The sequence below is a fragment of the Cantharellus anzutake genome (genome assembly GCF_015039405.1).
Source record: "Cantharellus anzutake strain C23 chromosome Unknown EI90scaffold_277, whole genome shotgun sequence".
Lineage (NCBI taxonomy): Eukaryota > Fungi > Basidiomycota > Agaricomycetes > Cantharellales > Hydnaceae > Cantharellus > Cantharellus anzutake.
The window spans coordinates 1-66,543 of NW_024067227.1; the positions used below are offsets into that span (position 1 = coordinate 1).

The following is a 66,543-nucleotide window of genomic DNA, read 5'->3' on the forward strand; positions in this document are numbered from 1 at the left end:
AGAAACATGACTTTTCTTAGGCGAGAATCCGAAACGCCTGCCAGTCGAAAGGAATAGAATGACGTTGATGGCCCCATGTGAGGCAGCAAGGGCATAGGGGAAGATCCGCATGCCAGGGTTGGCTTATAGCCATGGAACTGACGGAAACGAGCCACAGACGTAGGAGTAGCGACGATAAGATAAGCTGAAACAGAAGAGATGAAGCCAGGGGGTTGGGTGTATGTGATTATTGCACCCACTAATAGGATACCATCCCATCGCAATCGCAGCTCGCCTAAGGTCATAGTAAGCACGAAAAGGCGCCTGACGTAGCCACTTGTATGCTACCCAACCATATGCGGCGATCGAAACCGTTATCGCAACCCAGATCCACACAAATTGTGAAGCTGCATTCCAGATTCAGTTCCACGGAGCAATCGCGGCAGCCAAGGTATTCTAAACTTACCGAACCGCAACCTCTGGCGGCTAGCATTTGTGCCAGAGATCCAACACCACAACCTGAGATGTGGGGTTAAATTAAATATGTGTGATTACACGTACAATCCTCACCCAGCGTTGCCATAATATGGATGGTTGATCGAAGCAGGAATCGCAACGACCAACGTGGCGAATACGATTGTAAAGCAAATGCATCCCACTACAAAAACCCTTGCTCCGTTTTTGCCTAAGAAGTCCCGGTGAACGACCTGAAGGTATGTCAATACCGCAATTGCTGTGGTAAACCAAGCTAGTGACCGGTGGGTTTCTTAGACATTGGCGTTTAATGAAGTATAGGTCGACATACCGACGCCATTATTCCCGATCTGCATTAAAACCGACTGTCCTGTACAATATGGGCCCGAGGTAACTTCGCCTTCGAGCACCCACCTGATGGACAGAACATGCCCTAGTCCGCAGCTGCAGAACGTCCGATGAGTGATAAGTGACCTTGTTCATACGGGACTTACAGCATGTCCGCAAAAACACTGCACAGAAACAAAACTGATATAGGCTGGAGACCTGGTTCAACGTTGGATGTTGGTGTGTCGTTCCTTCTACGATACTTTTTGTATGTTTGTATCTATTGGGAGTCATAAAAAAACGGTAACTGATGTGCCTGAGTGGGTACAATTGTCAAGGACTCACCAGAGAATAACTGAGAAGTGAAAGCGGAAGAATGAAGGACAATAGGCCAGCTTCGACCACGAGCTCCAGACAATGTCAGATAGCAGGCGTGCGACCAACATAAGGGCTCACAATAAGGCCAGCACGCAAGAAAAAATTGTTTTTAAAGCAGGGGGGTCAGATTTTGAACAATCGGGAGCCATAATGTACACCGAGGGGGGCGGAGAGTTTTGAGAGAAAGGACAGGATTTTTTATATGTATGTGCCAGGAACATGGCGCTACCTTGGGCGTGGCCTCAGCGACCGAAACTTGCCGGTGCATGGCGTGCCTAGCCGGGCGCCCTCACAGAGAGAAGCCTTTTTGGAAGTCGATTAAGGTGGATCGGGCGGAGGCGAATTGGTCTGATGCGCGCGATTGCTAAGGATCTTCGTACCCCTATCGCCAAAGACAGCATCAAGGAACGAGCATGCTCCACTCCCGCCCTTTCGGTGGTTTCCAAACGCAGAAAGATCACCCCGCTTAGCTGCACATCACCCTTTAACATGGAGCGTTGGTCTTACGCCGACCCTTAGGCAGTGCACGGCGCAACTGCACAACACGCGCGCAGAAGATGAAAAAGTTCAGGCGGCGCCCCAAATATGCGGACTAGCCTATTTGAAATTTGAGGTAGATTGCTCTATGCAGTGAAAATGCCTCTCCACGTGGATCTGGACCGCCATTGGATGGGACCTAGCTCTCTATCGGGGATAGGCTGATTGCCGGCGGTGTGATGTGAGAAGGGGAGTTGGCATTTTCAGCCGACCCATATTATTCGGGAGCCCTGAGCCGTCCTCCAAACGATCATATTTGGTGAGATTTTTCCATCGTTTAGACGTACGCGGCCAGAGATTATTCTGCAGTCACTTGGAAGCGAGTGGTCGGTTATGCTTCTCGGCTATGGAGGTGACAGTTGAAAGAGTGTTCGACGCATTGCATTACCCTCCACGAGGATTGATTGTAATGTGTGAAAGATGACTGGAGACCTGCTCTCCTGACGTCTTTCAACCTACCGAAAGCGGTAGTGGCCCCATGCGCACGTCACAGGCGCTCGGTAAATGGAGGTGACAGTTGAAAGAGTGTTCGACGCATTGCATTACCCACCGCGAGGATTGATTGTAATGTGTGAAAGATGACTGGAGACCTGCTCTCCTGACGTCTTTCACTCTCCCGAAAGCGGTAGTGGCCCCATGCGCACGTCACAGACACTCGGTAAGATGCAATTGGGCAACACTGATCAGTTACCCAAAACACCCGTCAGCGTCGGCTGGTTCATGGAGTAGATGGTTGACCGCCGTATATGCGTGTTCAGAGATACTCATGATTACTTCAAGTGCACTAGGACACATCTCCATTGCTTCGTCCCACTAATGTAGGCACTCCACGCCGGTTGCTCCGATGTTGGACTGACATAGAAGTTCTGTTACGCGGACCATGTGCCAAATTGCCCTTGACGAAACACCCGCCGGGTCCCAGCCTCAAACGTGAAACGACCATGAGGACCATATCAAAATAATCGATCTAGGTGGAGTGTGGGCTAGGAAATGATATGAACAACATATAAGGAATGACAAACCTCAGCGACAAAAGAACGGGATGTTCCGATGGCACCGGAGCAGCCCCTGTCAAAGGCCACGTGGATTTGTGACTTTGGCCGCTCGGGATGGCGGGAATTTAAGGGGGATTTGCGTCATATCATTCCCGCTAACTCTGTAGCGGGTCTTGGAAGCGTAGACTGAATGGCCGTGCACGAATATTGGTTATACCCCTTTTTTGCCTCAGCTTTCTGACACACGATATTAGCTCATCACGCTTACCGTCAGCTAAACACTGGAATCCTCCTTGTCCATGTCCACATGCTCTACAACCTGGCCCCTTCGCTTTTTGACTACCTCCTGTCTTCTCATGCCTCGCACTCCCTTTTGTACTCCGTGTGCATCGCTCTTTATGCTATCAATTCCCCCCCTCTTTCGGAGCCTGCTGTGAGTTTTTGCTAGGTTTTAATAATCTCCACCAACAATTCCCCAATCCGTTCACAATCTTGAACATCTCCCCCGATTTCAACTGCTTGCGCTTTGCATGTTGGTTTCATGGTTTACTTAACACTGTGACTTGTGGATACGCCCCATGTGAACATTTGCGTACGATCGTGTTTGAACATACCGTAAGCGACAGCCCATGCGATTTTGAATCATCCGCCCCGGAGGTTCGCACCCACTGTTGCACGCTTCCCACCTCTGACCATCAAAGACTATTTTTAGAGCAGAAAGAGTTATCACCAAACAAAAATGAGCAAACAAGTGTCCGAAGACAATAATATGCGGAGTCAGAACCAGAATAGACCCGGGTACATCATCAGCGCAAAAAGCGAAATGAAGTGTTGGGGCCACTAGGCACCAAACTTGTTCTAAAGACAGACGACACGGTTAACGACAGAGGGTAAGGATGAGATCGAAAGAAGTGTCGATCGGGTACAGGACAACGGTAAAGGGATCAAGCTGAATAAAATAGCGCACTCGAAATAGAAGAATGAGGTCAAGATTGAGCGCGATAAGAGCAGAGCGCTCGGCGAGTGCCAGGCTATAAACCAGCCAATTGACAGAATTTCTTGTGAGGACGAGAAAAAACGCTGGAGGTTGGTTGTGGTGAAAGCCAAGGCTCTCAGGGTGTGCCAAGACAAAGCACGTAAACTCCTGTTCACTGAAATCCTAATTCTCCAATCCCTTTTAAAGCCGGAAGCCTAGCCGCTGCGTCCAGCAGACACAAGGCATGAAGGCCGACGAAGGCACGAAGCCGAAGGCCAAGGACGCAAGCCATACAGGCTGAAGCGCAACAGTAGGCACGAAGGCACAGAGTCGAGGCCGTGTTGAATGCCTCCGCGTTACAGCGGACCAAATGAAGAAAGAACGCAATAGGGTTGACGTGTAGTACAGTCACAAGGGAAACGAGTAGGTGAAGGCAATCTGCTCAGTGGGCATGAGACAAGAAAGAGGGCATAGATGCCAATGCACTAAATGGGCACACTATAAGAAAAAAGAAAGCACGAGGCCAACGTGTCCAGCAAGCGAAACACAAGAAAAGAAAGCACGGTGAGCTTCCAGTTGGATGACTTCTCATGGCAACCGTTGACTTGTCAGCGGGATGAGTGGCGGGTATTGCCGCTTCAGGCGGGATTTGCGTCATACCATACTCTCAGTCATTTCATTTCAGTATGCCGATAGGCGACGCTCGTGGCTTGAGAATATATTTGCTGCCATGCATAACGTATCCATGCATGAATCGAGATGCAGCAGGTAGAGTCAATATTCCAGGAAAACAGGACCAGATGAGAGTACGTAGAATCGCTAACATTAAATGAAGGGATGTAAGCAACATACATAAATTCGAGCTTGAATCCCAACAAATATTTGTCGGGTAGTAGTATTAAAACATAACATTGATCCAGGCTTAAGCTCTGCGCTGAGTTACTATATGGCGGGTTTATAATGGTCACCGGAATGATTGGGAAGAAGCGCCGATCAATTAATCTATATTGCTTATAACAATCGTTTGGTCGCTGTTCGGTGAACCAGGGATAGGAGAAAGAGAGCATGGATACATGTGAATGTCGTTTCCGCTGAGGCCGGGAGGCGAGGAAACTTGAGTCACTGAGGGAACGCTGCCATTAGGGCGTTCAGGCGTCCACGTTGGTGGGGGAATTGGAATGGTTACGGCTGAGTGTCGAACCCCATCACCGTCCGTAGGAGTTGCTTGTGAGGTCGAGGTTTCAACATCTTTAAAGGAAAGAATCTCCGAGTCAGGAGAAACATTCTTTTTGTTGGGTGAGAATCCGAAACGTCTGCCAGTCATAAACCATAGGATGACGTTGATGGCTCCGTGTGAGACAGCAAGGACAAAGGGGAAGATCCGCTCGGCAGTGTTTGGTTGATACCCATGGAACTGACGGAAACGAATCGAGGATGAAGGCGCGGTGACGATGAGATAAGCTGAAATAGAAGAAATAAGCCAGGGGTTTGGGCTTATATGATGATCGCACTCACTAATAGGATACCATCCCATGGCAATCGCGGCCCGTTTAATGTCACAGTTGGTACGAAAAGGGCCTCGAAACAACCACTTGTATGCCACCGTGCCATACGTGGCAATTGATACCAATATCGCAAGCCAGTTCCACACATATTGAGAAGCTGCATTCCAGGTTCAGTTCCACGGAGCATCGCAGCAGCCAAGGTATCTTAGACTTACCGAACCGTAACCTCTGGCGGCTAGGATTGGTGCCAGGGAGCCAGCACCACAACCTGGGACGTGGAGTTAAATTATGTATATATGAGATTTCATGTGCAATCCTCACCCAGCGTTGCCATAATATGGAGAGACCATCGAAGCAGGAATCGCAATGACCAACAGGGTGAATACGGTTGTAAAGCAAATAGATCCCGCTGCAAAAATCTTTGCTCCTCTTTTGCTTAACGGGTTTGAGTGAGCCACCTGAAGGTAAGTCAATACCGCAATTGCCGTGGTGAACCATGCTGGTGACCGATGGCCTTCTTAGACACTGGCGCTCGATGAAGTATAAATTGACATACAGACACCGTTATTCCCGATCTGAAGTAAAGCCGCCTGTCCTGTACAATATGGGCCCTCGATCACTTCACCTGCGAGCACCCATCTGATGGACATAGAATGCCCTAGTCCGCAACTGCAGAAGGCCCAATGAGTCACAGCGAGTGATGGATGACCTTATTCACATCAGACTTACAGCATATCCGCGAAAATACTACAAAGAAACAAAACCGATATAGGCTGGACTCCAGGTTTAACGTTGGAGGTTGATGCCCGCTTCCGGCCATGGTACTTTATGTATAGTTGTCTCTATCGGGAGTCATTAAGGAACTATTGCTGGTGGGCACAACTACGAAGGGCTCACCAGGGAGTAAATGAGGAGTGAAAGCGGAAAAATAAAGGACATTAAGCCGCCTTCAGCCACGAGCTCCAGAAAATGTCAGATAGCAGGCGTGCGATCAACAAAGGTGCTCACGATAAGACCAGCACGCAAGTAGAAATTGTTCTTAAAGCAGGGGGATCGTGCTTTGAACAGTCGGTAGCCATGATGTACACTGACGAGGGGGGCGGAGAGTTTTGAGAGAAATGTTTTTTATACCGCTAAGCCTAGCGTTAATCTCAGCGATTGAAGCTTGCCGATGTGTGCCTGGCGGGGCACCCTCACAGAGCGAAACCATTTTGGAAGTTCGATCGGGTGGATTAGTTTGATCTGAGGATCTTTGCACTCAGGCTCGATGGTTTCCAAACGCGGAGAGATCACACCGCTTAACCGCACATCGCCCTTTAACATGACACATGGACCGATCCTCAACCGATCGTGCAATAGACACGCTGAAGATTGGAAAGTTCGGGCGGCACTCCAAATATGCGAATAAGCGCATTTGAATTTGAGGATCCAGATTGGCTGGCGAAAGTTTTCTCTCTGCGTGGATCTGGATCGCCGTGATCTGCCTCCTTAGGTAGGACCTAGCTCTCTATTGGAAGATAGACTAATTGCGCGCGGTGTGGTGCGATAAGAGCAGTTGACATTTCCAGCTATCCTGCATTATTTGGGAGCCAGCCGCCCAACCTACTGCGTTTGGCGAGATTTTTCCATCGCCCAAACATGAGGTCTACGCGGTTGGAGATTATTTTGCAATTGCTTGTAAGCGGGCGGTTCGGCTACGCCCCTCGGCTGTGGGGGTGACAGTTGAACGAGTGTTTGACTCTTTGTATGAAGACTGACTATAATGTGTGAAAGATGACTAGAAGACCTCGTCTCCTGACGTCTTTTCCTACTGAAAACAGTAATGGTCCCTTGCGTACCTTGTAGGCGCTCGGCAAGGCTTAATTGGGCCAGGCTGATCAAACACTCACCAACATCGGCTCTGACTCGTAGTTCACGTCCGAGTAGCATCGGCACTATCGGGGTATGGCTGACTGCGGTGCATGTACGCATGTTCTAAGATGCTCACTACTTCCGGTGCGCCAAGACACAATCCCATTGCTTCGCCGGCTCCACCCGGCAGGGAGTAGAGTGGCGCTTCAATGGCCCTTCTGGTTATTGAACTCGGTTAACGTTTGTCAGCTCCCTTAAAGTTAACACTCTCCACGGTTGCTCTGTTGGACTGACAACACACTGTTCTGACCACATCAAGTCACTATTGAAATAGAGGTTCTCTTTTCGCGGTCCTTGTGTGCCAAGTCGCTCTGGTCATGACTTTGGCGCAATGCTGGAAACCACGATAAAACCACGACTAACAGGGTGGCTTAATCATTCTTGATTCGTTCAGATTTCAACATCCCTCTAGTCCATGCCGCGTCCATGTGCAGTCAGGCGATTCCTCATGACATGCCACACAAGTTACAATTTGACCCTTTCTTCCTCTACACCCCCCTTGGTGAACGTTTGCACGACATTGACCCAGATCCGGGGCTCAAAGTATTCACACCATGAATGTCCATACGCCTCTGAGGGCACACTCCCTGGCACCTTGCCACTTGGATCGATTGCGATGCGTTGTGCATGTTTGATATGTCTGGTGAGATAGTTAGATTCTGCGTAGTGGATGATACGATCTTTCGTGCCGTGGATGACTAGGATGGGAATTGATGATGGTATGGAGGGGAGAAGAGGGCGAGTGTCAGTGTTGCGGACCTGAAATGGCAATGACATCAAGGATCGGGTACCAAGAGAAAGCGGGTTTGCATACCGATAAGGCCTGGCGAGCTGCACGGCAATAACAAGATGAAGGTGAGTCACCCTCAAGCATGGGCATACGACACAACTCTACACACCAATTTGTTTCGAGGGTCTTTTAAGGATCATTGAAGGCAAGAGCTTTTCCACTTTCGCTTTTCCTTCAGGTGTCCTTAGAAAATCTACGTCGTAGCCAAGCTCAACCATAAGTCTCGCAATCGTCATTTTCCCCTCATCCGTAAATCGTCCATCAACCGGGGGAGGTTTGGAAAGATATTCAATGAACTCCGGGTCACCGCGAGGAATTTTTGTCGTTGTAGCTGCGAGAAGAGCATGGTGTATCCGGAAAGGAACTGCACTTGGTGTGGTAGAAGCGAGGATGAGGATTTGTTGGAGAATAACGCCCCCCATCGACCCGCCGCATGCATCTATGCCTCTGAATCCGAGATGACCGATGAGGGCGATTGCATCTTCTGCCATCGATAATGTGGTAATTTCTTCCCGCTTGCTCGTTTTCACTATAGAAGCTCCGAAATCTCTGCATGAGGCCAGTCTGCATTCGTGGGCTACCAAGTTGTTCATGTGATCCATACCGGTGATCGAATACCAATACTAACACAGCGTATGAGAGCGAGCAAAATGCCATTAGAAAATATTAACAGCCCACCAGGTCTCAATTTACTGAGGGGTATGCTCAGAGTTTCCCAATCTTCATATCGCCCCGACATGCCATTAATGAGGACAATGGGACGGACACCTCTCTTCAGGTGATCGGCTCCTAGTATCTCGTACCCCAACTGCGCTCCATTCGCAAGAGGAAAAACCTGGGGTGTCATGATGTTGGTGGAATAACCGGACCCCGGCAAGGCTATTCCCGGATATTCCCCTGCCTGACCGAATCATGTGGCCGACAGCTGCTGTCAGCAGAGCTGTCGGTGTCAAAGCTCCGAAAGCAGGCACCCTACATCAAGACCATGTAGTGGGATGACTGGTAAGTGCGAACATGATACAAATGCTCGTGTCGGTATATACTCTACTCTCTTAAATTGGACCGTCTAACGTGTGAAAACCGTGAATTGTGAATCGTGCGCCCAAGATAAGGCCCCGAACGACATGGAAACCCTGAGAATTTACTCCTTCGCCTCCCTATCCATAATCTCTTTCGTCGTTTCTATTCTAGGCGGATGCTGTCCTTTCCTATCTTCAGACAGGAGCAGTGATTCCGGCCCAGTATCACTACCCTCAGGGCCAACCTCCTCCTCTCCAACCATCCTCCCAATATTATTAAGACGGAGATAATCCTTCATGGAAACTCTTCGCACCAGGTATTGGAAAAGCACAGTGGTACACATGGAGAGTAATATCCAACCAATGAGTACAGCAGCGTTGAGGCCCAAGTGGTTCTTGGTGTTGAAGATGAGAGTACGGGTCGCTTGTGCAATTTCTTTCGGTAACTCACTTCATACCACCCTCTACTTCTTCGTTTCAGTATCGTCGCTACTCTGGCCCACAGCGCGCCATCATATAAGTAAATGCATGTCGTAGCTTGGATACCGCTCTGCATGCCCTTCCTCCTGTCTGGGCCACCCACCTGTTTGAAGTAGTTGCGTATCTGCAACGCGATGACGTTCGATCTGACTCTAACCTAACATCTATATCATGCTTCCCCTTCCCAGGCGAAATCTGCCAAACAAGACGAGGGACCACTCTCCATGTGCTTTCTTCTTCCAACGTTCAGCAGCAATGGTGCATGCGTCCTTCTCATTCTCCTAAGTCGTCGTGAATCATGAACTAAAGTGTGCTGCATGGGCAGAGACGGCATTGATTGTGATGGAATTTGAACCAAAGTGGCGGCATTCTCTAGACAGGCATCTTTTCAAATATTTCAATGACCAAATAATAGGAGCACAATGCTCTCGTCGTTATCCCCCAATTGCGCCCGCATGAATGGCCCAATATCCACGAGCGTGCAAGGAAGAGGTCTGGGCAACACAAGGGAATAATGATGTCAACTCAATAGGTCAAAGGAGCAATTACATTCATATGCCAAGAATCCAATCCGGGGCTTGATAATAAGATGCCAGTAAACTCTCGCCTCCAATTGCATAAGTTAAAATCAAAGACACCAGTTAAGTTAGAAACCAGTATTGGCAGTTACGATCCTTGTATATGCCCCGCAAAATTAAAACCAACATGGTCATACCACGCAAGTGCTAAATGGAGGCCAGGGGTACAAGTCCATCTAAATTGATGAATGCGATCATCCCTCGCTCTCCACCAATGCTGACATGGTTACCGTGTTCCGTGATTGGACAGCTAGGCTTGAAGTAGTCGGGTAGCCAACAGATGTGCAGGGAAAGGTTTTCGCGCTTGATGCAAAGTGCATTATGATCAAGAAAGAGATGGGTGGGTGAAGATTTGTGGAAGGATGTTGAAATTGGGTTGGATATGCGGCTTAACTTTGGAAAGCTGAAAAGTTTTGTCTCTTTCTGACCTCGGACGCGAAGTGTTAAGGCATCGGTGGAAAATAGCATTTGGTGGGGACGAAAGATCTCATTGAGCTGTGTCTGCTCAATGCAACTCCTGTCGGCAATGTCCCAGGCACACACTCTGCCATCCTTGGAGGCCGAAACAAGATGGTGCCCATCAGGCGAAAATTCCACACAGGAGATGGTGTCAACATGACCTTTCGTTGCCTTTGGCCCTCGAGTGAGTGATTCCATCGTTGCATCCCAGACATGTACAGTGCCATCCAAAGATGCCGAGGCCAGATAACAACCATCTGGCGAAAAATTCACGGACCAAACCCAACCAGTATGCCCTTTCAGCTCTCGAAGAGGCGCTCCTGTTGCCACATCCCAGATGCGCACTGTGCTGTTCGAGGCCGAGGCCAGATGATGGCCATCCGGCGAGAAATCCAAGGACCTGACACCATCGGTATGTCCTTTCAGCTCTTGAAGCGGGACTCCTGTTGCCACATTCCAAACATGTATGGTATTATCCGACAAGGCCGAGGCCAGATAACATCCATCTGGCGAAAACTTCACAAAATAGACGGCGGAGGCACGTTCCTTCAGTATTTGAAGAAGTGCTCCTGTCGATGCATCCCAGATACGCACGTTGTTATCATCTGAGGCTAGATAACGCCCATCTGGTGAAAAGGAAACGGACAGGGCAGAGATATTATCATTCTTCAATTCCCGGAGGGGCACCCCTGTTACTGTATCCCAAACTCCCACAGTGCCATCGTACGAGGCCGAGGCCAGACGAAGGCCATCAGGGGAAAATGTCACAAATTTCACCCAGTCAGCATGCCCCTTCAGTTCTCGAAGGTATGCTCCCGTTGCCGCATCCCAGAAACGCACAGTGCGATCGTCCGAGGCCGAGGCCAGATGAATGCCATCTGGTGAATATGCAACGGAATTGGCCCCACCAGTATGTCCCTTCATTTCCCTCAGAAGCGCTCTCGTCGCCGCATCCCAGATGCGCACAACACCATCCCCACAGGCTGAGACTAGATGACAGCCATCTGGAGAAAATGCCGCAGAGCGGGGTCTACTTGGGCTGTGGATTATCCCCGCTTGTGGTGACCATGGTTGGCTGCTATCCATTCCATGAGAAACAATATGGCATTCAACAGCCCACTTCTTTGGAAATGTTACATCCAACGCGCTACCTGATGGAATAAATGGATGGCTACTTCCAACTATAGATAAGGACGAGGCCGCTAATGCACTCCGGGATCGCTCGACTAGACAGAGCAGGTCACGAATTACGTGACTTATACTATTGGCTGCTTGAATGCCGACCTTCAAAACACCAGAGTGAGCCATACGGTAGTATCCAAGTAATTTTTGACGCACTAGCCATCGCTGTAGTTCTTTCATGCTTTGGCACGCTTGGTCAATTTCACCCATGATCCCCATTGCGGCAATCCAGTGGAGAAGCGCCGGGACAGCGTTGAAAAGGGCCTCCATTGTTTCACCATCATGGGACTCATCCGATTTACAAAGGAGAGTGACCCAATGACGACACACAAACTTCAGCTGCGTCGTCATCAGCCTCTCAAACTCAGGTTGGAGATCAGGAATTTCTGCATCTAGTTGGAAACGCCATAGCGTTGGCAACTGATCCAGCACCGCACATCGCCCAAGCAGCTCCAATGTGAGGAGCACCGTGTCTTTCCCCGGAGAGAGCCTGAAAAATGGATCCAGGTCACTTTTGAGCGAATGATAGGTAACTGCGGAACGACGATGCAGCGGAAGAGCTTCCTGCAGCTAGTGGATGGATTAGACAGTCCACGACTCCAGCGTGATCCACATACAGATGATTCTAAGAGGCGTATAATACCCGATATTGGAGTAGAGAAATTATCTTCTTGAAGTTGTTCCAACGATGGGAGGATCTGAATTAATGTACTGGAAAACAGAAAGTTAACAGGAATTGCGCAAAAAAGGCCGTTCACGGTGAATGATCAATTAATCTACTAACTCGGTGAAACTAGTTGAGAACATCCGTGCTCCTTGAATTCCATTGCATCCATGTACGTGTTCGTGCAATGCCTGCTGCAGGGCAGCAAGGAGTTCTCGGGTGGATGGGGGGGCTTGAGATGCATTGGATGGCGAAAAACCCTGATATGCAAACGCCTGGCTCAAATGCATCAGTTACGGTGATAAGCACGGCACACGGGCCATTCTCTCACATGGTGATTTTTTACAGCGTCGAGGACGAACTTAACAGCCTTCGCCAACTTTGAGTCTGGGAGTAAACGAGCGAATCTTAGAATTGTCTCTGATGTGTCATTAATTTCTTTCGCAATGTGCGGATATGTCAAAACTTTGATGGGTTCTCGTCTCGAGGGACCGATCGTGGGATGGTTAAGAAGCCCTTTCTCATACTTTGCCCCAAACATCCGCATCAACATTTCCTGAATGGTGGAAGCGAAAAACCAACAATTTTCCTACACGTAGAGAGTGAATCAACAGATGATGGGTTAGGGTCAGATACTGACACTTACTTTGGTTAGCTTGTAACCAGGAGATTCCGCTGCGATAGCATACATAATTTGCGCAGCCGCGATCAAAGGAGCAGGAGTAGGGAACACCATGACAGCCTCTACGCCGGACTTGGTATTGGTGAAATCAAGAAGGTGGTCGAGTCTGCCAGAAACGGCAGCCTATTGAGTAGTGCTGTCTCTTGGCTGCGGCAAAGACATCGAAGAGTGAGTTACATACCGTATCCATCGCACGTGACGTTCCCAAATCCCGTACCCCAAACAACAACAAGGGAACTTGGCGGTCCCGTCTGCGATCCAACCGGAGGTAGAACTCCCTTCCATCGGCTCGAGTGACATGAATGATGAGAAATCGGTGCGGCACCCCTTGAAGATCCCCATATCGTTGAACGGACACGATCCTGGCATTTGCAGCACGACGACTGTTGAATAAGCTTTCGCAGAACTCTCGCACAGAAAAGATTCGATATGGCCTCGAGTCCAAGCATTCGGCGAAGAAAGCGCCTGCCGACGCAATGCTTGCAACTTTCTTCCTTAAAGACGATGTGAACGATGCAGAAGATGTAAAAGATGGGGCGATTGTGGATGAACCATCGGATAAAGTGGGTGTTGACCAGGAAAATGGGATGCTAAGTCGGTCACGAAGCGTTGTAGAAGATGTGTCATTGGGTAGGGGAGGCTCGAGTGAGGGCTCGATTCCCTCATCAAGCTTTAAACTCGGATGAGCGAGGATTCAAGGCATCATAGTATTGATTCTTACTTCGAAGAGGAAATCGTCGACCGAGGCTGGTTCTGGGAAAGCAGGAGGCTCGATCGCTACCGGCACAACGCTTGGCGAAGTCGAGCTTGAAGCGAAGGAGGGGATCGTGTCATGGAAATATCCTTCGGGGCCACGCTGAGACGGTAATAACATAGCGATCGCTTCTGATAAGGAGGTCGATGGCTTGAACAAGAAGGACCCAAGGCTCTGCAAATAGCTGACTCACTATCGACGGAATTGGTGGCATTTTCGGTGGCATTTCCAGCGCCAGCAACACCATTTCCGGAGTCCTGGTGGTTTGGCGTTGTTGCAGCGGACGTAATAGAGGTCTGGGCCAAGCCTTCGTCCTCCGGAAGAACCAATGTAGGAACGTTCATGTCTCTAGATAGAAGAGATCGAAGGTGGAAGATGACTTGGAAATGGAACTAGGCGCGCGCTAGGCTTGTCAGCATTGTGACAAAGCCATCACCGTTGGGAGCCGCAGCGGAGGGAAAAAAGAGCAAGGTATCAACCTACTGCAAATTATCTGAGACCTTAAGTTGCGTGGCGTTGAAGCCGTCCGTCGCCGAGGTGTCCGATCCCGTCAAAATTATTATCAGGAATGGTGGGGGAGATCAGCAATGTCTACGAAGCAGAGGGGAAGACGTGCGGCAAAGGTGGGGGTATTAGGGAAATGACCACGTGGATGCAGGCAGGGAAGAAGCTCTTCATTTGCTTGTGAAGGTTGGACTTAATCCCATTGCGGAATATTACTGAGTGTACCGAAAAAGGTACAGATGGGCGGCGGAGCACATGCATATCCACACCATGGCTTCTCAACGGTTCATGAGGGCGCCCGAGATATGCGCTTGCATGTAGTTTCCGGGTGCAATCGAGCAAGACATGTATCGGACGGCCATTGGCAAGAGGTTCCCAAATCGAGCATCCCCAGTTGAAGCAACAGCCATTCGTATCGGGCAGGTCCGTCGGCCCTGGACCCAAATAACACCCAACAACTAACCGCATCGATCAGAACCTGATACGTTAACTGGAGGATTTGTTGTGCGCACTGAGAACGACATACCGTTGTTAATGTTCTACTTCTTAATTCGTTTCAGTCGTCCGTCCTGCTCCTCTGCCCGTGCGGCGTCATGTAAACCTGAGGCATGTCGTAGTTTGGATGCCCCTCTTCCTCCTGTCTCCACCCTCCCGTTCGAAGCAGATTTGAATCTATATCACACTTCCCCTTCTCAGGCGGAATCTGCCAAACAAGACGACGCAAGGGGCCACTCTCCATCAGACTCTCCATGCGCTTTCTTTTTCCAACGTTCAAGCATGATTCTCCTTAGTCATCAACTAAGCGTGTACGGAGGCGGCGTGGGATTCGAACTATTAATGTGGCTGTTTTACCTAGAAATGGATCACCTGCTCTCCTGACGTCTTTTCCTACTGAAAGCGGTAGTGGTCCCTTGCGTACCTTGTAGGCGCTCGGTAAGGCTTAATTGGGCCACCTCAAACACCCATCAACATCGGCTCTGACTCGTGGTTTACGTCGGAGTAGCATCGGCACTATTGGGGTATGGCTTAGGCAGGATTCAAGCCTCTACTAAAGTAGAGATATAGCTGACTGCGGTGCATGTACGCATGTTCTAAGATGCTCACTACTTACTTCCGGTACGCCAAGACACAATTCCATCGCTTCGCCGGCTCCACATAGAGTGGCGCTACAATGGCCCTTCTGGTTATTGAACTCGGTCAGCATTTGTCAGTTCCCTTAAAGTTGACACTCCACGGTTGCTCTGTTGGACTGACAACACGCTGTTCTAACTGCATCAAGTCACTATTGAAATAGAGGTTCTCTCTCGCGGCCCTTGTGGCCAAGTCGCTCTGGTCATGACTTTGGCGCAATGGTGGAAACCACGACTAACAGTGTGGCTTAATCATTCTTGATTCGTTCAGATTTCGACATCCCTCTAGTCCATGCCGCGTCCATGTGCAGTCAGGCGATTCCTCATGACATACGACACAAGTTACAATTTGACCCTTTCTTCCTCTACACCCCCCTTGGTGAACGTTTGCACGACATTGACCCAGATCCGGGGCTCAAAGTATTCACACCATGAATGTCCATACGCCTCTGAGGGCACACTCCCTGGCACCTTGCCACTTGGATCGATTGCGATGCGTTGTGCATGTTTGATATGTCTGGTGAGATAGTTAGATTCTGCGTAGTGGATGATACGATCTTTCGTGCCGTGGATGACTAGGATGGGAATTGATGATGGTATGGAGGGGAGAAGAGGGCGAGTGTCAGTGTTGCGGACCTGAAATGGCAATGACATCAAGGATCGGGTACCAAGAGAAAGCGGGTTTGCATACCGATAAGGCCTGGCGAGCTGCACGGCAATAACAAGATGAAGGTGAGTCACCCTCAAGCATGGGCATACGACACAACTCTACACACCAATTTGTTTCGAGGGTCTTTTAAGGATCATTGAAGGCAAGAGCTTTTCCACTTTCGCTTTTCCTTCAGGTGTCCTTAGGAAATCTACATCGTAGCCAAGCTCAACCATAGGTCTCGCAATCGTCATTTTCCTCTCCTCCGTAAGTTGTCCATCGACCGGAGGAGGTTTGGCAAGATATTCAATGAACTCCGGGTCACCGCGAGGAATTTTTGTCGTTGTAGCTGCGAGAAGAGCATGGTGTATCCGGAAAGGAACTGCACTTGGTGTGGTAGAAGCGAGGATGAGGATTTGTTGGAGAATAACACCCCCCATCGACCCGCCGCATGCATCTATGCCTCTGAATCTGAGATGATCGATGAGGGCGATTGCATCTTCTGCCATCGATAACGTGGTAATTTCTTCCCGCTTGCTCGTTTTCACTATAGAAGCTCCAAAATCTCTACATGAGGCCAGTCTGCATTCGTGGGCTACCAATTTGTTCATATAATCCATACCGGTGATCGAATACCAATACTAACGCAGCATATGAGAGCAAGCCAAACGCCGTTAGAAAAGATTAACAGCCCACCAGGTCTCAATTTACTGAGGGGTATGCTCAGAGTTTCCCAATCTTCATATCGCCCCGACATGCCATTAATGAGGACAATGGGACGGACACCTCTCTTCAGGTGATCGGCTCCTAGTATCTCGTACCCCAACTGCGCTCCATTCGCAAGAGGAAAAACCTGGGGTGTCATGATGTTGGTGGAATAACCGGACCCCGGCAAGGCTATTCCCGGATATTCCCCTGCCTCACCGAATTCATGTGGCCGACAGCTGCTGTCAACAGACTCAGAGCTGTCAGTGTCAAAGCTCCGAAAGCAGGCACCCTACATCAAGACCACGTAGTGGGATGACTGGTAAGTGCGAACATGATACAAATGCTCGTGTCGGTATATACTCTACTGGTATGGCCTGCTCTTAAATTCGACCGTCTAGCGTGTAGAAACCGTGAATTGCGAATCGTGCGCCCAAGATAAGGCCCCAAACGACATGGAAACCCTGAGAATTTACTCCTTCACCTCCCTATCCATAATTTCTTTCGTTGTTTCTATCCTAGGCGGACGCTGTCCTTTCCTATCTTCAGACAGGAGCAGTGATTCCGGCCCAGTATCACTACCCTCAGGGCCAACCTCCTCCTCTCCAACCATCCTCCCAATATTATTAAGATGGAGATAATCCTTCATGGAAACTCTTCACACCAGGTATTGGAAAAGCACAGTGGTACACATGGAGAGTAACATCCAACCAATGAGTACAGCAGCGTTGAGGCCCAAGTGGTTCTTGGTGTTGAAGATGAGAGTACGGGTCGCTTGTGCAATTTCTTTCGGTAACTCACTTCATATCACCCTCTACTTCTTCGTTCCAGTATCGTCGCTACTCTGGCCCACAGCGTGCCATCATGCAAGTAAACGCATGTCGTAGCTTGGATACCGCTCTGCATGCCCTTCCTCCTGTCTGGGCCACCCTCCTGTTTGAAGTAGCTGCAACGCGATGACGTTCGATCTGACTCTAACCTAACATCTATATCATACTTCCCCTCCCCAGGTGAAATCCGCCAAACAAGACGAGGGACCACTCTCCATGTGCTTTCTTCTTCCAACGTTCAGCAGCAATGGTGCATGCGTCCTTCTCATTCTCCTAAGTCATCGTGAATCATGAACTAAAGTGTGCTGCATGGGCAGAGACGGCGTTGATTGGGATGGAATTTGAACCAAAGTGGCGTCATTCTCTAGACGGGTGTCACGACCCGGCGTTCCCCGGGGCCAGACGACCTCCTCCCTGACCTTCTCCCACGCCCGAACACTCCCCGCACACTCCGCTCGCCGCCCGTCGCCGTCTAACCACTCCCCGCCACCTCTCCACAACACCTTTCCTCTTTGTCGTTGAACGACCTAGCGGCGCAGAGCGCCGCGACCCGTTGTTCCATGTTTCGCCGCACCTTGTTATCTCGCGGCGAAGGTCATGCTTGACCTTCGTTGTCTTGAGCACGTGCTCTTTGTTTGTTTTCCACCTTCTTTTCTCCGCCCGCAATCTCCGCGAGATCTGGCGACTTATTCCTTATTCAGTTCCCTAGCGCTTATATACGGCTTGTAACTAATGCCTGTACTGTAGTTCGAAATCAACTAGAATTACCCCCTAAAGCTTACCTCTGCCCCCGTGAGACCTCCGACCTTCTAAGTATCGGGACCGCGTCGAGAACGAGGCGCAACGCTCCTCCTAGAGTCGTTGAAGCCGAAATCCCGGCTCACTCGCCTAAGTAGCCTCGGCCTCGAGATCGGTGGGGTTTATCCCTCGCTAAAGCTCGGTCGGGTGTAGGACGCCTATTCCACTAGCGGGCAACGCTCGGTCGCCTACGGCTACCCTCGGCGAAGATTCGCACGGTTCTGACAACGGGTGTCTTTTCAAATATTTCAATGACCAAATAATAGGAGCCCAATACTCTCATCTTTATCCCCCGATTGCGCCCGCGTGAATGGCTCAATATCCATGAGCATGCAAGGAAGAGGTCTGGGTGACACAAGGAAATAATGATGTCAACTCAATAGGTCAAAAGGAGCAATTACACTCATATGCCAAGAATCCACATCAGCAAAAGTCCGTTATGCTCCGGAGCATCAAGAGTGGCTGGAGCATGTGGGAGACAAAACAGCAGATTGGGCACTCCTGGAGCCAATAGTGTTCTCCTGGGAGGGGGTTCAGGAGCAGCTGGGAGTGGTGAGGAGTATGTAATGTGCCAGGAGCAGTGGGAGGAAAATTTTGGTCTCTAAAAAGTTGAAAAAAAAATTTTCGGGAAAAATTAAAAAAAAAAAATCAGGAACTATAGTGCCTTTAAAGTGCTTTCAGGACATATAATTATTTGCAAAATTGAGGAAGAAATGATGGAGAAAAATGGAAAATACTTTCGGAGACCCGAGAAATAATGAGAACTGAATTGATGGGAAAGTCTGAAAATTGAATAGGAAAGTGAGGGGAAGCCTTGTAAGCATTGTTATTTTCTGCTGTTCTGATTTTTCCTGATTGTTCTTGGTCTCACTCCCAGCTGCTCCTGGACCCTCCCAGGAGCTTTCAGGAGCTTCCAGGAGTATTGAGGAGCAGCTGGGAATGAGACCAAGAAGAATCGGGAAAAATGAGAACAGCAGAAAATAACAATGCTACAAGGCTTCCCCTCACTTTCCTATTCAATTTTCAGACTTTCCCATCAATTCAGTTCTTGGGTCTCCAAAAGTATTTTCCATTAGCTGCTCCTGGACCCTCCCAGGAGCTTCCAGGAGTATCCAGGAGTATCCAGTAGCAGCTGGGAGTGAGACCAAGAACAATCAGGAAAAATTAGAACAGCAGAAAATAACAATGCTACAAGGCTTCCCCTCACTTCCCTATTCAATTTTCAGACTTTCCCATCAATTCAGTTCTCATTATTTCTCGGGTCTCCGAAAGTATTTTCCATTTTTCTCCATCATTTCTTCCTCGATTTTGCAAATAATTATATATCCTGAAAGCACTTCAAAGGCACTACAGTTCCTGAATTTTTTTGATTTTTTCCCTAATTATTTTTTTCAACTTTTTAGAAGTCCCTATTTTTCAAATTTTCCTCATTTCCCTCTATATCCCCCCCTCATTCCCCCCTCATTCCCCCCTCATTCCCCCCCTCATTCTCCCCCCTCATTCTCCCCCTCATTTCCCCCTCATTTCCCCCTCATTTCCCCCCCTCATTCTCCCCCATTTCCCCCTCCCCCATATTCTGCCAGCCCAAAAGTGATTAAGTTGCCAGATTAATCATATATCAGGCCATAAATTTTGATTGTGTATTGGTGAGTCTCAGTGTCCTTGATATATAGTATAGTGTTTGATCTAAATGTTAAGCAGTGTCTTGTTGTGTTAGTCTTGTGGTAGGAGGTATTCATGGGGGATCTTCCCTCTTTTTTTCCTTTTCATTTTCAAATGCTCCAGGAGCTCCCAGAAGCTTCTCACCCCTATACACTTTGAAGCATTTAAATTGTATTTACTGGATATGTTTGTGCACAAAGCAATGCTCCAGGCCCTCCTGGGAGTGCCCTGGAGTACCTAGCCAACTCCGGAGGAAATGGGCTGTTCCTGGACCGGCCAATCTCCTCCTGATTCTCCCAGTGCTCTCGATACTCCGGAGCACTCAGGAGCATAACAATTTTTTGCTGATGCAATCCGGGGCCTGATAATAGGATGCCAGTAAACTCTCGCCTCCGATTGCTATAAGTTAAAATCAAAGACACCAGTTAAGTTAGAAACCAGTATTGGCAGTTACGATCCTTGTATATGCCCCGAAAAATTAAGACCAACGTGGTCATACCACGCAAGTGCTAAATGGAGGCCGGGGGTACAAGTCCATCTAAATTGATGAATGCGATCATCCCTCTCTCTCCACCAATGCTAACATGATTACCGTGTTCCGCGATTGGACAGCTAGGCTTGAAGTAGTCGGGTAGCCAACAAATGTGCAGGGAAAGGTTTTCGCGCTTGATGCAAAGAGCATTATGATCAAGAAAGAGATGGGTGGGTGAAGATTTGTGGAAGGATGTTGAAATTGGGTTGGATAGGTCGCTTAACTTTGGAAAGCTGAAATGTTTTGTCTTTTTCTGACCTCGGACGCGGAGTGTTAAGGCGTCGGTGGAAAATAGCATTTGGTGGGGACGAAAGATCTCATTGAGCTGTGTCCGCTGTAGGAATATAAAAGTTACAACACTAAAACAACCAGAAACCATCACAAAAAATTGGATAAAAATCATACAACCTCCACGGACCAGAAATAAAAATAGGAATAAAATCATAACTCAACAAAATGAATTGAAATAAAATATCGGAAAAATAATGAAGAACAGAGTCGATGGATTGAGTATCTACGCGAACTTTCAAGTCTAGGGATTAAAAGATGGTTCAGAAAATGAAGAAAAACAGCAAATAAACTCACATGAAAACAAAAACAAGGTTTCCTGTATCAAATAAAATATTAGAAATTCGTGGTAACGTGGGAAAATAGTTTTACGAACGTACGAAACGAATGACAAAGAGAAATCGGAAGGAAATCAAGGCATTCATATAATGAAAAATGGTCGGGTACGAGGAAAAGATGAAAGAATTGGAAATATTTATATGAGGAAAATAGGGAAAAATATGAATCTTTGTCGGTCTTAAAGAGTTGAAGTATAGGTCTGTGTTCGAAAAGATTTCATGTTAAAATCTGAAGAATTGAGGGAGAAACGGATTTAACAATATTAAAACACACTTGCAGAGAAGACTGGCTCAAACATCCTGAGTTTGTGGTTAAAACGGATGAGCTAGAAATGCGAAACTAAAGAGTTCGAGTCCAGGAACGAGGCATAATTTATCCAGAATTAATTGTAAGAAAATGGATGAGCTAATGCCAAAGCAATCTGGAGAACCTCAAAATTAAATCTTGAAAAATTCATATCTTCATAAATAATCCTCGTAGTTTACTGTTGTTTATACCGACGGAAAGCTACACCCTTAAGCTAACAAATAACCCCATGACATGTGACTTAGAATAAAGTGAGTAAACAAGGGTAAACAAGGTCATGATGGGTGTTAGGCAATGCAATTGGCTAATTCCCACACCAAAACTTCCAGAAAGTTCTAGAAGCAGAATGGGATGCTGATCGCTTACATAAGAGGATTGTTAAGCTCAATATAAGATTACTCAGCAATGTAAATAGTAAAGTGACATGTGAAAACAGAGCCCTTAGGAAAGGTATAAAAGACCGCATTTTCTGGTCTGACCCCTCTTCCTTCTTTACTCCTCTCCCCTACGTGCTCTGGCTCATAGGTCATAAGGCGTCCTAATAAAAATTAAGTTTTATTAGTATAAGTGTGCAGTTCAGATCACATCTGAGTAAAAGTGATCAACCCTCAGTAAAAAGTTAAGAAGAAGTTAAGAAATAGTGACGTTGAGTCAAGTCGGTTGGAGTCGCTCCGAGTTAAAAGTGACAAGACAGAGGTGAAACGACTGAAAATAGTAGGTCTATAGCGTGATTTTCGTGTGGAACAATCAGGTAGACAAGTGAATTGAACCCTGAGAGTTTCATACACACACAAACAATTAGTAACACATACAAATATCAATACACAAAGCAACCAAAACGCTACAGTGGTTGAGTTAAAGTACCAATACTAACATATAAGTATCAGAAGAAAGAACAGCCTTTTATAGGATTTCTGTTCTCCTCCTTCACCGCTCAATGCAACTCATGTCGGCAATGTCCCAGGCACACACTCTGCCATCCTTGGAGGCCGAAACAAGATGGCATCCATCAGGCGAAAATTCCACACAGGATATGGTGTCAACATGACCTTTCGTTGCCTTTGGCCCTCGAGTGGGTGCTTCCATTGTCACATCCCAGACATGTAGAGTGCCATCCAAAGATGCCGAGGCCAGATAACAACCATCTGGCGAAAAATTCACAGACCAAACCTGACCAGCATGCCCTTTCAGCTCTTGAAGAGGCGCTCCTGTTGCCACATCCCAGATGCGCACTGTGCTGTCATTTGAGGCCGAGGCCAGATGATGGCCATCCGGCGGGAAATCCAAGGATTGGATGCCATTGATATGTCCGTTCAGCTCTTGAAGCGGGACTCCTGTTGCCACATTCCAAACATGTATGGTATTATCCGACAAGGCTGAGGCCAGATAACATCCATCTGGCGAAAACTTCACAAAATAGACGCTGAAGGCATGTTCCTCCAGTGTTCGAACAAGTACACCTGTTGATGCATCCCAAATACGCACGTTGTAATCATCTGAGGCTAGATAACGCCCATCTGGTGAAAAGGAAACGGAACAGACAGAATCATCATGGTCCTTCAATTCTCGGAGGAGCTCACCTGTTGCTGTATCCCAGACTCGCACAGTGCGATCGTACGAGGCCGAGGCCAGACGAAGGCCATCAGGGGAAAATGTCACAAATCTCACTACGTCAGTATGCCCCTTCAGTTCTCGAAGCCATGCTCCCGTTACCGCATCCCAGAACCGCACAGTACAATCATCCGATGCCGAGACCAGATGAATGCCATCTGGTGAATATGCAACGGAATTGGCCTCACGAGTATGTCCCTTCATTTCACGAAGAAGCGCTCTCGTCGCCACATCCCAGATCCGCACAACACCATCCACACAGGCTGAGACTAGATGACAGCCATCTGGAGAAAATGCCGCAGAGCGGGGTCCACTTGGGCTCTGGATTATCCCCGCTTGCGGTGACCATGGTTGGCTACTGTCCATTGCATAAGAAATAATCCGGCATTCGACAGTCCACTTCATCGGGAATGTTGCATGCAATGCACTATGTGAAGGAATAAATGGATGGCTACTTCCAAGGATAGATAGGGACGAGGCCGCCAATGCATCCCGGGATCGCTCAACCAGATGGCGCAAGCTGCGAATTATGTGGCATACACTGTTGGCGGCTTTGGCATCGAACCCCTGAAAAAGACAGGTGAGCAATGAACCAATAGTCAAATTTTGAACTTACAAGCAATTGTTCTAGTTTTCTCATGCCTCGGCATGCTTGGTCAATTTCACCCATGATTCCCATTGCCGCAATCCAGTGGAGAAGGGCCGGGACAGCGTCGGAAAGGGCCTTCATTATTTCATCATCGTGGGGCTCGTCCAACTTACAAAGGAGAGTAATCCAATGGCAACACACAAACTTCAGCTGCGTCATCATCAGCCTCTCAAACTCATGTTGGAGATCAGCAATTTCTGCATCAACTTGGAAACGCCATAGTATTGGCAACTGATCCAGCACTGCACATCGCCCAAGCAACCCCAACGCCCAAAGCACCACGTCGTTCCCCGGACGGGCCTCGGAAAGTGAATTGAGGTCACTTTTGAGCGAATCATACGTGACTGAGGATCGGCGATGCACTACAAGAATTTCCTGCAGCTAGTGGATATATTAGACGGTCCATGACTCCGACAGCGTGATTCACATACAGATGATTCCAAGAGGTGTATGATACTCAATATTGGAGCGTCTTCTTGAAGTTGTTCCAATGATGGGATGATCTGAACTAATTTACTGGAAAACAGAAAGTTAACAGGAATTTCGCATATAGTGCCGTTCAGATTTACTAACTCGGTGAAATCGTGCGAGAAGATCCGTGCGCCTTTAATTCCATAGATTCCATGTAGGTGTTCATGTAATGTCCGTTGCAATACAGCAAGGAGTGCTTGAGTGGATGTGGAGATTTGGAATGCATCGGGTGGGGAAGTGTGATAAGCGGGCTGATGGCTCGGACAGGATCAGTTACACTGAGTGCGGCACGAGGGCCATTCTCTTACAAGGTGATGTTTTATAGTATCAAGGACGGACTTTATAGCCTTCCTTAGCTTTGAGTCGTCCATTGAATCAGCGAAGCTTAGAATGGTCTCCAATTTGTTATTGATGTGTTTTGTGATGTGCGAATACATCAAGCCTTTGATCCGTTCCCGTCTCTCAGAACCAATTGTGGGATGGTTAAGAGACCCTCTTTCATACCTCGCCCCAAACATCCGCACTAACATTTCCTGGGTGGTGGAGGCGAAAAACCAACAATTTTCCTATATGAAGCTAATTGTCAACTGATGATGACACAGGGTCGGACACTGACGCTTACTTTGGTTAGCTTGTAACCAGGAGATTCCACTGCGATAGTATACAGAATTTGCGCAGCCACGATCAAAAGAGCAGGAGTGGGGAAGACTATGATGGCCTCTACGCCAGACTTGGTGTTGGTGAAATCAAGAAGGTGGTCGAGTCTGCCAGAAACGGCAGCCTATTGAGTAGTGCTGTTTCTTGGCTGCGGCAAAGACATTGAAGAGTGAGTTACATACCGTATCCATCGCACGTGACGTTCCCAAATCCCGTACCCCAAACAACAACAAGGGAACTTGGCGGTCCCGTCTGCGATCCAACCGGAGGTAGAACTCCCTTCCATCGGCTCGAGTGACATGCATGATGAGAAATCGATGCGGCACCCCTTGAAGATCCCCATATCGTTGAACGGACACAATCCTGGCATTTGTGGCACGACGACTGTTGAATAAGCTTTCGCAGAACGTTCGGACAGAAAAAATTCGATATGGCTTCGAGTCCAAGCATTCGGCGAAGAAAGCGCCTGCCGATGCAATGCTTGCAACTTTCTTCCTTAAAGACGATGTGAACGATGCAGAAGATGTAAAAGATGGGGCGATTGTGGATGAACCATCGGATAAAGTGGGTGTTGAAAATGGGACGCTAAGTTGGGCACGGAGCATTGTAGAAGATGTGTCATCGGGTAGGGGAGGCTCGAGTGAGGGCTCGATTCCCTCATCAAGCTTTAAACTCGGATGAGCGAGGATTTAAGGCATCATAGTATTGATTCTTACTTCGAAGAGGAAATCGTCGACCGAGGCTGGTTCTGGGAAAGCAGGAGGCTCGATCGCTACCGGCACGAAGCTTGGCGAAGTCGAGCTTGAAGCGAAGGAGGGGATGGTGTCATGGAAATATCCTTCGGCAGTGCTACGCTGAGACGGTAATAACATAGAGATCGCTTCTGATAAGGAGGTCGAACGTTTGAACAGGAAGTATCTAGGACTCCGCAAATAAATCACTCACCATCGATGGGATCGATGGAATTTTCGATGGTATTCCCAGCGGCGCCAGCAACAGCATTCCCGGAGTCCTGATGGCTTGGCGTTGTTACAGTAGGTGTAATAGAGGTCTGGGCCGAACCTTCGTCCTCCGGAAGAACCAATGTAGGAACGTTCATGTCTCTAGATCGAAGAGATCGAAGGTGGAAGATGACTTGGAAATGGAACCAGGCGCTAGGCCTGTCAGCCTCGTGACAAAGCCATCACCATTGGGAGCACCAACCTACTACAGATTATCCTCAATAATTTGAGACCCTAAGTTGCGTGGCGTTGAAACCGTCCGTTGCCGAGATGTCTGATCCCGTCAAAGTCTTCGATAATGGTGGGGGAGATGAGCAATGTCTACGGAGCAGAGGCGAAGATTCGAGAAGACGCGCGGCAAAGGTGTACTAGGGAAACGGCCACGTGGATGCTGGCAGCTCTTCATTTGCTTATGAAGGTCGGACTTAATCCCACTGCGGAATATTACTGAGTGTACCGAGAAAGGTGCAGCTGGACGGCGGAGCATGTGCATTAGTACTCACACCACGACTCCTCAAAGCTTCATGAGGGCGCCTGAGATATGCGCTTGCATGTAGTTTCCGGGTGAAATCAAGTAACACATGTATCGGACGGCCATTGGGAAGAGGTTCCCAAATCGAGCATCTCCAGTTGAAGGCAATTGAAGGCCATTCCTGTCGGGCAGATGCAGCAGGTCCGTCGGCCCTTGCAGAACCTGATACGTTGACTGGAGGATTTGTTGTGCGCACTGAGGACGACATACCGTTGTTCGTGTTCTACTTGTTCGATTCAGTATCGATCTATCCTTCCTACTACTCTGTCCGTGCGGTGTCATGCATGTAAGCCTGAAGCATGCCGTAGCTTGGTTCCTCCTGTCTATTCCGATTTCATTCTTCCCCTTCTCGGGCGGAATCTGCCAAATAAGACGACGCAAGGGACCACTCTCCAGTGCTTTCTTTTTCCGACGTTCAAGCATGCGTCCTTGTCATTCTCAGTCATCAACTAAGTGTGTGGCGTGGGATTCGAACCCACGTGGCTGTTTTCCCAATATAGAAATGGATCACCTGCTCTCCTGATATCTTTCCTACGAGTACTTGGAGTGGTCCTTTGCGAACCTTGCAGGCGCTTTGGACCACGCTGATCAGCTGTCCAAAACACCCATCAACATCGGATCAGCATCGACATTATCATTTACGTGCGTTCTGAGATGCTCGCTACTTCCGGTGCGCCAAGACACATCCCCATTGCTTCGCCGGCTCCTCTCGGCGGTTGCGGTGGCATTGCGTGGAGTAGAGTGGCGCTACAATTTGGCTACGATGGCCTTTCTGGTTATTGGATCTGACCTCGGTCAGCGTTTGTCAGGTCCCTTAAAGTTCACATCAATATACACTCTTCACGGTTGCTCTGTTGGACTGGCGGCACGTACATATTGCTGTTCTGACCACGTCAAATCACAATTGGAACAGAACTTCTCTTACGCAGTCCTTGTGTGCTGCCAAGTCGCCCTGGTTCTGCTTCGTCGTGATTATGAAGCGATGCTGGGAACCACGACTAAGGATCGGGAGAGTGTGGCTTAATCATTTTTGATTCGTTCGCACTCCGACATCCCTCCAGTCCATGCCGCGTCTATGTGTAGTCAGGCGATTCTTCATGACATGCCACACAAGTTACAATTTGACCCTCTCTTCCTCTACACCCCCCTTTGGTGAATGTTTGTACAACATTAACCCAGACCCGGGGCTCATACCATGAATATCCATACGCCTCCGAGGGTACACTCCCTGGCACCTTGCCACTTGGATCGATTGCGATGCGTCGTGCATGTTTGACATGTCTGGTGAGATAGATAGATTCTGCGTAGTGAATGATACGATCTTTTGTGCTGTGGATGACTAGGATGAGCTGCACGGTAATAACAAGATGAAGATGAGTCACCCTCATACGACACAACTCCACACCAATTTGTGTCGAAGGTCTTTTAAGGATCAAGAGCTTTTCCACTTTCACTTTTCCTTCAGATGTCCTTGCGTTGTAGCCAAACTCAACCATAGGTCTCGCAATCATCATTTTCCTCTCATCCGTAAGTCGTCCATCAACCGGGGGTGGTTTGGCAAGATATTCAATGAACTCCGGGTCACCGCAAGGAATTTTTGTCGTTGTAACTGCGAGCCGGGCCAAGAAGAATTTGGAACCATTAGCAGACCAAAACATGTAAATAGCAATGATTACAAGAACAAGAATAGTGCCAAAAAGCTGCGAATGATCGTTGTTTATAGATTGTGAGTAAGTCGTGAACAGGAGCAAGGTTGATGCATTCGGAATTCTCCAACGTCATGTCCGTCATCTGTGTTCTCGGTGCTGATTTGAGCTATTCGTCTATCATGGGGTACGCACTTTTGGGCCTCCATGGAACACCCTGAAACCAGCACCGAGAACACAGATGACAGACAAGAATTCCAAACGCACCTCGAGAGTTTCCTGAGAACATAACGGTTCACACACGACCAGCATGCCTGAGGCAGATAGGATCTCCCCAATCAGAAACGCCTGAACCATAGATGAGCACTGCCCATTCTTGTTCAAAGGCGACACTCACCTGCATAGCCTGTCAATTCTGAGTCCTGGAGTTTCGAAAACTTCGTGGATCTCTGCAATTATTGTCGCAATCTTGGCGGAGGTCATTAATGGAACAACGGAGTCATAATAATTTATTTACTTGGTCCTTCACAACCTGGGAGTCACCCACGCTGCGTCGCCACGCCCTAGTCCGCCCTCGTCTCAGTTCGGAGCTGAAGGATGTGGCAGTTCGTTCCTGGGAAATAGTGGGTATGTTGCGAGCTTCGTCTTCCTCATTTTTCGGTAACACATCTTTCAAGTCTTGAAGAGCTCTATTCTCGTCCTGGGCCAAGGCTTGTTGCTGACACAGTCAAATGTTAGACGTACGGGGAATTATATACTCCAACACATTTAACTTTAACGTACAATTGGTTTTAATGCATGTGTAAGTCGCTTCTCTCCCTCTTCGACCAAGGCCTTCCCTAGTTTTAGGCAGGTTTGCTGTGAATGAACAACCCATATTATATCCGGCATCCTGATGGTATTTTGAAGAGAACTAACCCTGGCATGTCCATATGGAGGCTGGAGACTCCGGAGGTATAGCATTGGTCGCAAACCGCCATATGAAGCTATTTTCGCGTAAGGAACGAAAACAGCCAATGGTATGGGGGACACTTTTTTGATGGTAGCGGATCTTTTCTCATTGAGTTCTGAAGAGGTGGGATGAGGAAGGTCTGTGGATCGATCTGAGTGAAATAGCACTTACGAGGGTTACAATGGATCAAGTCCAAACAAATAATACCACGAGATTCAGAGGTACAAAAAATGATCAGGAGTAGGAACCAGTGCAATAAACGGGCAGAGTGCAATGAATAATGTTGCACTGGTTTTTGCGATTCGGCTTCGACATACCGCTGGGCCATGTCTAATACAGCAAGGTGCAAAACAAACGGCGCAACAGATTTGGATGAATGGTCGATAAGGTCATGTGATCAATCCTATTTAGGAAACTGCAAGTCGATCATCATTTATTTTCTGCCATTTGTGGATAATCACATGACTATCACATGACCTGCACGGACATTCATCCAAATTGGGCGCGTCGATTTTTTTGCACCTTGCTGTAATTCAACCTCACGAAAATTGACGCATTCATGCACAGGATCCGGTATCACTGGCAAACCCCGACCAGATGCTTGCGATTTACCGGACTCAGGGCACCGATATGATGGATCTTTCTTTCGATCGCGTTGCTGATAAAATAATCTTGGTGGGCAGATCTTCGATGCGAAAGACAAAGCTTACTGTCGGAGGCCCGGTCATGTTGTGAGAAAACTAGCGATGTATAAGCACTCAGTTCACGATAGTGTAACTAATTTATTTCTGAATCACCTAGCGATCTATAAGCGCTAGACAATTACACGTTGTTGAGCAAACGGTCTAATATGACCAAGAAGTACGATCTCACCTCAGTTCACGATAGTGTAACTGAGGAGAGAGAGAAAAAACAGTCGCGACGAGTGGCTTTTAAGCCCACAACGCCGCCTATCAACAAGAAGAATAAAACGGGAACAATGGACAATCTTAGGTGGCTGATAGGTCTGTGCGCCACTATAGTGGGACATCGACCTTTTCTCTAATACATGTCCCTGGTCCCTGTCGAGGTAAGGAAGAACACAGGGCGGTGGAAAACGATTGACACATAGAGGAGTCTGGCCTTGTGTTTTCTCGATACAGTATCAAGCCAGCTGTCCATCGCTGTCCAGTCAACTGCGCGCTGTGGGCATACTGAGTGTATGGAGTCCGGCACGTGTCTAGCTTGCTCAGCCCAAGGCAGGTTAGACACTCCATTATAAATCCGCCATCAGAGCTGTCGATCTCAGCCTCGAACACATTGACCAGGTTGAAATGTGTTGTAGGATCCTGAGTGCGACATGATATCTTGGTCACTATCACTACTGAAGCTCCCTCCATCTGAGGAAGCAGCGTCAAATGAGAACTTGTCGAGTAAATAAACACATCCAATTTGACGGCATCTTTGTGATGCGCGCATCTATCACGTCTCTATTCATTCCTACTCTCAATCAATATATACATGAATATATAAAGTATCATCTGCAGCTTCCTCCGCTGCAGATCCAAACGGTGATGGCCTTGTTACGAGCATGTTGACGGGTCTAGTGCACAGTTCCATTTCCAAGCCATCTTCCACCCTCGGTCTCTTCTATCTACGTTCCTACATTGGTTCTTCTGGAGGAAAGCCTGGCCCAGACCTCTATTACACCTACTGCAACAATGTCAGGCCATCAGAATCCCGGGAATGCTGCTGCTGGCACCGCTATCGAAAATTTCACTGATCCCATCGATAGTGAGGCAGAGCCTTGGGTATTTTGTGTTCCAGCCTTCTAACTCCTTATCAGAAGTGGTCTCTATGTTATTGCCGTCTCAGCGTAGCACCGCTGAAGGATATTTCCATGACACGATCCCCTCCTTCGCTTCGACCTCGACTTTGCCAGGCTTTTTGCCAGCAGCCACCCAGCCTTCCGCTTTTCCAGAACCCTCCGTTGATGATTTTCTCTTCGAGGTAAGAATAAATTTTACGATGCCTTGAACCCTCACTCATCCGAGTTTTTAAAGCTCGATGGAGGCATCGAACCTTCACTCAAGCCTCCGCTGCCTGATGACACACCTTCTACAACGGCGGTATCGCCTCGTGACCGACTTAGCGTCCCATTTTCCTGAACGCCCACTTTATCCGATACCTCATCCACAATTGCCCCATCTGTTGCATCTTCTACGTCTTTTATATCGTCCTTGAGGAAGAAAGTCGTAAGCATTGCATCAGCAGGCGCTTTCTTCGCCGAATGCTTGGACTCGAGGTCATATCGAATTTTTTCTGTCCAAACGTTTTGCGAAAGTTCATTCAACAATCGTCGTGCTGCTGATGCCAGGATTGTGTCCGTTCAGCGATATGGGGATCTTCAAGGGGTGCCGCATTGATTTCTCATCCTGCATGTCACTCGAGTCGATGGAAGGGAGTTCTACCTTCGGTTGGATCGCAGATGGGACCGCCAAGTTCCCTTGTTGTTTGGGGTGCGGGATTTAGGGACGTCGCACGCGATAGATACGGTATGTAACGAATTCTTTGATGGTTGTACCGCAGCTGAGAGGCGCTACTACTCGATAGGCTGCTGTTTCTGGTAGACTCGACCACCTTCTTGACTACACCAATACGAAGTCTGGGGTAGAGGCCATCATGGTGTTCCCTACTCCTGCTCCTTTGATCGCGGCTGCACAAATTCTGTATGCAATCGCAGCGGAATCTCCTGGTTACAAGCTAACTAAAGTAAGCATCAATTCTCGACCCTGTGTCACCATTAGTTGATCCATCAGCTACGTGTAGGAAAATTGTTGGTTTTTTGCTTCCACCATTCAGGAAGTCTTGGTGCGGGGTTTCAGGGGGGTGTATGAGAGAGGGTCACTTAACCATCCCACAAATCGGTGCCGGGAAACGAGATGGCATTAAAGATCTGGCATATTCACACCTTGAAAAGCAAATCAGTGACACGTCGGAGGCAATTCTAAGATATGCCAATTTAATTGCAGAATCAAAGCTGACGCAGGCTATCAAGTCCGTCCTCGACGCTGTAAAATACCACCATGTGAGAGAATAGTCCACGTGCCATGCTATTCACCTGTCGGATTTCGTTGTAATGCGTTACAGCGGTTTGAATTTTGATTGTCGCGTGATGCAAAATTGTTTCCGCTGAACTTCAGCGGCTGCAATGGTACACCAAACTTCCTGACCGAATATCTCTTCAACCACATCAGTTATTGACAAACGGATTGTTGCGCTGTGACATACACGTCTGTATCTACCTTCTATCTGAAGCGATTGTTAATACCTTTTAAAATGGATTATCCAATTATCCCCACCTTCCTGACCGATTTTCTCAACAACGGCTGGGAGAAATCGTCCCAAATTTGGTCCCCAAAGAGGTTGGGTGAATATCTAAGTGCTATTTTTTTTTCGAAGTGCTGTGCTTAAATTTGAAAAATTCGCTATTGAGGGTGCGCGCGGAAGTTTAGCGACTGACCCTACTGAATAGAGGTCAGAATGTGGCCAGATATGGAAGTGCCGCATAAGGGAATACTGAATAGCGTCTGTGATGTGATTCAAATGTTTTGTATTGTACATGTAATTATGATGACCAATGCCGGAGTCCAGTTTGCAGAGAGTCGCGCAACAAGTCATTTAGTGTTAACCCATGCGGTCGTTGCACCCAACCCAACCCCGGGAGCTTGAGGAAGCACAGTCAGGGTCGTGGAGTCAATACCTGGGCATGCGGTAAAATTAACAGTTTAAATATTAGTTGTAACTATAACTGTTATTGGTGTGCTGTGGTACAGATGTTATAGCGCGAGTTGAGGCTATGCAGTCTTTTTAGCTGCATGTGTTCGATTCCCGCTTGTTGCAACTTTTTTTGGCATTCTCTGTGCCCAGGTATCGACTCTGCAGCTTTGACTCTGCACTTCCTCAATGCTGGGCATGCGATTATTGCATGGGGGAATGCCCAAAAAAAGCTGCAACAAGCGGGAATCGAACACATGCAGCTAAAAAGACTGCATAGCCTCAACTCGCGCTATAACATCTGTACCACAGCACACCAATAACAGTTATAGTTACAACTAATATTTAAACTGTTAATTTTACCGCATGCCCAGGTATTGACTCCACGACCCTGACTGTGCTTCCTCAAGCTCCCAGGGTTGGGTTGGGTGCAACGACCGCATGGGTTAACACTAAATGACTTGTTGCGCGACTCTCTGCAAACTGGACTCCGGCATTGGTCATCATAATTACATGTACAATACAAAACATTTGAATCACATCACAGACGCTATTCAGTATTCCCTTATGCGGCACTTCCATATCTGGCCACATTCTGACCTCTATTCAGTAGGGTCAGTCGCTAAACTTCCGCGCGCACCCTCAATAGCGAATTTTTCAAATTTAAGCACAGCACTTCGAAAAAAAAATAGCACTTAGATATTCACCCAACCTCTTTGGGGACCAAATTTGGGACGATTTCTCCCAGCCGTTGTTGAGAAAATCGGTCAGGAAGGTGGGGATAATTGGATAATCCATTTTAAAAGGTATTAACAATCGCTTCAGATAGAAGGTAGATACAGACGTGTATGTCACAGCGCAACAATCCGTTTGTCAATAACTGATGTGGTTGAAGAGATATTCGGTCAGGAAGTTTGGTGTACCATTGCAGCCGCTGAAGTTCAGCGGAAACAATTTTGCATCACGCGACAATCAAAATTCAAACCGCTGTACATGGCGTTACGGGATTTTGCTGCGTGTTACAAGGTGTTACACAGATTTTGCTGCGTGCTGCAAAACATTACTGAATTTGGCTGTGTGTTACAAGGGCGTTACGGGATTTTGCTACATGCTACACATATGAACTCCTGATTTGCTTGAACACAAGATGCACCCACAGAGTGCAATAAACCAAATTCCCGCTACTCTGTAGCGGGTCTTGGAAGCGTAGACTGAATGGCCATGCACAAATATTGGTTATACCCCGGTTATACCCCTTTTTTGCCTCAGCTTGCTGACATACGATTTTAGCTCATCACGCTTACCGACAGCTGAACGCCTTGTTCATGTCCACGTGCTTTACAACCTGGCTTATCCGATCTCCCCCTCGACACCAAGTGCACACTCCCTTCTCTGTACTCTTGCACTACACCATGTCGTCTTCTCCCAACTTAGCGTTTTTTCACGGTTCGTGGCCATTAATTTTCCTAACCAATGACGGGGTTTCCAATTACCATCTCACCAAAGAAACGATAGCTCACGGCCTGTATGACTTCTCATTGACGATCAACGATCAACGGGTTTTGCTCTTACGCCACGTTCTGTGTGCTCATTGCTATTCCAGCTGTCTAGATGCGTGTGTTGCTCACCGCTCTCAATATCCTTCGCGTGATCTCTTTTGCCGCGCTCTGTTTGAGTACCTCCTGTCTTCTCATGCTTCGCATGCCCTTTGTTACTCCGTGTGCATCGCTCTTTATGCTATCGACCCTAATCAATCGCTCCCCTCTTTCGATGCCTGCCGTGAGTTTTTGCTAGGTTTCAATAACATCTACCAACAATTCCCCAATCGGTTCTCAACCTTGCGATCACTTGAACGTCTCTCTCGGTTTCAACTGCTTGCGCTTTGTCGGTTTCATGGTTTACTTGACACTCTGACTTCAAAATACCCACCCCGTGAACATTTGCATACGATCGTGTTTGAACATACTGTCAGTGACACCCCTTGCGATTTTGGCAACGACTCGCGGTTCCATGCACATTGTAATTCAACTTTAACTGCTGATGACGAAAAACTCCTTAACCATGGTCGCTTAATACGATGGATTGTGTCTGTTGACATCCGTGAACGAGTACTTCGGCGGCTGCTCTCACTCTTCCACTTGCCATTCAATTCAATGGCAAGTTTGACTGATCTCCACCGCATTCTGGTGCAACATGCTGACTTTTGTTCCCCCCCAACGCCACATTCAACCGGAGCCACTTACACTGAGTGGAAAAAGAATTGAGCATCACGTTGGCCAGAAAAGCTCACACTCGAGTCTAAATCACGTCTGCTCTCTAACTTCCACACCTTACTTGATTCTGATCATCTTTCAACCAAAATATGCGCTGTTTGTGGTGCTGCAAAGTTTGGTCAGTTCATGCTGTCAGAACCTGTGAATTTAGATGAATACGATGTTTCGATTTTGGAAGGTAGTTACCCTGCCAATGCACCGCACCCTTTCCCTTCTAGCCCTGCACTCCAAAACATTATGCTTGCACCCGAGGGTGTAGTGACTTGGGATCCTGCCTAAGCCATACCCCGATAGTGCCGATGCTACTCCGACGTAATCCACGAGTCAGAGCCGATGTTGGTGAGTGTTTGGGATAGCTGATCAGCGTGGCCCAATTAGGCCCTTGCCGGGCGCCTACAAGGTACGCAAGGGACGACTACCGCTTTCAGTAGGGAAAGACGTCAGGAGAGGAGGTGATCCATTTCTAGGTGAAACAGCCACATTAATAGTTCGAATCCCACGCCGCCTCCGTACACGCTTAGTTGATGACTAAGGAGAATCATGCTTGAAAGTTGGAAAAAGAAAGCACATGGAGAGTCTGACGGAGAGTGGCCCCTTGCGTCGTCTTGTTTGGCAGATTCCACCTGCCAAGGGGGAGTGTGATATAGATTCAAATCTGCTTCGAACGGGAGGGTGGAGATAGGAGGAAGAGTGGCATCCAAACTACGACATGCCTCAGGTTTACATGACGCCGCACGGGCAGAGCAGCAGGACGGACGACACTGAAACGAATTAAGAAGTAGAACATTAACAACCGTATGTCGTTCTCAGTGCGAACAACAAATCCTCCAGTTAACGTATCACTGTCAGGTTCTGATCGATGCGGTTAGTTGTTGGGTGTTATTTGGGTCCAGGGCCGACGGACCTCGATACGAATGGCTGTGGCTTCAATTGCCTTCAACTGGGGATGCTCGATTTGGGAACCTCTTGCCAATGGCCGTCCGATACATGTCTTGCTCGATTGCACCCGGAAACTACATGCAAGCGCATATCTCGGGCGTCCTCATAAACCGTTGAGAAGTCATGGTGTGTGCTCCGCCGCCCATCTGTACTTTTTTCGGTACACACAGTAATATTCCACAATGGGATTAAGTCCCACCTTCACAAGCAAATGAAGAGCTTCTTTCCCTGCCACGTGGTTGTTTCCCTAATATCTCCCCCACCCTTGCCGCGCGTCTTCTCGAATCTTCACCTCTTCCCCATAGACATTGCTGATACCATTCCTGATCAATATCGAGAATACTGACGGGATCGGACATCTCGACGACGGACGGTAAGATAATCTGCAGTAGGTTGGTGCCTTGCTCTTTTCCTCCGCAGCGGCTCCCAACGGTGATGGCTTGTCACGATGCTGACAGGCCTAGCGCCTAGTCCATTTCCAAGTCATCTAACACCTTCGATCTCTTCTATCTAGAGACATGAACGTTCCTAGATTGGTTCTTCCGGAGGACAAAGGCTCGGCCCAGACCTCTATTACACCTACTGCAACAACGTCAAGCCATCAGAACTCCCGAAACATTGTCGCTGCCCCCGCTGGGGATACCATCGAAAATTCCATCGAACCCGTCGATAGTGAGTGAGCTATTTGCGGAGTTCTAGATACTTCGTGTTCAAGCCTTCGACCTGCTTATCAGAAGCGATCTCCATGTTATTCCGTCTCAGCGTTTAGCTGCCGAAGGATCTTTCCATGACACGATCCCCTCCTTCGCTTTGAGCTCGACTTTTTCAGGCTTTTCCCCGGCAGCCACCGAGCCTCTCGCTTTTCCAGAACCAGCCTCGGTCGACGATTTTCTCTTCGAGGTAAGAATAAATTTTATAAGGCTTTGAACTCTCACTCATCCGAGTTTTAAAGCTTGATAAAGGCATCAAACCCTCACTCGAGCCTCCCACGGCCGATAACACATCTTCTACAACGGCAGTATCGCTTCGCGACCGACTTGGCGTCCCATTTACCCGGTCGACTTTATCCGATGCTTCATCCACAATTGCCCCATCTTTTACATCTTCTGCATCTTTCACATCATCCTTGAGGAAGAAAGTCGCAAGCATTGCGTCTGCAGGCGCTTTCTTTGCTGAATGCTTGGACTCGAAGCCTTATCGGATCTTTTCTGTGCGAACGTTCTGCGAGAGCTTATTCAATAGTCGTCGTGCTGCTAATGCCAGGATCGTGTCCGTCCGACGATATGGCGATCTTCAAGGGGTGCCGCATCGATTTCTCATCATGCATGTCACTCGAGCCGACGGAAGGGAGTTCTACGTTCGGTTGGATCGCAGACGGGACCATCAAGTTCCCTTGTTGTTGTTTGGGGTACGGGATTTGGGAACGTCACGCGCGATAGATACGGTATGCAACGAACTCTTTGATGTCTTTACCGCAGCTAAGAGGCGGTACTACTCGATAGGCTGCTGTTTCCGGCAGACTCGACCACCTTCTTGATTTCACCAACACCAAGTCCGGCGTAGAGGCTGTCATGATCTTCCCTACTCCTGCTCCTTTGATCGCGGCTGCGAAAATTCTGTATTCCATTGCAGCGGAAGCTCCTCGTTACAAGTTAACCAAAGTAAGCGTCGATGTCCGACCCTGTGTCATCATCGGTTGACCATTAGCTCCATGTAGGAAAATTGTTGGTTTTTCGCCTCCACCACCCAGGAAATGTTGGTGCGGATGTTTGGGGCAAAGTATGAGAGAGGGTCTCTTAACCATCCCACAATCGGTTCTAAGAGACGAGAACGGATTAAAGTCCTGATGTATCCGCACATTAGAAAAGACATTAATAACAAATCGAAGACCATTCTCGGATTCGCTGATTCAGTGGAAGATTCAAAGCTAACGATGGCTGTGAAGTCCGTCCTTGATACTATAAAACATCACCATGTGAGAGAATGGCCCCCGTGCCGCATACACTGTAACTGATCCTGTTTGAACCATCAGTTCGCTAATCACGGTTCCCCACCCAACGAATTCCAAATCTCCACATCCACTCAAGCACTCCTTGCCGTATTTCAGCGGACATTACACGAACACCTACATGGAATCTGTGGAATTAAAGGCGCACGGATCTTCTCAAACGATTTCACCGAGTTAGTAAATCTGAACGGCACTTTATGCGAAATTCCTGTTAACTTTCTGTTTTCCAGTGAATTAGTTCAGATCATCCCATCGTTGGAACAACTTCAAGAAGATGCTCCAATATTGAGTATCATAAACCTCTTGGAATCATCTGTATGTGAATCACGCTGTCGGAGTTGTGGACCGTCTAATCTCCCCACCAGCTGCGGGAAGGTCTTGCAGTGCATCGCCGTTCCTCAGTCATGTACGTTTGCTCAAAAGTGACCTCAATTCATTTTCCAAGCCCTCTCCGGGGAAGGACATGGTGCTTTTCTCATTGGAGCTGCTTGGGCGATGTGCAGTGCTGGATCAGTTGCCAGCGCTATGGCGTTTCCAAGTAGATGCAGAAATTCCTGATCTCCAACCTGAGTTTGAGAGGCTGATGACGACGCAGCTGAAGTTTGTGTGTTGTCATTGGGTCACTCTCCTTTGTACGTTGGATGAGCCCCACGATGATGAAATAATGAAGGCCCTTTCCGGCGCTGTCCCGGTGCTTCTCCACTGAATTGCGGCAATGGGAATCATGAGTGAAATTGATCAAGCATGCCAAGGCATGAGAAAACTAGAAAAATGGCTTGTAAGTTGAAAATTTTACTATTGGTTCATTGCCCACCTGTCTTTTTCAGGGGTTCGATGCCAAAGCCGCCAACAGTGTATGCCACATAATTCGCAGCTTGCACTATCTGGTTGAGCGATCCCGGGACGCGTTGGCGGCCTCGTCCTTATCTATCCTTGGAAGTAGCCATCCATTTATTCCATCAGGTGGTGCGTTGGATGCAACATTTCCAAAGAAGTGGGCTGTTGAATGCCGTATTGTTTCTCATGGAATGGATAGCAGCCAACCATGGTCACCGCAAGCGGGGATAATCCACAGCCCAAGGAGATCCCGCTCTGTGGTATTTTCTCCAGATGGCTGTCATCTAGTCTCAGCCTGTGGGGATGGTGTTGTGCAGATCTGGGATGTGGTGACGAGAGCGCTTCTTCGGGAAATGAAGGGACATACTGGTGGGGCCAATTCCGTTGCATATTCACCAGATGGCATTCATCTGGCCTCGGCATCGTGTCAGAGACCAGACTTGAGACGAGGAGATGTCTCCGTAACGGAGGGCTTCGGCCTCAGCGACTTCTGCCAAGAGCGCTGTGCCTAGTGACACGTCCGTGCCCTAACTTACTGACTGGCAATTAGAACCTAGGGGGGGTAACTCTAGTTGATTTTTCTACTGGGGCATAACCTATGTACAAGTGGGATATATATATGGTTACAGCGGAGACGGTTCCGCAATTGGCGGAGCCGAACGGAGCGGAGCTAACGGGGTTTAACCATTAGCCGACTGAATATTACCGACGAGTCGGTTCACGGGGTTAGCGGAAAGGCAGGCGATAACCCAGAAACGGAAAGGAGGGATAGGCCCGAAGGTGGGCTCTGCAGGGCAGGCGAGTGTATTGCCCAACGGAGGCAGGGGTGTGCTAGCGGACGTCGGAGCTGTCCGGAAGTCTTTGGGGCTCCGTACTTAGGGAGGCATAGGTAATAAATTGAAATGAGGGGGTGGTGACCATTGAGGGGCGCCGAGAGGATTGCAGAATACGGGGGCTCCGAGGTTAGTGAGGGAGGAGCGGAGTTGGAACGGAGGGATCGGAGGGACCGGAAGTCGATGGCTGGGGATGGATATGACACATCGGATGATTGTACTGTGCGTTTCTGGGATGCGGTAATGGGAGCATGCCTTCGAGAACTGAAAGGGCATACTGACGTGGTGAGCTTTGTGACATTTTCCCCTGATGGCCTTCGTCTGGCCTCGGCCTCGCACGATCGCACTGTGCGAGTTTGGGATACAGCAACAGGGGAGCCCCTCCGGGAATTGAAGGATCATAATGCCATTGTCTATTCTGTTTCCTTTTCACCAGATGGGCGTTATCTAGCCTCAGATGATACCAACGTGCATATCTGGGATGCATCGACAGGAGCGCTTTTTCGAACACTGGAGGAACATCCCTCTGGCGTCTATTTTGTGAAGTTTTCACCAGATGGATGTTATCTGGCCTCCAGCTTGTGGAATCGAACCATACATGTCCGGAATGTGGAAACAGGAGTCTTGCTTCAAGAGCTGAAGGGACATACTGATCGTGTCCAGTCCTTGGATTTCTCGCCGGATGGCCATCACTTGGCCTCGGCCTCAGAAGACAACATGGTGCGCATCTGGGATGTGGCAACAGGAGTGCCTCTTCGAGAGCTGAAAGGGCATACTGGTTGGGTTTCCTCCGTGAATTTTTCGCCAGATGGTTGTTATCTGGCCTTGGCATCTTGGGATGGCACTGCACATGTCTGGGATGCAACGATGGAATTGCCCGCTCAAGGGCTAAAGGCAACGAAAGGTCATGTTGACACCATATCCTGTGTGGAATTTTCGCCTGATGGACGTCATCTTGTTTCGGCCTCCAAGGATGGCAGAGTGTGTGCCTGGGACATTGCCGACAGGCATTACATCGGGCGGACACAGCTCAATGAGAACTTTCGTCCCCACCACATGCTATTTTCCACCGACGCCTTAACACTTCGCGTCCGAGGTCAGAAAGAGACAAAACATTTCAGCTTTCCAAAGTTAAGCGACCTATCCAACCCAATTTCAACATCCTTCCGCAAATCTTCACCCACCCATCTCTTTCTTGATCATAATGCTCTTTGCATAAAGCGCGAAAACCTTGCCCTGCACATCTGTTGGCTACCCGACTACTTCAAGCCTAGCTGTCCAATCGCGGAACACGGTAACCATGTCAGCATTGGTGGAGAGAGAGGGATGATCGCATTCATCAATTTAGATGGACTTGTATCCCCGGCCTCCATTTAGCACTTACGTGGTATGACCACGTTGGTTTTAATTTTGCGGGGCATATACATCCTATTATCAGGCCCCGGATTGGATTCTTGGCATATGAATGTAATTGCTCCTTTTGACCTATTGAGTTGACATCATTATTTCCTTGTGACGCCCAGACCTCTTCCTTGCATGCTCATGGATATTGGGCCATTCACACGGGCGCAAGGGGATAAAGACAAGAGCATTGGGCTCCTATTATTTGGTCATTGAAATATTTGAAAAGACACCCGTCTAGAGATTGCCACCACTTTGGTTCAAATTCCATCACAATCAACGCCATCTCTGCCCATGCAGCACACTTATGTTCATGATTCACGATGACTTAGGAGAATGAGAAGGATGCATGCACCATTGCTGCTGAATGTTGGAAGAAGAAAGCACATGGAGAGTGGTCCCTCGCCTTGTTTGGCAGATTTCACCTGGGAAGGGGAAGTATGATATAGATGTTCGGTTAGAGTCAGATCGAACGTCCTTGCGTTGCAGATACGCAACTACTTCAAACAGGAGGGTGGGCCACTGGAGGAAGGGCATGCAGAGCGGTATCCAAGCTATGACATGTGTTTACTCACATGATGGGCCAGGGTAGCGACGATACTGAAATGAAGAGGTAGAGGGTGGCATGCAATGTGCACTTCGACATTGCAGCAATTTTTTTCGGTAACTCACTTCACAGTTGGGTTTACTATGATCAATTTGAGGCCTTACAAGTGAATCATTCATCTCCACCTTCCTCATTTTGGTCATTGTCATTGCCTTTCCGATCGTTCATGACCATTCCATTCTCTTTACCGATTTCATTGATGTTTTCATCTTCATCATGACAAATTATCAATATCAGATCACGGCAGGTTACCCTGCCCGTCAGGCAATCGAACCATACCTTAAAATCAAAGAACTTCTTATCTTGAGAATTGCGGTTCCTACTTTATGTTATATCCCTCTGTCTTTTGCTTATTCGATAGTTTCATTGGCATTTAAAGTCCCCTTTGGAGCGAAGAATGTTTTATCATATTAACATCGTCTATGATTGCCTCGAATCAACATTTCCCTGCTACTCTGTCGCTTCCCTGGTTCGTCAATTACCATCGTCCCCTCTTCAGTCCTCCAGCCTATCACTGATAAGCCCTTTGCAGACAATAACGTAGGTCAAGCAACCTGTACTCTCATCTTCAACACCAAGAACCACTTGGGCCTCAACGCTGCTGTACTCATTGGTTGGATATTACTCTCCATGTGTACCACTGTGCTTTTCCAATACCTGGTGCGAAGAGTCACCATGAAGGATTATCTCCATCTGAATAATGGTTGGATGGTGGGAGAGGTTGGCCCTGAGGGTAGTGATACTGGGCCAGAATCACTGTGTCAGGGCACACCCACCTGACCCGGGTCCACCCGGACCCACCCGGCCACACCACACCCGCTCCCCGCTGTCCAACCCTCTCCCTCCTCCTTCCTCTGTCTCTCCTCCCCTTTCCTTTCTCTCCTTCTTCCCCTTTCTTTATCTCATTCCTCTCATCTTCCTTTTCTTGTTTATTTCCTTCTATCTACATGGACCACCTTCCTTTGTATCAATGTACTATTGACCCGTCCGGCCCACACACCCCGGATGGCTCCCCGCTGTGCCCAGCATGCGTGCATGCAGCGGACGCTCTCAGGATCCCCCACAGGGATACCCGGATGCCTGCGGCTGCCTCCGAGGGTGACATGGCACTCGTCATGTGACTCAAGCCGCATGTACATAAATGTACCTGAAGTGGGAACCTGTTAGAATGGGGCGGAAACGGACGACTCCGGAGTGGAATCGGAGACTTAGCGTGGAGGGACCTTGGCCTCAGCGACTCAAGCGGAGCGCTGTGCCATTGCTGTTTGTCCATTTGGTCCTTAATTTCACAGTAGGTGAGCAGGAAGTCTCTTGGGGGCATTTCAGGTCAATTTCGGACTAAACCAAAACGAGTATGTACAAGCGCTGATATATATAATGGAAGGGGCAAAAGCACAAAGAGAACAAAGGGTGACCGAATCGGAACGAAGATGTCCAAACAGGAACAAAGGGTAGAGGGAGCGGAGCGGTACCGAAGGTCATAGGGCAAGACCTGTGATATGTCCGAAAGGAGGTAGAGAGGGCGAGGCCCAGAGGGGCAGGAGGATGAGGGGAAGTGGGGATGATGACTAACTGGCTAGAATAGAAAGAAGCAGTAGTCCAAATAGGGATGAAGGGAAAATGCGAGAAATACATTACAGGCGGCGAGAGCGCCGAAGGCGGTCCGCGAAGCTCGGGGTTGTGGAGCTTATGGAGGTTACGGAGGCGGGGTTGGAAGTCCGAGGAATATTGGCAATGGTGTTTACGTAGTATGAGGTCACCAATGCAATGGACTAAGGCTGAGGTGGAGTCAAAGTCCGAGGTAGGGACTATGACGGAGGCTCGGAGTAAGGTACGAGCGGTGTCCGAGTGCGAAGTATGGAACAGCGGTGGAAGGTCGTAACTTGGCGGAAGGGTGGCGGAGGAGTAACGGAGGGAGGAGAGAGGGGACAGGTAAGGGGAGAAGGAGTGGCGGAAAGGAGAGTAGTCAGGTCCGAAGGTGAGTATCGGAGCGGACGGGGGAAGTGTAGGAGGATAATGGGAGGGTGGAGGTGTTGTGAAGGGGGAGCGGAGTAGTAGGAGCGTGGCGAGAGGTAAGGAGGAGGTGTGTTGCCAGGACCGAAGGTGAGTATCGGAACGGCAGCGGTAGGTCATGACTCCGGAGGTGAAGAGGGTGGAGGTCCGGAAGTCAGGTCGGGGTCGGGTATGCACGGATATGACAGAACCGAAGAAGTAACCTTCTTCTCACATTCTCCACTTCAGGTAAGTAGTATAGTTTTCCCTTTTAATAACAATAACACATTCTCCACTTCAGTCTAAGTGGCCAGGGGCTGCTGTCCCTCCCCGGACCCGCCAGCACGCACGCCCGGTTTGCACCCCGTGAGGGCCCTTCTGCCAGGCGATACATCCGGACCCCCTCTACCCCGGACGCGTCCCTGACACACTGCACCTGTCCAAAGATAGGAAAGGACAGCATCCACCTAGGATAGAAAAGACGAAAGAGATTAGGGATAGGGAGACGAAGGAGTAAATTCCAGGGTTTCCATGTTGTTCAGGGCCAGCCTAGTCAGCCATCTAATGATGGCCTATACTGTACCTGCATGACCAATTACCGGCTGAGGTTCCGAGTGTGACACAAAATAGTCAACCGGCTTCTCCTTGTGATGTGTGACAAGCAACCGGAAGAGGTGGCAAGGTTGGTGTGACACCAGCCACAGTGGCACTGGAAATGTCCAACTGGCAAATTTTCGTGTTGATACATTTTACACCAAAAAAACTACTTCCATGCAGATGGCTTTTGTTTTCATTGAATTTAATCCGATTTCACACAGCCACTTAGGTGCCAAAAAAAAGTGGTGTGACAAGGATCATTCAACTGGAACATCAGTGTGATGCGTGACAACAGCCCACTTACAGCCAGACCGGAAGGTGCATGTGATGCGTGACCGGTAATTGGTCGTGCAGGTACAGTAGAGGGGGGGCCATTTGGCCTTCAAATGGGCCTAAAAGGGGGTATTTACTAGTGGATGTCCTGGACATCCTGGTGAAGACTGATCCATTCACCAGGACGTCCCCAGGACGTCCTGGTGTCAGGGTCGCATCCAGGGTCGAGGTGGTCCAGGTGTAGCATCCGGTGCTAAGGACCTCACGGGAGGTGGATCGGGCGTGCGTACTGGCAGGCCCAATGTGGGACGGCAATCCCTGGCCACTTAGACTGAAGTGGGAATGTTGAGAAGAAGGTTACTTCTTCGGTTCCCACCCCAGGTGTGTTTATATACATGCGGCTTGGGTCACATGAGGTCCGCCACGTCACCCTGCATACAGCCGCAGTCACCCAGGTGTCCCCATGGGGGATCCCGAGGGTGTATGCTGCATGCGCGCGCACTAGGTTGCGCCCTAGAGCCGTCCAGGGTCGTCCAGGGCTAGGCATGTCGTGTGCGCGTTGCAGGCGGGTCAATAATACATGGATATAAGGGAAAGGTCATCCGTGTGAAGTAGAAATAGAAATAGGAATAGAAATAGAAGTGGGAGAGGGATAGAGGGGGAAGGGGTATGAAGGAGGGGTGCAGGGTGGGAGAAGGGGAACTGGGTGAGGTGGGCCCGGGTGGAGGCAGGTCAAGCAGGTGTGCCCTGACACCTGGGATGATTCTATAATTCAATCAAATTCAATCAAATGCTTCTGTGATTCAATCAAATTTGTATTATTCAGGGTAGACATTCAAAACATAATGCCGCAATTGAATCTGATTTCCCATGACAATCCTCAGGCTGCTCAACTGTCTGTGCACAATGCTGGCCACTGTCTGAAGGGGTGTCAACACTGTTTCCCACGTCCCCAACACACTTTACGCAGATGGATAGCCCCTTTGAATAGCTTCCAGAATATATATTTTGAGACTGAATTGACCAATAAATCATCAAGAAAAATGCAAAATACTTTGTTGGACGTGAGTCTTTTGGGTTAGTGTGGCTGTCCACCTCATGTCTGTGCACAGTGCTGGTCATTGTCCGGAGGGGTGTCCAGACTGTTTCCCACGGTGTCAGCACACTTTGCATAGTTGGATAGCCCCTTCAAATAGCTTCCAGAATATATAATTTGAGACTAAATTGACAAGCAAGTTATTGAGAAAAATGCAAAATACTTTTTTGGATGCAAGTCTTTGTGAAAGGTTGCTTACTATTTTGGGGATGGTAACGTTCTGTTCCCCTGTTCGCCTCAGGCCTCAGTAGGTCCATCTAAACATAAGCTTTGATGAGCTGTATATTCAATGGGGTAGAGGTAAAGGCTACTGGGCCTTTACAACTACTCCGAGGTATATATATGTAATTTACATATCTCGGCACAAATAAATAAATAAAGAACAGCATCACTATAATGGGAATTATAGTGAAGTAAGGTTAATCCCTTACACTTTGGGATAGTGCTTGGGCCACTAAATTTCACTGACAGTCATCGAAGTCATTGAAATTCCCAGTCACTGATATCCCAAAGACTCGTGTCCAAAAAAGTATTTTGCATTTTTCTCAATAACTTGCTTGTCAATTTAGTCTCAAATTATATATTCTGGAAGCTATTTGAAGGGGCTATCCAACTACGCAAAGTGTGTTGACACCGTGGGAAACAGTCTGGACACCCCTCCGGACAATGACCAGCACTGTGCACAGACATGAGGTGGACAGCCACACTAACCCAAAAGACTCGCGTCCAAAAAAGTATTTTGCGTTTTTCTTGATGATTTATTGGTCAATTCAGTCTCAAAATATATATTCTGGAAGCTATTCAAAGGGGCTATCCATCTGCGTAAAGTGTGTTGGGGACGTGGGAAACAGTGTTGACACCCCTTCAGACAGTGGCCAGCATTGTGCACAGACAGTTGAGCAGCCTGAGGATTGTCATGGGAAATCAGATTCAATTGCGGCATTATGTTTTGAATGTCTACCCTGAATAATACAAATTTGATTGAATCACAGAAGCATTTGATTGAATTTGATTGAATTATAGAATCATCCCAGGACATCCTGGGGACGTCCTGGTGAATGGATCAGTCTTCACCAGGATGTCCAGGACATCCACTAGTAAATACCCCCTTTTAGGCCCATTTGAAGGCCAAATGGCCCCCCCTCTATAGGCCATCATTAGATGGCTGACTAGGCTGCCATGATAGGCGGATCTGTCATATCCCGGAATCCCGACCCCGCACACTCCCACCACATCACACCTTCCTAACAACTTCACCATCCCCTACACCTTGCCTCCCCACTCTCCAAGTCACCTTCCCTCCTGACTGTCTCAGCTCCGGTCTGGTTGCGGCACACCGAACCTTGGCCACTCCCATCCCGGAACCTCGGTCCCGAGTCGGAACATTCGGAGATCCCGGATTTGCTCCGATATCCCGACGGACCTCCGACATCCCTTGACATGCCCTTAAACCCTTCCTCCACCCATTTCATTTATTTGAGTCACCCAACATCCTTTGGATACGCAACTCCGTTTTCGGAGCTACCCGCATCCTTCGGTGATCTCCCTCACGTAATCACTTATTAGTCATCTCCCATTCTTAGCACGACTACCTTCTTACTACCATTCAGTCGGCTAACCCCCTTTATCCATTTGTCTTCCCCATTCATTTTCCGGCCTCCAACTCCGCCCTCCTTGGCCCGACACCTCGGTTCCCCGTTTTAGATATCGTTCGGAACCTTTCGGTACCTCTCGGTATCATTCGGTACCTTTCGGTGTTTTCCCCATTTTGTCATTTCGGGCTTTGACTAAAGTCCTCCCCATCCTCCTTTAATAAATACACGTAGATTAGAACCTGTAGTTCCTCAGTTCTAATCTCGACTAAAATGCCACCCAAAGTCCCTCTGAGTGAATCCTGTCCCTGTTCTACAAGACACCTCAGACATAAGAAATACAAGGACTAACAGAGACGTAACGGAGGCACAGCGCTCCCTCCGAGTCGCTGAGGCTGCGTCCTTCTTAGAGCCTCTTGTACCATCCAGCAGAACCGGGCTCCCTGAGAAGCTTCGGTTCACTACCGGAGCCCTCGGACCCCCCTCTAGTTGAGCCCCGCCTGCATTCGGACTCACGCATTTACCCCCTCTTCCATAATCAAACGGGTTTTTGACAGGATCCTTGCTCCTCGGTGTAGGAGAAATAACGGTCACACTATGGAAACCCATTATGGAAATATGCCAGATAAATCACAAAACCTCATACGACAAGTAGATATGAGAAAATAGAAGGACCTGAATTTTAATGAATTTTTACGAATTTTTACGAATTATTATGAATATACATGATAAATCGAAAGAAAGAAAATTAGCAAAAATACTTCAAGCTTACCATCAATGAGATGGAATTCTCGGGGGAATTTATAGCAAATATTAAACAAAGAATTAGGACAATCAACCAAGATTTGACTATAAAAACAATCAGAGAACCTCCACAGAAACTACTTTCCCATGTCCGCCCAGGTAGCCAAGGATGGAAGTACCACGGAACAAGGATTCCTCAGGAACTAATGCAAAATTCAAAGTCGTGTCTATAATAGGAAATGTAGATGTCCCCCAAACGGACCCAATGAAAGTAATTACAGGGGAAACTACCCATAAACGACAGAGATATGACTAAAACTCCTGCAAAACGAGGACAGCGTCTAAAAAGCAAGCGTGAAGACTAACAAGTAACGACCGAGACAAGCTTGATAGCCCATTAGAAAGGAAGGGATCTAATCTTAATCCTCCCAAATTTTCATAATAAAAGGATCATGCATTAATGAGATATCCAATAACGGGAATAGTGACATCAAAAGTCCGAGCTGTCATATCCATCCCCGGCCATCGACTTCCGGTTCCTCCAATCCCTCCGGTCCAACTCCGTTCCTCCCTCACTAACCTCGGAGCCCCCGTATTCCGCAATCCTCTCGGTACCCCTTGATGGTCACCACCCCCTCATTCCAATTTATTACCTACGCCTCCCTAAGTACGGAGCCCTGAGGACTTCCGGACAGCTCCGACGTCCGCTAGCGCACCCCCGCCTCCGCTGGGCAATACACTCGCCTGCCCTGCAGAGCCCACCTTCGGGCCTATCCCTCCTTTCCGTTTCTGGGTTAACGCCTGCCTTTCCGCTAACCCCGCGAACCGACTCGTTGGTAATATTCAGTCGGCTAATGTTTAAACCCCGTTAGCTCCGCTCCGTTCGGCTCTGCCAATTGCGGACCCGTCCCCGCTGTAACCATATATATATCCCACTTGTACATAGGTTACGCCCCAGTAGTAAAATCAACTAGAGTTACCCCCCTAGGTTCTAATTGCCAGTCAGTAAGTTAGGGCACGGACGTGTCACTAGGCACAGCGCTCTTGGCAGAAGTCGCTGAGGCCGAAGCCCTCCGTTACGGAGACATTCCTTCGTCTCGAATCTGGTCTCTGACAGACAGCTCCAATGTCCACAAGTGCACCCCTGACTCCGTTGGGCCATTTAGTTGCCTGCCCTGCAAGTCTGCCTTTGGACCGCCCTCTCCATTCTCCTTTTGGGTTGTTGTCTGTTAAACCTGTAACCCAAGTTGCCAGTAATATTCAGTTGACTAACCCTTGACCCTGTTATGTCAGCTCTGCCTGGTTCCTGCCATTTATGGGCCCTCCACCAAGACTTCCCATGTATTTGCAAATTAGGGCCCTGACATGCTACTGGGCACAGCGCTCCTGGCTTGAGTTGCTGAGGCCAAAGCCCTCTGAACACTGAGTCATACCTCCCTTTCAAATCCAGTCTTTGACAACAGGAGTCTGTATAAATGTTAGAACTGTGGGGCTGAATTGGTCCATTTCCATAGGTTCTGGGTGCAGGATAGGGGGTCAGCATAGGGATGATTCTACAGATAATGTGGCAGAGGTTGTGAGAGCTGGGTTTACAATAACATGGTTGGGTCAGGTTTTGTGTGATGATAGTTGTTGGATACTAACTATTTACATGGCATGGGATACTGTACTCCACAGAGCCCATAAGAGGCTAAAAATGGGAAAATCTCATTTCTATAATAATAAATATGAACTTTGATTTTTGTGCCACAACTGCAAGTGTCCACTGAATATGTTGGTGTAGCCTCACACTCCCAGTCCATCAGTACATGCCATAATGAGGCTACATATATGGTTAAGGGTGGGGAATACAATCCTTACAACCAATCACAGGTGCATCATACATGTGAGGAGCCCAGGGGAAAACATGCATACATCTCCATCAGTTTTGATCACAGAAAAATTTATGTAAATAGTATTGGTGAATATAGACATGTCAGTGCTACCTGTCTTCAGTAACTTTCATCATTAATTATGGCAATATGTATTTGCTTCACACTTGATTGAACAATGGAAACCCCCCCCCTCTGCTCTGACCATCTGCACATCACTGTGGCAGCATTGAGTGTCAAATCCTTGTAACAGAGCAAAATAACAAGCACATAGAATTACATAAATGGCCTTTGGGAGTTCATGAGCATCCATGGGTGTCCATGAGCACCCATGGGTACTCATGAGAGTCCATGAACATCCATGGGAGTCCATGAACATCCACAGAAGCCCATGACCACCCATGGGAGGCTGTAAAAGTCATGTAATTTGTCAGAAAATCCATGGAACTCCATGGAACTCCATGAAATTTCATGAAATTTCAACAAATCCCATGGAATCCCATGAATTTTCATGAAGCCCATGGAGCATCTATCACTTTTCACAAGTTACTGGGTATACCCACTAAAACCCCGTTGCACTTCAGCCAATTCTTGGGGAGGCATGCTTCATTTTCTAGGGTTCTGCTCCAGGTGTGCAGGATGAGTCTTCCTTGGAGGGCTCTGTTGCGGTACTTCTTGTTTGTAAGATTCTTATCTTGGTTCAGCTTCTCGTTCATTGCTGCTTTGAGGGCATTTAGGGCCTCTGGTCACAATATTCCATGGTCTCCTCTTGGCTCGTCACTGAGGATTCTCTTACACCTTAGCTTCCATGTTTGCCAGGTGCATTTGAGTATGACTATCCTGAAGAATCTTGCCTTACAGCCCTGTTCCAGCCTTTAATCTGGATTAAGGGGGGATGCCATGATGTGTTGTATTCCGATATTGGTGGGCCAGTTTATGTTTTTTGTTATGCACATGTTTCTAATGGTGGCCCAGAGGTATGGGCCTTGGTTATGGGGGCACTCAAAGATGATGTGGTACATTGATTCCATGGTTCTGCATTGCAGGCATTTGCCCCTGTCTTCGCAGCCTGGGATCCCTTCCCAGTAGAGGCCATCTTTGTGGGCACCATGGACCAACTTCCATAGGAAGTTCCTGAGGTTGGGGTTTAGGTCTCTCTTATTTTTCAGTATTGCATGCCAGATGAGGGCATCAGTGGGGGTGGGGCAGTTGAGGTCGGTCAGGGTGCCTCTGATGTGATCTAGGTTGGCTGTTGCTCTTCGGTTCTTCTTGCACATTTTCCTTGCCGATTCCTGGATTATTAGTTTTGTGGTGATTGATTGGGTGAGGGTGCTTAATCTGGCACCATTCTGTATGAAGGGGGTTTGGGGTTTACAGGGTCACCATCAGGGGGTTCCTTGGACCTGGATACTGCAAGTTTATCAGTGTTTTCATTACCTTTGCATCCGTTGTGGCCTTTTATCCACTCAATGGATACTATTCTGTTTCTCTGTCGGAGGGAGTTTATGGTGGTTTTGATTGCTAGGGGCTGGGGTAGCCCAATGAAGTTGTGGTCTTTGGATCTGTCTAGGTTTGAGGTGAGGGCACTCATGCACCATCTTGAGTCAGTTTTGTCTGGGGGAAGGAGCAGTTGACGGGGAGGCTGACATTTTGGGGGTTCTCAGCACTGAACCATACACCGTAGCCCACATTGGCATTTGATTCGCTGTTGCCTGTGCAGGAGCCATCTGTGTATGCAACGATGTTGGTTCTGAGGATCCTGGGCAATCTAAGGGTGGGTGGGTTTTTCTGGTTTTGGTTTTCGCAAAAAATGCAGAAGTACTCTGATATAGTGTTTTTCCGATCAGGGAAAGCATTAATCATTTTAATGTTCTGCAAGTCGTTGAGTGAGTGGGATGCTGCATTGGATCTGTCACTTCTGGAGGGGGGTGGGCAGCATGGCTGGACGGTGTGGGGGTTGAACTGGGGTTTTATATTTTCAGCGGTCTGGTAGCATGCACCGGGGTTTTTACAGCTGCTCATTTTGTATCTCGTGCATGGGGGGCAGGTGCAGGTTTTGCTCCACCTTCTGTGGTTTGGGGCATCAAGGATGTTAGCCAGGGTGAGGAGGTCTCCAGTGAAGGAGCAGAGCTGGATCACCTTATGTAACCAGTTTCCTACGTCCAATAACGATATTAGAGTATGTGCTGATTTGCATACTGACCGTGTTTTGGTTGCCAAATATATAATTGTTCACTGTCTAAACAACAATAAACACCCCCCAACGATCTCACCTGACATATAGATCGTCTATGGATAAAATTCTATATTGACTTTACTATGATTTCTAGTCAATATTACACCTAGATATACCACTTTTCAGTAGGACATGATTTTCCTGATAATTTACTGAAGGAAAACTACTAATAAAATAATTCTGCAATAAATGTTACTCAATACAGGAGTGACCAAACTGCTCTTTCTATCGCTTATAGTGCGTGCTAGTTATCTAGCAGGTTCAGGATCACTCACTTTTCTCCTGTGGTGTGATAACCAAGTATTGCTGAGAGATTATTCAATTAAGAAGTCCCTCCACCAAATTCTCACTAATTCTCACTATGACACTTTTGTTCAGCTGTGTCTAACTGACCCTAACTCACGCTTAGAGTGACGTGTTAGTTTTATATTAGCTAACAACTAATATTTGCTTTTATCTTTTGGAGCAAATGAACCAACCACTGGTGAGGAGAATTAAACTTTTATTTCTACCTGAGGTTTGAGAGGGGGCAGAAGCGGCAGCCTTTTATGCTTTTCAGAGGCCTCTCTACTCCCACGCCTCGCACTAGTTACATGTGCTACATTTGTATTATAGATAGTTCTAGAATGATATAGGGGCTTGGGCTGTGTAAGCTTAATAATGGACTTAGGACATGACTCAGCAATAAGTAATTCATTTCTTTGTCTTTTAGGCCGATCTTAGCGGGATCTTGTAGCGCTGAAGCTATGCTCTACACCGCCTTAATTACGAACGGTTATCTTTAGAAATGACTCGGCTATAAAGTAACTTTCTAGACTGTTCTCTAATTGACCCCTTTTTGTGAAGCCACATCATTACTAATGTTCTAGAGCCTTCCCAATTAATTAACTGATCCGCGGACTTTTGAATTACTTCATGCTTATGATCCGAGATCCAGATCATCAATCATTCCTTTGTTCCGATTTATTTGAGCTTAAAATCAAAAAGTTTTGATGAATCATGGGAAAATATACAAGATCTGGTTTTTTAGCATTTTCTCCTCTTCTGATGCGATCAAAAACTGTCCGCCCGCGCCGGGGAATACTCTATCATATGGTATTCGGTCCACCAGACTTCCGAGCGCCAATATATTTCCCTTGAGTCACATTACTTTTTGTAAGAATTAGCAAATAAATATATATGAATTATAAGGTGTTTCGCCGTTTGAGCGATATCTCCGTCAGTTTTGAAGCTTTTAGAATGAAACAAAACCGTGGATAAAGTTAAGAAACAGTTCTTTCAGATGGTAAAAAGATTACAGTCAAAAGTTTACTGGTTTCCGAGATATTTACATTTCTTTCCCAATGTTCCTTCTTATTCTGCCGTCTATGTGCTATTTTCTTGTTGTAGGGATATATTCTTTGAATATTACACCTATGCCAGGTTCTAGGCATGCTTGTAGTAGATTAAATCTCATGCTACATGGGTGTAGATAATTTATAATAATCTTCTAATGTCTGTCCAGTCTCATAAACATCATGAGATCTGTTAAACGTCTGAACTTGTCACCTGTTTGTTGACTATTCTGATAGATCATTGTTTTATTCTTTGAATATTATTTCTCCTACACCGGTATGGGAACAGCTGTGAGTTTTCCTTAGGCATCTCGCTGCCAGGGAATTTTCACTTATTTTGAGATTGTCTTTTTTCCCGATGTGGTACCATGCAGGGAGGTCTAGTCTAATGTCCAGGGGGAGGTTGATGTCATCAAGGGTGAGGTTGTATTTGGCCCCAGTGTTGAGGATGGTCTTAATCTCGTGGGGAGGGTTCTGCTTGTGTGGTGTTGTTTGTTGAAAATCCGTTGGGTGAAGATATCAATTATCTGTGGGTCACAGGCCTCTTTGTTGCAGATGGGTTTTGGGAGTGTGGTGATGATGATGGCCTCTGCAGCGTCTGCAGCAGGTGGCCTATTGGGGGACCTGTCCAGGATTTTTTTCAGTTTCATAAGGAGGATCGCCTTGTTCCTCACTTTGATGTTTAAGACATTTCTCCCCCCTTTGCCAGGTGGGTTGTTTAGGGTTTGCATGTTAAGTGGGGGGAACTGTGAGTCCCACATAAAGTCTTTTATTAGGGTACTGAGTTGTTTCTCAATTCTTGCTGGCATTCTGTGGGCAGAGGTTTGGAACTGGGTCATACCTCCAATGACCATTTGGGTGATGAGTTTTCATCCTTCGATGGTTGGGTATGTTTTCTGCCAGTTCCTTAGGCTTGCATTAACCTTTGACATTATGTCCAGCCATGGGTTGATCCCACTTGGGCAGTTCCCACACTGGGCTCCCAGGTATCTTGTAGTTAGGCCATCTTGGAGGATTGTGATGTCAATGTGGAATAGTGTAGTTGCATTGGGGTTCAGTTTCCTTGTGTTCAGTAGGTTTTTGTGGTATGATGGTGAGCCTACAGGGATAACAACAGATTTTTCCTTATTGAATTTAGCTCCCAAGGTGGCGCACCAGGTATCAAGGATGTTGTAGAGGTCATCTATCTTGTCTGTTTTTGAGAGGTAGATGGCAGTGTCGTCTGCGAATAGGGAGGTGATGACTTGTTGTGTCATATCCGTGCATACCCGACCCTGACCCGACTTCCAGACCTCCACCCTCTTCACCTCCGGAGTCATAACCTACCGCTGCCGTTCCGATACTCACCTTCGGTCCTGGCAACACACCTCCTCCTTACCTCTCCGACCCTATTTCCGTCCGCTCCGATACTCACCTTCGGACCTGACTACTCTCCTCCGCCACTCCTTCTCCCTTACCTTTCCCCTCTCTCCTCCCTCTGTTACTCCTCCACCACCCTTCCGCCAAGTTACGACCTTCCACCGCTGTTCCGTACTTTGCACTCGGACACCGCTTGTACCTTACTCCGAGCCTCCGTCATAGTCCCTACCTCGGACTTTGACTCCACCTCGGTCTTAGTCCATTGCATTGGTGACCTCATACTACGTAAACACCATTGCCAATATCCCTTGGACTTTCAACCCCGCCTCCGTAACCTCCGTAAGCTCCGCAACCCCCGAGCTTCACGGATCGCCTTCGGCACTCTCGCCGCTTGTAATGTATTTCTCGCGTTTTCCCCTCATCCCTATTTGGACTACTGCTTCTTCCTATTCTAGCCAGTTAGTCATCATCCCCACTTCCCCTCATCCTCCTGCCCCTCTGGGCCTCGCCCTCCCTACCTCCTTTCGGATGTATCACAGGTCCTGCCTTATGACCTTCGGTACCGCTCCGCTCCTTCTACCCTTTGTTCCCGTTCGGACGTCTTCGTTCCGATTCGGTTACCCTTTGTTCTCCTTGTGCTTTTGCCCCTTCCATTATATATATCGGTGCTTGTACATACTCGTTTTGGTTTAGTCCGAAATCGACCTGAAATGCCCCCTAGAGACTTCCTGCTCACCTACTGTGAAATTAAGGACCAAATGGACAAACAGCAATGGCACAGCGCTCCGCTTGAGTCGCTGAGGCCAAGGTCCCTCCACGCTAAGTCTCCGATTCCACTCCGGAGTCGTCTGTTTCCGCCCCGTTCTAACATGTTGTGTGAGTGTAGGGTTTTTTATCTCGAGGCCTTGGATCTTTTCTGACTTCCTTAGCATTGCAGACAGGGGTTCAATGGCTATGTTGAATAGGAGGCATGATAGTGGGTCACCCTGTCTTATGCCCCTATGTATCGTGAACTCATCACTTATTTCCCCATTTAAGATCATGTGGGTTTTGGGTTCAGAGTACAGGGCTTTTATAGAGTTGATAGTGGGGGATGGGATCCCAATGTGTTCTAGTGTGTGCCATAGGTAGTCATCACAAATTCTATCATATGCTTTTTCCTGGTCAAGGGTGATAATTGCACTGTCTTGGTTTATAATTTTACATAAATCTATCATGCAGTTGACCAGATCAATTTGGTCAAAGATACTTCTTCCTTTCATGAAGACGGCTTGGCATCTGTTTATTGTCATATCCATCCCCAGCCATCGACTTCCACTCCCTCCGATCCCTCCGGTCTACCTCCACTCCTTCTTCACTAACCTCGGAGCTCCCGTATTCCGCAATCACCTTGGTACCCCTCGATGGTCACCACCCCCTCCTTTCAATTTATTACCTATGCCTCCCTAAGTACGGAGCCCCAAAGGCTTCCGGACAGCTCCGACATCCGCTAGCACACTCCCGCCTCCACTGGGCAATACATTCGCTTGCCCTGCAAGCCCTCCTTTGGGCCTATCCCTCCTTTCCATTTCTGGGTTATCGCCTACCATTCCGTTAACCCCATAACCTGACTTGTCGGTAATGTTCAATCGGCTAATGTCTAACCCTGTTAGCCCTGCTCCGCTCGGCTCTGCCATTTGCAGACCCGCCCTTGTTGTAACTATATATATACTCAACTTGTACATAGGTTACACCTCAGTAATAAAATCGACTAGAGTTTACCCCCCTTCAGTTCTGGTTGCCAGTTTAGTAAGTTAGGGCACAGACATGTTACTTGGCACAGCGCTCCTGGCATAAGTCACTGAGGCCGAAGCCCTCCACCATGGAGACACTCCCTCGTCTCAACCTGGTCTCTGACAGTATTTTATTACTCCCTGACTAGTACACGTCTTGTATGGCACCAAAAGCCCCTCGCACTCGTTTGCAACTACGCACATTAGTTCCCAACTCTGCCTCACCATCCCCAGAACCCTCACAGCCTGGTCCTAGTCGATTGGCGAGAAACCCAGTTGAGTTTCGTAGCTTTTCTAATCTAGAAACCCCCCTCCCATCGACTCCGATCATGCATCCCATTAGGAATCGATCACCAGTTGCAGATTCCGATTTCGGAGACACCATGGAACAACCCGTAGACCCCGTTCACTTCTTTGGACTCGGTTCGGAGGTCCCTGACTTTGTTGACCCTCCTGCTGATCCTCCCATCCCCACTGTCCCAACCGCCGACGATGCCGAACCCATCCCCAACGTGGCTATTGCACAACTAGCCCAAGCCATTGCCAGCTTGGCTCGTCACACCGGACGTCCACCATGTCCACCATCCTCCGCTCTCCAGACCAAGGTCCATGAGCCCGAACAGTTCGACGGGAAAGATCCCCGAGAACTCCGAGTATTTCTGGTCCAATGTGAACTCAATTTCCAGGACCGTCCCCTCACTTTTGCTAGCAACCACGCTAAGGTCATCTTCGTGCAATCCTACCTCAAGGGAATGGCCCTCGATTGGTTTGAGCTGGATCTATTATTTGATCAAAATTCTACGCTTCGTCCGCGATGGATGAATAACTATCAAGAGTTCGTGTTATAAAAATGGGGCCTAATTGGCCCATTTCTATTGCATCCGGGTGCAGGGAGTGGCCATGACATCAAAATAGTGTTACAGTTAATGTAACAGAGGTTTGACAGTTGTCTTTACAATGACATTAACAAGGTGTGGATTTTCGTGATTGTTGTTGGTTAATGTCAGGGACACATCCAGGGTCGAGGGGGCCCGGGTGTAATGCCTGGCATCGAGGCCATCGTGAGGTGTAGAGCGGGCATGTGTAGTGACAGGCCCGATCCGGGACAACAATCCCTGGCCACTCAGACTGAAGTGGGAATCGTGAGTTGTTATTAAAAGAGGAACTATGCTACTTACCTGAAGTGGGAATCATGAGAAGAAGGTTACTTCTTTGGTTCCCACCCCAGGTACTTTTATGTACATGCGGCTTGGGTCACATGAGGTTTGCCATGTCACCCCACATACAGCCGCAGTCATCTGGGTGTCCCTGTGGGGGATCCCGAGGGTGAGTGCTGCACGTGTGCATGCTGGGTTGCACCGTGAGGCCATCCAGGTCGTCGGGGGCTGCGTGCGTTGTGCACGCGTCGCGGGTGGGTCAATAATACATAGATAAGGGGAAATGTCGTCCATGTGGATAAAGATAGAAGAAAGGGCAAGAGAGCAAAAGAACACAATGACAAAAGGAAGAAACATGAAGTGAGAAACAATGCTGAAGAGTGAGGGGTGGAGGTGGGCGGGGTACTGGGTGAGGGTGGGTGTAGCCAGGTCAGGCAGGTCTGCCCTGACATCACCCCCTCCTTAAGCCGCTTTGCCTCGAAGCGGCCAGGGGGTTCATTCTCTCCCTTCCTGGGGCATGGGGGTGTGTCTGGTGGAACTCTTCGATCCAGTTGGGGGCATGGGTTAGTTGGTCTCGGGGGAGCCATTCATTCTCCGAGTTTGGCCAGCTGTCATATCCGTGCATACCCAACCCCGACCCGACTTCCGGACCTCCACCCTCTTCACCTCCGGAGTCATAACCTACCGTTGCCGTTCCGATACTCACCTTCGGTCTTGGCAAACACACCTCCCCCTTACCTCTCCGACCCTATCTCCGTCCGTTCCGATACTCACCTTCGGACCGAACATCGCCCCACTCGCCACCCCTCCTACTACTCCGCTCCCCCTTCACAACACCTCCACCCTCCCGTCATCCCCCTACGCTTCCCCCGTCCGCTCCGATACTCACCTTTGGACCTGACTACTCTCCTTTCCGCCACTCCTTCTCCCCTTACCTGTCCCCTCTCTCCTCCCTCCGTTACTCCTCCGCCACCCTTCTGCCAAGTTACGACCTTCCACCGCTGTTCCATACTTCGCACTCGGACACCGCTCATACCTTACTCTGAGCCTCCATCATAGTCCCCACCTCGGACTTTGACTCCACCTCGGCCTTAGTCCATTGCATTGGTGACCTCATACTACGTAAACACCATTGCCAATATTCCTCGGACTTCCAACCCCGCCTCCGTAACCTCCGTAAGCTCCGCAACCCCCGAGCTTCGCGGACCGCCTTCGGCACTCTCGCCGCCTGTAATGTATTTCTCGCGTTTTCCCTTCATCCCTATTTGGACTACTGCTTCTTCCTATTCTAGCCAGTTAGTCATCATCCCCACTTCCCCTCATCCTCCTGCCCCTCTGGGCCTCGCCCTCTCTACCTCCTTTCGGACGTATCACAGGTCTTGCCCTATGACCTTCGGTACCGCTCCGCTCCCTCTACCCTTTGTTCCCATTCGGACGTCTTCGTTCCGATTCGGTCACCCTTTGTTCTCTTTGTGCTTTTGCCCCTTCCATTATATATATCGGCGCTTGTACATACTCGTCTTGGTTTCAGTCCGAAATCGACCTGAAATGCCCCCAAGAGACTTCCTGCTCACCTACTGTGAAATTAAGGACCAAATGGACAAACAGCAATGGCACAGCGCTCCGCTTGAGTCGCTGAGGCCAAGGTCCCTCCACGCTAAGTCTCCGATTCCACTCCGGAGTCGTCCGTTTCCGCCCCATTCTAACACCAGCCAGTGAACTTTACTAAATACCAGAGCTTCCGGTGTAACCACTTAGAGTCCAGTATTTTCTCCACTTCGTATTCCTCCTCTCCATCTACAAGTTCTGGGCCCAGGTGGGGGTCGGGGGTCGCTCTGCAATCTTGTCCAGGCGGTATGGTCTTACGTTTGTCACGGATACAACTGGGTGTATTCCCTTCTGCCATGCGGTGAGCTGGAGTTTGACAGCAGCCAGGGAGATGACTTTGATGACCTTGAAGGGGCCTAGCCACTTATGGTCCAGTTTCTTGGTCGGGTGGTCAGTCGTGTAGTTTTGGGTGCTGAGCCAGACCCGGTCACCCTCCTGATAGTTGGGGGCTGTCTCTCGGTCCTGGTCATAGTAGCAGGCCATCTCGTCCGCTGCGTGCTCCCCAGCTGCCTTCGCCTCTTCCTGCATCTTCATCATCCTGGATGAGAAAGCGTCGGCAGCTTCTACCTCAGACGTACATGTGGGCTCCGTCCCCATCCTGGGATGCTGCCCGGTGTCGAGTTCGAAGGGGGTTCAACAGGTGGATGAGTGGACACGGTTGTTGTAGGTGAACTCTGCCAGTGGGAGCCAGTCCGCCCAGTCGTCCTGGTGGTGGTTGACAAACACCCGGAGATAGGCTTCGATTTCCTGGTTGACCCACTCTGTCTGTCCATCAGTTTGGGGTGATAGGGCGTTGAGGGGGTCAGCTTGACTCCTAGGAGGTCTGCGAGTTCTTTTGAGAAGTGCGAGACGAAGGCACTCCCTCTGTTGCTGAGGATCTCCTCTGGGAGTCCGTGGTGCTTTGTCAGGGCACACCCACCTGACCTGGTTCCACCCGGCCCCACCCAGGCCCACCTCACCCGCTCCCTGCTACGCATCCTCCCTCCATCCTCCATCCTCCCTCTTCCCCTTCTTCCCTTTCCCCCCTTTTCCCTCTTTCCTCTTCCTCCTTTATTTCATTCTCCCTTTCTGTTTATTCTTTCTATTTACATGGACCACCTTTCCTTGTATCATTGTACTATTGACCCATCCAGCTCGGACACCCTGGACGACTTCCCACTACGCATAGCACACGCACCTGCAGTGGATGCCCTCAGGATCCCCTGCAGGGATACCCAGATGGCTATGGCTCTCCCTGCAGATGACGTGGCACTCGTCATGTGACCCAAGCCGCATGTACATAAATGTACCTGAAGTGGGAACTGAAGAAGTAACCTTCTTCTCATGTTTTCCACTTCAGTCTAAGTGGCCAGGGACTACAGTCCCAGATCGGGCCCGTCAGTACGCGTGCCCGCTTCGCCCCCCGAGAGGGTCCCTCTGCCAGGTGCTACATCCAGGCCCCCTCCACCCCGGATGCGTCCCTGACACTTCTCCTAATTCCCTCATGGCCTTCACCACCCACTCATCATGATCCTTCACTCCTCGTATCCTCTCCAGAATATCCGTTTCCTGTCAGGGACATGTCTGGGGTAGAAGGGGTCCGGATGTATTGCCTGGCAGAAGGGCCCTCGTGGGGTGCGAACCAGGCGTGCGTGCTGGCAGGTCCGGGAAGGGACAGCAGTCCCTGGCCACTTAGACTGAAGTGGAGAATGTGAGAAGAAGGTTACTTCTTCGGTTCCCACTTCAGGTACATTTATGTACATGCGGCTTGAGTCACATGATGAGTGCCATGTCATCCTCGGAAACAGCTGCAGGCATCCAGGTGTCCCCATGGGGGATCCCGAGAGCGTCCACTGCATGCGCCCGTGCTGGGTACAGCGGGAAACCGTCTGGGGTGTGTGAGCCGGATGGGTCAATAGTACATTGATACAAAGGAAGGTGGTCCGTGTAGATAGAAAGGAATAAACAAGAAAAGGAAGATAAGAGGAATGAGATAAAGAGAGGAGAAGAGAGAGAGAAAGGAAAGGGGGAGAGAGGGAGGAAGGAGGAGGGAGAGGGTTGGACAGTGGGGAGCGGGTGTGGTGTGGCCGGGTGGGTCCGGGTGGACCCGGGTCAGGCAGGTGTGCCCTGACATTTCCTCACCCTCCACTGAGACTGCCTCTGTCACACGGGCCTCAAACCAGGCCGGTTGGAGGAGTGTCAGCCCCTCATTGTCGTCTCTTCCCTTCGGGTGGTCAGCATGGTGGGAGAGTGCGTCCGGTTTCCCCATGAGCTTCCCTGGGCGATGGACGAGGGTGAAGTGGAAGCAGGAGAGGAGAAGGGACCATCGAGCCTGGCGCTGATTCAGCCTCTGGGCCATCTGGAAGTAGCCCAGGTTACAGTGGTCGGTATAGATCTCGACTTTCTCTTCAGCACCTTCCACGAAGTGCCACCATTCCTCGAGGGCTCGGACGATTGCAAGCATCTCCTTATTGTACACCTCATAGTTGCGCTCCACATCCATGAAACTTTTGGACATGAATGCCACCGGGTGGAACTCCCCATCCGGTTGAAGTTGGGAGAGCACCGCACCGGTTGCAAAGTTGGATGCATCGCACTCGAGCCTGAAGCGGCCATGGTCAGTGGGGAAAGAGAGGACAGGGGCCATGGTAACAGCTTCCTTGAGGGCACGGAAGGCGTCGTCTTCGCTCAGGCCCCAGTTCCAGGCTTGGGTCTTCCGGGTCAGCCTGTGAAGGGGGCGCGCCTTCTCAGAGAAGTCCCTGTGTCAGGGGACGACTCCCGGGTCCCCATGACCCTCCCCTATGGCCCACAGCCTCAGGTCTGGCCAGCCCTATCCAGGGCACAATCCTACTGTGGGTAAGAAGATGTAATAAAACAAGGGCAAGTATATACACTTGCCTACTGTGGGTAAGAAGATGAGAAGGAAGCTAACTTCTCATCTTCCCACAGTGGCCCCATATCAGGAAAACTTCCGGGGATACCCGGAAGTCACATGAAGGAGTAGGAACCGGGCCTGGAGCATGCGGCGTGCGGAGCGTGCGTGCATGCGGGAAGCGTGGCAGGTGGAAGCGGGTCCGGACGCGGGTCCGGGTCCGGGCTAGTCAGGGTGTGTGCCCTGACACCCTGATGAACCGGCGATAGAAGTTTACGAATCCTAGGAAGGATTGTACCTCCTTCACCTTGGTTGGGGGTGGCCAGTCGAGGACTCCCTGGATCTTTACCGGGTCCATCACGACATTACCCTCCGAGATAACGAGGCCGAGGTACTTGATCCGGGTTCGCTCGAACTTACACTTCTCTGGTTTAAGGAAGAGCCTCCTCCTCAGCGTCTCCAGGACTTCACAGACGACCCTCCGATGTTCCTCCAGGGTGGCCGTGAAGATTAGGATATCGTCCATGTAACAGATGACAACCTCCCAGTCGATGAAATCCCTCAGGATGTTGTTCATCATGGTCTGGAAGTGTTGTAACTCAGGTTATGGCACCTCTGAGGATGACTTTAGTGTTTATACAAGTAGTAGAAACAGTATATACAGGGAGACTTGCCTGAGGATGACTTTAGTGTTTATACAAGTAGTAGAAACAGTAAAGTCCGACTCAGTAGTCATGTGACTCATATGGAGTGAGATTGAATAGAAAGAAAAGGATAACTTCAACAGGAAGGTTGCTGGGGAGTTGCACAGGCCGAAGAACATCACCATGGGCTCGAACAGCCCTCAGTTGGTCGCGAACGCTGCCTTCCACTCGTCCCCATCCTTGATCCGGACATTGTTGAACCCCCAGCGTAGGTCCAAGGCCGAGAAGTACTTGGCATTGTGGAGGCGGGCGAGGACGTCCGAGATGAGGGGGAGCAGGTACAAGTTTTTTACCGTGATCTTGTTCAGCTTCCTGTAGTCCTGGACCAGGCGTAGTGACCCGTCCTTCTTCTTGATGAAGAAGACTGGCGCTCCCATAGGGGACTTGGACAGCCGTATATGCCCGTTCTGCAGGTTCTCACATAGGAACTCATCCAGCTCTTTCTGTTCCGGGCGCGAGAGTGGGAAGGTTTTTCCCCTGGGCAGTTTGGCATCCGGTACCAGGTCTATGGCATGGTCCCAGGGCTTCTGGGGGGGCAACTGGTCAAAGGCTTCTTTGGAGAACACATCCCGGAAGTCCTGGTAGTGCTCTGGTACTAGTGTCTCGAACGACGTGGGCTCAGCCTCTGGGTCACAGGCCTCCTGGGCCATCCACTGCAAGGGGGTCGTGGTGGCTCTCAGGTCGTGGCCCCAGCTTGGGGGATGATCGCAGCGTAGATCCCATCCCCAGGCTCCAGTATAGGGTCCTGGTCATCCAGTACTCGCGGTTGTCTGCAGGAGGATGGGCAGCAGGACATGACGACCTTCTGTCATGCCCAGTCCACCTCTGGGTTGTGGTGGAGCAGCCAGGAGTGTCCTATGATGAGGGACTGCCACCCGAGATTTGCGACTGCGAAGCGTGCTCACTCTGTGTGCCACCCGAAGGTCAGGAGGGCTTCTAGCTCCTCGGTTATAGCTCCATTCTCATTCGGGGTTCCGTCGACATTACAGATGGGAATGGGCTGGGGAAGGGGGGTCGTCTCCAGATTGTGCTTCCGGATGAACTCAGGGCTTATGAAGTTCCCGGTGGCTCCTGAGTCCAGGAGGGCTGATACAGACACTGACACGAGGGAGGTTAGGGCGGTCAGTTTCACCGTGAGGTTGAGAGACCTAGGGGACTGTTTGGAAAGGACGTAAATGGCTGGGGGGAGACCGCTACTTCGGGCATTGCTGCCCTTGGGGTCTTCTCATTCTCACGGGTGGAGGGTGCGTTTCTCCTCTTTTTCTTTGTGATGACTCGATGAAATTTTGGCATTGGCATTGGCTTACATGTGCTGCAGTATTTACACGAGCTGTCTTCTACAGGCGGCCGGGACACATCCCTCACCGGTCGCCTGCCTGAAAATCCCTCTGAGGCTCCACCTCTGGTTCCTCCTCCACTGTCTCCATCCCTTCAGTCAGCTGTCTCTTCAGCCCTTCCATCAGCACCCTTAGGTCTTCCAGGTGGAGACGTTGTACTCGGCTGACCCTGGGGTGTGGGCACTCTTGTGCGAGATGCCCTGGGGTGTTACAGTTGTAGCACCACCTCTGGTCAGTCCTCGACCTGTCAAGGTCCATCGGCTGGGGGCCTGTCCCTGATGCAGGACGGGCTGCTGGAGTGGGGGGCGGAGGTGTGGGAGCAGGTCGTAGGGGGGATTTGTGTGGGTTGCGTCTGGGATGGGGTCGCGGTCAGTGGAGGTCGAGCTGGCGGAAGCAGGGGTCTGGGCAGGGGTGCGCGCGGTTGGGTGGCGTGGAAATGTTGCCACTGGTTGTCCAGAAGTGTGGCTTCCCATTTCCACTCGGCCCAGGTGGTGGGCATGGGGTGGAGGTGGTATATGCTCTCCCTGAGCCGGGAGTTAATCACCTGCTCGAATCGGTTGACCAGCCCGACATCCCCTAGCCTTGAGGCAGGTCCCAGTATCTCGAACTCCTGGATAACCTTATCCACAGAGTCAGTCCCTTGGCGGATGACTGCCAACTTCTGCTGGGCTGTGGCCTCCTGGTTTGGGTCCTGGAACATGGTATCGAGTTCCGTGTTGAACTCATCCATGGTAATGGTGGGGGAGTTGGCTGTTAACAGGGTGATTGTCTGTTGTGTCGCCCACGCCCCTGTGGGTCCCCCTTTCATGTAGGAGAGGACGAAGAGGATCTGGGACAGCTCAGTGGTGTCAGGGACTGCGTGTCAGTTCACGACAATAAAGGTGTTCCCGAGAATCCTAGTCGTTGTTAACGCTGAAGCGCCACCTTCAGCGGAGATAGGGCTTATATACATGGATACCGCTATCCACTAGAGCGCGGCTACAAACGAGATAAAGAACAGCCGATAGAATGATGTCATGAAAAGATAACTATTCATTCGGATAATCGTAAGCGAGGTGTGGGAAAGGGGTGACATGTGGACGGAAGATAGAAGCGGGATGCTAAGCGAGAGCTAAGCGAGATTACCTGCGTTCTTCGGATCACTCTGGATCATCTGACGGCAACTCCCTTCCGGCATAGGGAGTCAGGGTAGCCGGTTAGGCCATGCCCTGACAGGTGGGGAACTCGGCAGCGCGGACATGGAAGTAGATCCCGCACTTGGCCTTAAAACGGTCGAGGTTTTCGCTGGCTCCTGAGAAGGGAGTGGTGGGAGCGACCTTTGGTGGTTTGGGCCTAGGCGTGAGTGGGGGTATGGGGACAGGTGCAGGCGCGGGTGCTGGTGCAGGTGCAGGTGGGGGGTGGTTGCAGGCTTGGCTCTCCACAATAGCTTGGAGTTCCTGGAAGCGGGCCAGCAGGTTGTCATACTGCTCTTCTGACACCATGGCTGGGGAGATAGGGGAGGCGGGGGAGATAAGGTTAAAACCTTCTTCTGCTGTCAGGGACGCGTCCGGGGTCGAGGGAGCCTGGGTGTAACGCCCAGCGTCGAGGCCATCGCGAGGTGTAGAGCAGGCGTGCGTAGTGACGGGCCCGATCTGGGACGATGATCCCTGGCCACTCAGACTGAAGTGGGAATCGTGAGTTGTTATTAAAAGAGGAACTATGCTACTTACCTGAAGTGGGAATCATGAGAAGAAGGTTACTTCTTTGGTTCCCACCCCAGGTACTTTTATGTACATGCGGCTTGGGTCACATGAGGTTTGCCACGCCACCCCGCATACAGCCACAGCCATCCGGGTGTCCCCGTGGGGGATCCCGAGGGTGAGTGCTGCATGCGCGCATGCTGGGTTGCACCATGAGGCCGTCTGGGGCTGGGTGCATCGTGCACGCATTGCAGGCAGGTCAATAATACATAGATAAGGGGAAATGTCGTCCATGTGGATAAAGATAGAAGAAAGGGCAAGAGAGCAAAAGAACAGAAGGACAAAAGGAAGAAACATGAAGTGAGAAACAATGCTGAAGAGTGAGGGGTGGAGGTGGGCGGGGTACCAGGTGAGGGCAGGTGTAGCTGGGTCGGGTGGGTCTGCCCTGACAGCAATATCGTCCTTGATACGTTCCGGCAATCCGTTATAGAAAAAACGACAAAGCGCAGCTTCTCTGTAACCATGAAGTTGAGAGGCATGTTGGTTGAACTTGACGACGTACTTATTGATGTGGTGCCTGTCCTTCATGTCCAGGGTCATTAGTTGAACTTCAGCGTCGCCCACAGGATTGTGAGGGCCAAAGTTGGTTTGAAGTTCGTTGACGAACTGTTATGGAAATGGGAATTTCCCATTTCTAGCCTCTTATGGGCTCTGTACAGTACAAAGTCATGTGAT

The 66,543-nt window shown here is 49.1% G+C and overlaps 14 protein-coding genes across 14 annotated transcripts; 5 read left to right on the forward strand and 9 right to left on the reverse strand.

Annotated features, from left to right (window-relative positions):
* Positions 1-63: 63 nt before the first annotated feature.
* EI90DRAFT_3024458 (uncharacterized protein) lies at positions 64-1,226 on the reverse strand (the record flags this gene model as incomplete). Its single annotated transcript, XM_039057894.1, has 7 exons — positions 64-184; positions 240-386; positions 446-498; positions 550-727; positions 785-897; positions 948-965; positions 1,126-1,226. Coding segments are annotated over 7 exons (731 nt in total), but the record flags the coding sequence as incomplete, so codon positions are not given.
* A 3,355-nt stretch (positions 1,227-4,581) lies between these two features.
* Positions 4,582-6,433, reverse strand: EI90DRAFT_1219911 (uncharacterized protein). Its single transcript, XM_039051572.1, has 8 exons — positions 6,180-6,433; positions 6,069-6,131; positions 5,901-6,013; positions 5,728-5,840; positions 5,493-5,670; positions 5,387-5,439; positions 5,182-5,328; positions 4,582-5,127 (listed from the first exon to the last, which is right to left on the reverse strand). Exons 2-8 carry the CDS (start codon positions 6,108-6,110, stop codon positions 4,664-4,666), a joined length of 1,110 nt encoding a protein of 369 aa, XP_038907620.1. The 5' UTR covers positions 6,111-6,131; positions 6,180-6,433; the 3' UTR covers positions 4,582-4,663.
* Positions 6,434-7,547: 1,114 nt separating this feature from the next.
* EI90DRAFT_3139638 (Alpha/Beta hydrolase protein) lies at positions 7,548-8,719 on the reverse strand (the record flags this gene model as incomplete). Its single annotated transcript, XM_039064936.1, has 5 exons — positions 7,548-7,841; positions 7,897-7,913; positions 7,982-8,421; positions 8,477-8,495; positions 8,551-8,719. The coding sequence occupies 5 exons, from the start codon at positions 8,717-8,719 to the stop codon at positions 7,548-7,550; spliced, it is 939 nt and encodes a 312-aa protein (XP_038907621.1).
* A 3,173-nt stretch (positions 8,720-11,892) lies between these two features.
* On the reverse strand, positions 11,893-13,483 carry EI90DRAFT_1220647 (uncharacterized protein). Its single transcript, XM_039051573.1, has 5 exons — positions 13,118-13,483; positions 12,901-13,042; positions 12,586-12,843; positions 12,375-12,529; positions 11,893-12,301 (listed from the first exon to the last, which is right to left on the reverse strand). The coding sequence occupies exons 1-5, from the start codon at positions 13,303-13,305 to the stop codon at positions 11,983-11,985; spliced, it is 1,062 nt and encodes a 353-aa protein (XP_038907622.1). The 5' UTR covers positions 13,306-13,483; the 3' UTR covers positions 11,893-11,982.
* A 2,183-nt stretch (positions 13,484-15,666) lies between these two features.
* On the reverse strand, positions 15,667-16,838 carry EI90DRAFT_3139640 (Alpha/Beta hydrolase protein; the record flags this gene model as incomplete). Its single annotated transcript, XM_039064937.1, has 5 exons — positions 15,667-15,960; positions 16,016-16,032; positions 16,101-16,540; positions 16,596-16,614; positions 16,670-16,838. 5 exons carry the CDS (start codon positions 16,836-16,838, stop codon positions 15,667-15,669), a joined length of 939 nt encoding a protein of 312 aa, XP_038907623.1.
* Positions 16,839-20,395: 3,557 nt separating this feature from the next.
* On the reverse strand, positions 20,396-23,263 carry EI90DRAFT_3101353 (WD40-repeat-containing domain protein). Its single transcript, XM_039062568.1, has 3 exons — positions 22,365-23,263; positions 20,856-20,859; positions 20,396-20,816 (listed from the first exon to the last, which is right to left on the reverse strand). Exons 1-3 carry the CDS (start codon positions 23,246-23,248, stop codon positions 20,478-20,480), a joined length of 1,227 nt encoding a protein of 408 aa, XP_038907624.1. The 5' UTR covers positions 23,249-23,263; the 3' UTR covers positions 20,396-20,477.
* Positions 23,264-24,814: 1,551 nt separating this feature from the next.
* Positions 24,815-26,193, reverse strand: EI90DRAFT_1220888 (uncharacterized protein). The gene is made up of 4 exons (XM_039051574.1): positions 26,025-26,193; positions 25,767-25,975; positions 25,538-25,704; positions 24,815-25,486 (listed from the first exon to the last, which is right to left on the reverse strand). Exons 2-4 carry the CDS (start codon positions 25,918-25,920, stop codon positions 24,911-24,913), a joined length of 897 nt encoding a protein of 298 aa, XP_038907625.1. The 5' UTR covers positions 25,921-25,975; positions 26,025-26,193; the 3' UTR covers positions 24,815-24,910.
* EI90DRAFT_1221015 (uncharacterized protein) lies at positions 26,071-26,852 on the reverse strand. Its single transcript, XM_039051575.1, has 3 exons — positions 26,565-26,852; positions 26,326-26,475; positions 26,071-26,269 (listed from the first exon to the last, which is right to left on the reverse strand). Exons 1-3 carry the CDS (start codon positions 26,775-26,777, stop codon positions 26,267-26,269), a joined length of 366 nt encoding a protein of 121 aa, XP_038907626.1. The 5' UTR covers positions 26,778-26,852; the 3' UTR covers positions 26,071-26,266.
* A 1,124-nt stretch (positions 26,853-27,976) lies between these two features.
* EI90DRAFT_3101376 (uncharacterized protein) lies at positions 27,977-29,311 on the reverse strand. The gene is made up of 6 exons (XM_039062569.1): positions 29,124-29,311; positions 28,919-29,067; positions 28,784-28,858; positions 28,518-28,718; positions 28,398-28,468; positions 27,977-28,348 (listed from the first exon to the last, which is right to left on the reverse strand). Exons 1-6 carry the CDS (start codon positions 29,278-29,280, stop codon positions 28,339-28,341), a joined length of 663 nt encoding a protein of 220 aa, XP_038907627.1. The 5' UTR covers positions 29,281-29,311; the 3' UTR covers positions 27,977-28,338.
* Positions 29,312-30,652: 1,341 nt separating this feature from the next.
* Positions 30,653-31,099, forward strand: EI90DRAFT_3139642 (uncharacterized protein; the record flags this gene model as incomplete). The annotated part of the gene is made up of 3 exons (XM_039064938.1): positions 30,653-30,725; positions 30,778-30,941; positions 30,995-31,099. The coding sequence occupies 3 exons, from the start codon at positions 30,653-30,655 to the stop codon at positions 31,097-31,099; spliced, it is 342 nt and encodes a 113-aa protein (XP_038907628.1).
* Positions 31,100-31,571: 472 nt separating this feature from the next.
* Positions 31,572-32,021, forward strand: EI90DRAFT_1221049 (uncharacterized protein). The gene is made up of 2 exons (XM_039051576.1): positions 31,572-31,703; positions 31,761-32,021. The coding sequence occupies exons 1-2, from the start codon at positions 31,614-31,616 to the stop codon at positions 31,881-31,883; spliced, it is 213 nt and encodes a 70-aa protein (XP_038907629.1). The 5' UTR covers positions 31,572-31,613; the 3' UTR covers positions 31,884-32,021.
* Positions 32,022-33,775: 1,754 nt separating this feature from the next.
* EI90DRAFT_3101387 (uncharacterized protein) lies at positions 33,776-35,349 on the forward strand. Its single transcript, XM_039062570.1, has 4 exons — positions 33,776-33,943; positions 33,999-34,154; positions 34,215-35,099; positions 35,164-35,349. The coding sequence occupies exons 2-3, from the start codon at positions 34,034-34,036 to the stop codon at positions 34,970-34,972; spliced, it is 879 nt and encodes a 292-aa protein (XP_038907630.1). The 5' UTR covers positions 33,776-33,943; positions 33,999-34,033; the 3' UTR covers positions 34,973-35,099; positions 35,164-35,349.
* Positions 35,350-36,438: 1,089 nt separating this feature from the next.
* EI90DRAFT_3024466 (uncharacterized protein) lies at positions 36,439-37,705 on the forward strand (the record flags this gene model as incomplete). Its single annotated transcript, XM_039057895.1, has 5 exons — positions 36,439-36,592; positions 36,636-36,820; positions 36,873-37,364; positions 37,423-37,581; positions 37,628-37,705. The coding sequence occupies 5 exons, from the start codon at positions 36,439-36,441 to the stop codon at positions 37,703-37,705; spliced, it is 1,068 nt and encodes a 355-aa protein (XP_038907631.1).
* EI90DRAFT_1221163 (uncharacterized protein) lies at positions 37,372-38,505 on the forward strand. The gene is made up of 4 exons (XM_039051577.1): positions 37,372-37,895; positions 37,953-38,101; positions 38,159-38,243; positions 38,294-38,505. Exons 1-4 carry the CDS (start codon positions 37,674-37,676, stop codon positions 38,468-38,470), a joined length of 633 nt encoding a protein of 210 aa, XP_038907632.1. The 5' UTR covers positions 37,372-37,673; the 3' UTR covers positions 38,471-38,505.
* Positions 38,506-66,543: the final 28,038 nt, after the last annotated feature.

Coding starts and splice junctions, on each gene's coding strand:
- EI90DRAFT_1221049 (XM_039051576.1), top strand. CDS start 31,614: ATGGTGTTCCCTACTCCTGCTCCTTTGATCGCGGCTGCACAAATTCTG. Junction 31,704..31,760: donor CTGGTTACAAGCTAACTAAA/GTAAGCATCAAT, acceptor AGCTACGTGTAG/GAAAATTGTTGGTTTTTTGC.
- EI90DRAFT_1220888 (XM_039051574.1), bottom strand. CDS start 25,920: ATGAACGTTCCTACATTGGTTCTTCCGGAGGACGAAGGTTCGGCCCAG. Junction 25,705..25,766: donor TTCCATCGATCCCATCGATG/GTGAGTGATTTA, acceptor CCTCCTTATCAG/AAGCGATCTCTATGTTATTA. Junction 25,487..25,537: donor TCGACGATTTCCTCTTCGAA/GTAAGAATCAAT, acceptor CCGAGTTTAAAG/CTTGATGAGGGAATCGAGCC.
- EI90DRAFT_1220647 (XM_039051573.1), bottom strand. CDS start 13,305: ATGCCAGGATCGTGTCCGTTCAACGATATGGGGATCTTCAAGGGGTGC. Junction 12,530..12,585: donor ACGCTGTAAAAAATCACCAT/GTGAGAGAATGG, acceptor CATTTGAGCCAG/GCGTTTGCATATCAGGGTTT. Junction 12,302..12,374: donor TTCTCAACTAGTTTCACCGA/GTTAGTAGATTA, acceptor TCTGTTTTCCAG/TACATTAATTCAGATCCTCC.
- EI90DRAFT_3101376 (XM_039062569.1), bottom strand. CDS start 29,280: ATGGCCCAGCGGTATGTCGAAGCCGAATCGCAAAAACCAGTGCAACAT. Junction 29,068..29,123: donor CTTGATCCATTGTAACCCTC/GTAAGTGCTATT, acceptor CCACCTCTTCAG/AACTCAATGAGAAAAGATCC. Junction 28,859..28,918: donor CTCCATATGGACATGCCAGG/GTTAGTTCTCTT, acceptor GTTCATTCACAG/CAAACCTGCCTAAAACTAGG.
- EI90DRAFT_1221163 (XM_039051577.1), top strand. CDS start 37,674: ATGTTGGTGCGGATGTTTGGGGCAAAGTATGAGAGAGGGTCTCTTAAC. Junction 38,102..38,158: donor TTCTCAAACGATTTCACCGA/GTTAGTAAATCT, acceptor TCTGTTTTCCAG/TGAATTAGTTCAGATCATCC. Junction 38,244..38,293: donor TAAACCTCTTGGAATCATCT/GTATGTGAATCA, acceptor TCTCCCCACCAG/CTGCGGGAAGGTCTTGCAGT.
- EI90DRAFT_3101353 (XM_039062568.1), bottom strand. CDS start 23,248: ATGAAGGGACATACTCGTGAGGCCAATTCCGTTGCATATTCACCAGAT.
- EI90DRAFT_3101387 (XM_039062570.1), top strand. CDS start 34,034: ATGTCCACGTGCTTTACAACCTGGCTTATCCGATCTCCCCCTCGACAC. Junction 34,155..34,214: donor CAACTTAGCGTTTTTTCACG/GTTCGTGGCCAT, acceptor ATCTCACCAAAG/AAACGATAGCTCACGGCCTG.
- EI90DRAFT_1219911 (XM_039051572.1), bottom strand. CDS start 6,110: ATGTCCTTTATTTTTCCGCTTTCACTCCTCATTTACTCCCTG. Junction 5,671..5,727: donor GATCGGGAATAACGGTGTCT/GTATGTCAATTT, acceptor ATCGGTCACCAG/CATGGTTCACCACGGCAATT. Junction 5,329..5,386: donor CCGCCAGAGGTTACGGTTCG/GTAAGTCTAAGA, acceptor CCTGGAATGCAG/CTTCTCAATATGTGTGGAAC.
- EI90DRAFT_1221015 (XM_039051575.1), bottom strand. CDS start 26,777: ATGCTTGAACGTCGGAAAAAGAAAGCACTGGAGAGTGGTCCCTTGCGT. Junction 26,476..26,564: donor CAAGTAGAACACGAACAACG/GTATGTCGTCCT, acceptor TCTGCCCGACAG/GAATGGCCTTCAATTGCCTT.